We start from the raw sequence: 72,089 nt of genomic DNA on the forward strand, positions 1-72,089 counted from the left end.
ACTTGACAAGGGTCACCCTAGGCAAGAAAAAAATCCTCTGCTATGCACATGTCTCTGTTGTGCACAACATTGCACCATTATAACATTACACCTGGATTATACCTCATAAATGGTTGAGATCAAACCTTTAATTTTTAATTGATTTGAACCCAATTTCAATACCCATTTTAGCTATACCCGCCTAAACCCCGATTAATGTAAAACTCCTCAACTATCATGACCTCTCTCTCTTCCTGTGAGACTCCATTCCTCCTCCATTGTTTCTTCTTTCGCCTCTCATTTTCCCTCCTCCTCTTAGTTTGTGAACTCCCCTTTCTTCATTTTTCTTCATTTTTCTTCATCCTGAAGTGGCAACCTAAATTCGTCAAAGCATCTACAAATTTTTAAGACATTTTGTTTCAGGTTTTCCTGCTATTTGCTTCCTTAAATATGGTTAATCTATTGCTATTAGCAGAAAACAATAGTATACAGATAGATATAAAACAACTGGGATAAGAGGACGATATTAAGAATATATTGATACAAAATAAGATTATTTGGTAGTTATAGGTAGACATTCAGAGAGAGTAGGTTCTTTCCACTCTTTCATTTACACATCACACAAACGCTGAACTAATTCATATCTACCAGTTGAAGGAATGATGTGTATGCACAGTAGTTCACTGGTCTTTCTTCTTTTTCTTTTTTCTGGTAGAAATGTTCATTGGTCTTTCACCATTAAATCTTTAATCAAGCAATAATTTGGATGAATTTCTGAGAAGCCCATCATGTCTTGGCAACAGCAAAGTGCTTGCTTTCTTCAACATGGCCCTGTTTGATTTTTGGGGAATTGAGAATAAAGAATTGGATGGTATCACACTCAATCCCATAACACTGTTTGATATGATGATGGTCTCCAAAAGCTTGCAATTTTTTAACATGGAAGTAGAGTAGTGCCTGTAAGCCCGTTGCAACAGTGGAGAGGTGGTCGTTGTCCAGATCATGAGGTAAACCAAGGTCAACCTTCAACAGAGAGGGCTTGCAATGGCTAATGAAGTGGTGGAGACCATCAGGGCTTTCCTCCATCATACAGAAGGAGCAAGTTGAGCGATAAATCGTATTGAGCTAATCGCAAACAGCAGAACAAAAGAAGAGGAGGATAAACGAGAGATAGAAGAAGAATGACGAAGGAACAGAATTGTAGAGAAAGAGGAGTCGTGGTAGTTGAGGAGTTTTACATTAATTGGGTTTGGGCGGGTATAACTAAAATGGGTATTAAAATTGGGTTCGAATCACTTAAAACTTACAGGTTTGATCTCAACCATTCATGAGGTATAATCTAGGTGTCATGTTGTAATGGTGCACTGCTGTGCACAGCAGAGGATTTTTTTTCTTCCCCCTAAGCAACCCTCCTGCTGTTTAGGTTTTGAACCTATGTTTTTAAGCAATGTTTTTCTTATCTAATTCTTATTTAAACCAATAATTATTTAGGATATTTTGGGACTTATTTAGCCATCATTTGGTTTAATTTTGAAAGGCTATAATCTACTTATTAGATGAAGAATTCAACCATGTATACATATGTGATTTACTATTTGTGATAACCCCCATGATCCTAACCGAAATATAAAATGCACGTCCGAGAACTTGAGCATCCACTGGGAAGAAACTGGGGGCCATCCGAATTGTAGCCCATGGTGGTGGCAATGGTGCTGGTCTTAGTTGACGAAAGGATGCTGACGCACTCTGCTAGTTGTTTGCTCATCACTATTTGTCGACGCTCCATTTACTTGATGTGAGTCAGTAGCTCACCCAGAAGTGGATCCTTTGATCGTGCTAGTGCTGGTGAGGCTTGTGCATGGTAAATCTTGGTAGTCTCCTCTTGTGCACCCTGAGCCCCATTCGGACCACCTACCTAGAATTAAGATGGTGGTGGAACATCTCCCTAGTCCTCCTCATCCTTATCCATCGCATCGACTCCCTCCTCCTCAACATCATCGCCCTAGGCCTCCTCCACAATCTTCTACATCTCTGGTGAATGGGCTTCTCCCTGTAGATGCATTTGAGCGACTAGTCGGCGTCCGACTGTACCCCTGAAGTCAATGGGAAGCGCCTCCTCTTCAATGAAGTCGACACCAAAGTGCTCGAAGACTCGGGTTAGTAGACGCCCATAGGCGAGGTTCTCCCCTCCTAGATTCTCCACCCTATTGATCATAGTATGTTGAAGGACGAATGCATGCGATACCCAGTGTAGATGGTGAATGTCACTAGAGCCTGCATCAAAGAAATCTTACTCTGGTGCCCCACCTTGGGCACGAGGTTTTTGTTGACAATTCGTGAGATGAGCCTAGCAGAAGGAAGCATCTCTACCACTGAGCCGACCCCAAACATGTGTCATCGCATAGGGTTGAGAAATGATCTCTCTATCCTCCCAATGGATGACATCATCTAACTCCCTAGGGAAAACCATCTCCTCTCAGTGTGGATGTAAGAAACTTTGAGTACGTGAGCTAAGGTGTGAATGGAGAAGTGGATCTCGGTGTTCTTCACTTTGCTCCGGATGATCAACCTAGTGTCGTCATCACTCACTCACTGCTCAAAGAAGGTCAGGTTGTTGTAAAATAATCTACCCAATTTGGGGTAAGCGGTGTCGTTCAAGGCTAGCATATTACTCCATCTGATTGCCTTGAATCTCTCTGCTATCTTGAACTCAGTGAGCTCATCAGTAACAATTGGGCGCCTATACTCTATGGCCAGGTGTCTGAAGCGTGTAAAGTATAGCTTTGGGCCCCCTCAAATCTAAAGTATTGCAAGGTTCGTGAGCCTCACCCTCTCCACACCCACACCGACGACCCCGAATGGGAACAAATCTACCTTCGCAGGCAGACATCTGTTAAGAATCTGAAAATTTGGGGAAAAAAAGAAGAGAGAGTGTTTAGAGAATGCATAAGCTGAGATGGGTGTTTAGGAGACTGAAGAATTGAAGATCAAGGGTTAGAAACCAAGATCTTTGGAAAATATTTGGTTTTTAACAAAAAAAAAATGAAAATGATGAAGTTAGGTTTCTATCTGATACCTATTTGAGAGGAAATGGAAAATGACGGGTAATTTACCTGAGATGTGTACGAAGATCACGTAAATGTCATTGAAACCAATGGACCCCTCATAGTCACTTTTAGACTCAAGGTTGAAGTTTTCGTCAAAGCTTGTAGGGTTCTTAAGTTGGAAATGTCCAAATGAAGCCAACAATTGTATTTAAGCTCGGTTTTGTCACAGACATGCAAGCAGTCTCTTCAACTGAACGATTGAAGCAATCGAACGCTATAAGCGTCCTTGGTTGTGTTTTAGCGTATTTTGGATCCTACGATCGGTTGGTCATTGCAATCGATTGGGTAATAGACCTGTTGTATCATCCACCCCCTGTTAAGATTGTTTTGATAAGTTTAGACTTCATGTATTGGATATTTTTGTTGTAGATTGCACCTACCATCTTGCATTTTTTTGTGATAAGTATGAATTGAGGCTTTTAAAGTGAAGAAAACTGTGCTTTGAATCTAATGGTACAATTTTTTATTATTGAATTTTCCAGGATAGTGAACTTGAGGAACTAGAATGTGGTTAATGGATTGAATGGTGCCAATAATACTGCAAATGGATAAAATGGTGCAAATGATGGCAACAAAGTACCTCCATCTGGTGAAAATCTTGTGTTTGCAAAATAAAAGTAACCGCAAATGCATGGTATCGTGTAGCTAACGGGTCAATCTCAAGGAGATATGCCACTTTAAAATTTAACCTCTTAATGGTAATGCGAGAGTGCAATGATTCAAAATTTTTAACTAATTAATTAAACTAAATGACCGGTCCTAACACATACATCTAATGCAATCGAATTGAGACTAAAAATAAAACATACATAACTTAACCATTCATCATCTAATAAATAAATAAATGCATAAATAAAAAGACAAAAATAAAATATGCAAACAATAAATAAAATAAAAGGGAATACCCTTTCCCACTTCTTTTGGTTCCTCAGACAAACCCTTATTAGGAGATACTTGAACATTCTCCTCATCATAATGGTCACTAATCTTGCTCTTTTCATTAATATATGACTCACATGTTAAATACCCTTTCCCACTTCTCAATGCAAGCACATAATTAATTGAAACTAAAAAAGAAGGGGAAGATTAAACTTGGTTGATTTGATTTAAGAAATTTGATAGATTTTTGATGAATCTGAATCTTAGGATTTAACTCAGGTTGGCTATGCATTTTACATTTTTCTCGCTCAGATAAAGCATTTGCAAGAGTAAAATTTTGTTTTTCCATATTATGCATAGAAATCATGAAGGTACTGGAAAGTACTTCCATATTCTTCTCTAAGGTAGAGAGACAATAAAACTCTGGATTATTATCTGTGTTAAAACCAAATGATGATTGATTTTGTGCAATGAGAGGCATATAATACACAATAGGTGTACTAACAAGCCTAGCTAAATTTGTATTCTGGAAATTTGGGGCTTGATGGAATTGGACATTGATTATGAGAAAATTGTGCACTTTGTTTTTTAGGGGCACCAAATTGATTTTGTGTGGAATTAATTGTTTAATCTATTTTGGTTTTGCCCTTGAGACCATGAAAAGTTAGGATGATTCTTCCACCTAGGATTGTACGTGTTACTGTATAGGTTTGGAAACATCGCATTGATACTTTCATGTTGGCCTCCAGACTAGCTACGACATTCCTCAATTACATGTGCAAGAGGCTGACACCATGCATAACTAATAATAGATTTATCAATAAATGTGCTTTACTTGGTGGTGGTGGTGCAACTTGTACTACCAAAGTTTCTAACATTTTCAAAAGACTATTTATTTGTGCATCCTTATGAACTTGGCTATCAACAAAAGATCCATTACTAGTCCTTTCAGATTCTTGGGTTGACTCCCATTCTCTAATTCTATATATTAAGTCTAAAAGAAATTCCCAAGCTTTGGAATCATTAGTGAACGATGTAAATCCTGTGGGGCACATAGATTCCAAGAGTTGTTTAGTTTGATAATCAATACGATCATAAATTATTTGGCATAAATGCTATAATTCTAAACTGTGGTGAGGGCATTCTTGGAGGAGGCTTTGGAACCTCTCCATTACCCTAGCAAAGGACTTATTGGGTTGACGAAATTGAAGGATGTCATTTCTTATTTTATTCGTTTTGAAAAAAATGAAAGAATTTATTCAAGAATAAGAGAATGAATTATTCTCATGTGGTAATGCTATCTAGAAGTAAGCTATGGGAGCGTTTGATAACGTTCTTAAAAAACGTTTCTGGCGTTCTTCTGTTCTTTGGGAACTGAAGAACGGGTTAGAGGCGTTTGATAAAACGGTTCGTTCTTCTATTCTTTAAGAACAGACTAGTCAGAAAAGTGTTCTAAATAACGCTTTTTGCAGAACATAAAAAAGATGTTTTTACCAAAGACAAAAACGAAAGTGTGATAAAATTGGTTCAAGTTGAAGCCTTAGAACAAGTTTATCAAACACCAACTTATTTTTCAACAAAAAAAAAAACACTAACATATTCTATTAGTGTTTTAAAAATATTTTCAGAACGGATTTATCAAATGCCCAATTTCAAGCAAAGAACGGTCTTTTAGCATAGAAACATTAAAAAACGATTTTGCATAAGAACTGGTTTCTCAGAACAGAAACGTTACCAAACGCATACTATAAAACCACTTTTTGGTTTGATCCTTTAATGCAAACGTTATAAACCGTAGTTTTACGGTATCATCAATGATTTGTTACACTTTCATAAGGACACAAGCCTCCTCAAACTCCTAAGGAACAAATACACATCTTGATCAGGAAACTCATTAAAATGGGGTAACATAGACAGATGATGAGGTTTAAGTTCAAAATTATTACCCCTCATGTTAGGTAAATATATACAGGAAGGTTGTGCAAATTGAGTTAGATAAAATCTATCTCTAAGACTCTTAGATGGAGGTATGTCTCCCATGGTCAAGGTATATACTTGGACTAGTCGATTTGTGGAATCACGAATGCACTAACCACCTAATGCAATTAAATGCTCTTATGAAAATAATGAGTTTTTTTTTTTTTTAAATAAAGTAACTAAAGAATAAAAGTAAAGAAAATAATAAAAACAAAAACAAAAGAAGTAGTGAATTTTCCCACCATAAATATTGAAACAATGATTCGAAAGCCGTAAGGTTGCCGTATAGCTAAGTGCTTATAAATTTGATAGCAAGGGAATCCATATAGTCTTTGGAGTCACCTACAATTGAATTTTAGGGATTCTGTAGTAGAGTGGAGACTACTATACGTTTTTTTTTTTTTTAACTTTTAATTTTTTTTTTAAACACTTCGATTTACTTAAAAATGAAAAAAATAAAATATACTAATACCTCCCCAGCAATGGTGTCAAAAGCTTTGCAAAATAAAAGTAACCGCAAGCACACAGTATCGTATAGCTAATGGGTCGATTTTAGGGAGATATGCCACTTTACAATTTAATCTCTTAATGGTATCGCGAGAGTGCAATGATTCAAATATTTTAACTAATTAATTAAACTAAATGACCTGTCCTAATACAAACATCTAATGCGATCGAATTGAGACTAAAATAAAACATACATAACCTAACCATTCATCATTTAAATATGCAAACAATAAATAAAATAAAAGAGAAGTGATTTGAATGTCAACTTTGGATTGAGAGAAGGGGAGTATAGATAAGATGACTTTGATCGTGGACCATTTACCATGGCTTACAGTCCACCGATCGGGGTCTGTGCAGCCCAATTAATAAGGTGAGACATTCTTCCTTCCATTATTTGGCTCCTCTTAAAAGTTAAAAAAAAAAAACATGTGGATGCTTGCGAGGTCACCCGTTTTTTGTGGGCAGCTGTCAGTTTTGACAACATGAATTTAAGGATAAATTACATGTGGACCCCTTTATTTGCAATCAAATTACATCTATTATCTATGAAAAAAATTAATTACCGGTGCATTCTACTCTTAAGAATTGAAAGCTAAAAATGGTCCACTGAAGCAATAAAGGGGCATTTGTAAGTGATTTTTTTCTTCAGGGGTAGAACATGTAATTGATTGCAAACACAAAGGTCTATATGTAATTTGTCCTTAATTTAATAAAAACGATAGAAGACTGAACACAGGTCTAGTCTGATTTTTATTCTTAAATTGTTGTCATTATTATTATAAATCTATAAATACTTTATTTTAGGCTGTAAATAGAGGTGCATGTTTGGCCCTAGCGGCCCTGACCTTGAGCCTTAAGGGCCAAAATATTTTGGCCCTAACTAGGGCCAAGGGCGGTCCTCGGAGTACTCTTTGGCTCGCCGGGCCAGTCCCAACCTGTCCCAAATTTTGGCCCCTATCTTGATCACAATTTTGACCTTGATCCTTATCCTAATTTTAGCCCTAATCTTGACCATGATTTTGACCATAATTTTGGTCATAATCTTGACGTTAAATTTATCCTTAATCTTGATTCTGATCTTGTCCTTGATTTTTACCCTGATTTTCATATTAACGTTGATGTAAGCTTTGATTTTGAGCTTGAGTCATTTTTATCATTCTTAGACTATAATTCACTTTTTATATTATTTTTTAGGATAATTTTTATTTGGACCCCTTCAGGTTCGACCTAAGTCACTTTTAGTTCCTAAAATAATGACATATTTCATTTGCTCCCGATGTGTGGTATCTCAAAAAAGCTTATCAAGGATAGATAGCTATGTTTATAACTAAAATAACATTTTTGTTTTTTTTACTATTACCATTGATTTACTTGTTAACAAGGTTTTGAATAAAGATTTTTTTTTTATTGAAAAGAGATATTAATTTATCGAACAATTGTGAATGAAAATATATTTTATCACAGATAGGGCCAATCAGGGCCAAGGCCAACCCATGCCGACCATGTCCAATCAGGGACAATTAGGGCAGAAATGGGCTTAACTTGACTCTATATGACTTAGGTCAGAGACAATAATCTTGACCCTAAAATAAGATCAAGACGGAAATTAGCTTAGATTAAAATATGTATAGGGATGAACTTGGGATTGTAAAGGCCCGACTTAACGCTGCCCTGTTGCAGCCCTAGCAGCAAATGAGCAAATGATCAATTTGAGCATAGGTAAGGCTTTATGAAACTTTGACCTTGACTTTTAATACACTAATCTAAAGTCCGATTTTTATTCTAAACCTGGGCTTTAATCGAGGCTTCAGAACTGGAAATGCTACTAACAAATCATACAGATCCGACTTCTCAATTTGAACTAGGTCGAATTACTTTTACTTTTTATTTTTGTTTGGCCAAAAGATCATCTAATTAGATTTCAATCAGTATATTAATATGCCAAAAGATTTTCAAACGTGAAAAAGATGGGCTTTATTGTTTATTTTATATAGACAAAAAAACTTAAGGAAAAAATCTTAAGTATCTAGAATACATGTTAATAATAATAATAATAATAATAATAATAATAATAATAATAATAATAAAAATAATAATAATAATAATAATAATAATAATAATAATAATAATAATAATAATAATAATAATAATAATAATAATAATAATAATAATAATAATAATAATAATAATAATAATAATAATAATAATAATAATAATAATAATAATAATAATAATAATAATAATAATAATAATAATAATAATAATAATAATAATAATAATAATAATAATAATAATAATAATAATAATAATAATAATAATAATAATAATAATAATAATAATAATAATAATAATAATAATAATAATAATAATAATAATAATAATAATAATAATGATAATGTATTGAGGAAATTTTGTGATCCAAATGACTGTCAAGTGTCAATAAAGGATTATTATAGTCAACAAACTTTTGGATTGCACGCCCTTGACTAGCAAAAATTAGTGAATAATTAACGTTAAAATCGAAGTCAGTATCATGATTAATTATGGTCACCATTAAAGGGGACCACGCCAAATACTAAACCCTGGCTTAACCCTAGGCCTAATTCCAAGCCACTTCCTTAGGACCAGGATTTTAAATTTATTTATTCAGGCTTAGGGTAAACTAATGAGGGTTTGGGCTAAACTTGTACCCTTAGTGTTTTGTTACTCATCTAGACATTTTTTTGGATAAACCTTAGTCATCTACTTGAGTGCAGACTGTAGAGTGCATGGTGAAGTGGTAGATGAAAGACCCTTGAATCGTACATAGATGAAGGTGGTTAATTTGGATGGAATCCTCCACATGAGAGTGAAATCTAATGTCTATAACTCCACATTTATGACAGTGATTGGATGATTAGAAATAGGGGAAAATAATTGAAGTTGCAAGATTTTCCACTCAAAGTTGTCCACTATGTAGTAAGGAAGCTCTATGGTTACAATATAATACAGTCTAATCACGGTATTATCTCTAATTTCATAATATTCATATTTTCAAAGCTCTAAATTTCTAGTGTCATTTTCATCATCGATGTTTCTATGGATCTTGTAGCCTTTGTCACGCTCTTTCTGTTTTAATCCTTCATTGGTTGTTGTATTCCTATCCTATGTCACTTATTAAGAGATTTTTCTTCTTCTTCTTCTTGGGATGCAATTGAGGGACGATCTACATATTTAAGATGAGGCAAGGTTGTGACCATATGTTACATATGACAAAAATTGACTAATCATTCATTAATCAAAGTATGTCATGTTCATAGAAAAGTTTGTATGAATAAATATAATATTCATATGGATATACTTCTAGCACAATGAAAGTTGTCTCTCATATGGAGGCAAAAACCAAAGAGGTTTTGGGTTCACGTAGGGGCAGAGTTAGGACTCAACATCGCGGGATGTTGAATAAATTGACAAAGATACATATGTAAATATAACTTTCTATTTTTACATTAAAGTCTTTAATATTTTATAAATTCACAAAATAAAACCATTGGTTTTACTCGATCCTAAACCACACAGATTCCATCCACAGACTTGCAGAAGTGGCGAGGTTGTGAGAGGTTGTAATAATTGAAGTGGAAAAACTTTGTATTTGTTGACTCACATCTCGAACACTACTGTGCCGTCTTAGGTTGTGGTAATTTTGCCCTTCATATGCGATTTGCTGTCGAATTGGGCTAACCCCATCGACCGATGGCAATGGAGGTGGAGAAGCTGATGATTCTCGCTAGTGGTCCATGTTGATGATTTGAGTTTTTCTATAAAAGATGAAAAATATAACAAGAAAGTGAGAAGTGTATTCAACGAAGCGAATTGTGAGAGAAAGGAAGAGAGTGAATTATTTATATTTGAACTAATGTGCTTTTAGTGAATAAGCTATGGAAGGAAAGAAGCTGGAGAAATGTGACCTGCTGCCAGTTGGGTCGATCTAGAGAGGCTGGAACCGAAGAAAATATCTTTTTCTTTTTTTTTCCTTCTTCTATTGTAAAGGTTGATAGATTTTTGGAGTTATGGTGGAGAATCACATCAACAAGATGTTGTAGAGAGATCGATTCTATTTAATTTTATTAAGGGTTTTTGGAGTTACGGTGGTTTAGGAACGAGTAGAGCAAGGGTTTCGTTTAGTGAATTTGCAAGATATTATACACTTGAATGTCAAAAGAAAATGTTATATTTACATATGCATCCATGTAAGTTTATTATGCACCATCGGATTATTTTTCGGACACATGACATAATCGCCCATTGTTAGCTGCAGGCATCAGTGGCTGATGCAAATAAAAGTCCAAGTAAAACCCGTTTCGTCAACTCAAAGACAGTAGCATAGAAAAACTAATAATAATAATAATAATAATCTCCAAAACATCAATTAACAATTAAGTTTGGACAAAATAGATTGGGTAAGGATTAGGCAATTGGCCATGTGTGAAATCCAACACTCAATCATGTCAATGAGTTAAAAAATAAAATTAATGATTCTCATTCTAAATCAAGCACTTAAAATCAGCCATTGCCGGTGATCCTAATCACAACTTGGCTCAAATATCAATGTAAATAAATTAATAAAGATGGGTTGACGATCATATACCTCAAAGATCTTGAATGCAATGGATCTAGACACAAGAGGTGCTTCTTTACGTTCACATTCCTTTATATTTCCATTCTCTTGATCTGCCTTCTTGTACTCCTACAGATTATTTTTATGCTTCCAAATTAACGAACCACAATGATGGCACCGACGATGCCAAAGATGCCATGCCTAGCATCATTGTGTGCAAGCACTCCAATACTCCATAGCCGTGAAGACCCGCGCAGATCGATTCGTCGCAATTAAGAGCACCTGTGGATGGGAAGTTCCATTTCAGAGATCTCGGACGCCTTAGAATCCATTGAATTCCAACACACCCCTGATTGAAAAACTGCCTATTGACCGCCATCCATATATAGGAATCCATGGAATGCATGTGAGTGTTAGAGATAACATGTTGTAATATGACACTGTCCATAAGAGTTTTTGCCGTGAAAATATGCCTGTGTAAGCGTATGTGAGGATGGAAGGATGGAAGCACAAAAAAGTCGGATAAATACTACATTAACTAACTAATGATATTATTATAAATTCAGCAAAAAGGTAAATAAATGAAGAGAAAATTTCATTATTATTTTGAGACTTTTGAAGATTATAAAGATGTCAACAACTAGCTAACAGACCTTAACAGTTATAACAGTTATAGATAAAGTCAATGATTGGATTTATAATTTAAAAAAAATACATGTAATAATATATAATAATTAAATATAATACAAGGGGCAATAAAGATTATCCTACAAGAAAATTATAATAAGCAAGAACAATCTAACTAATGGTCAAAAGAGTCGGTCGAGACCTGAATGCTATACATTAAATGCACATCATATGCTATCTACGTTGAACAGTTAATGCGCCCGGAGACACTGCGCGTCGTCGAGCTCGTGTCTCTCTTTTCTTCTGTGTTCTTCTACCTCGAAGGAGGAATCATCCCTTGCTCGCTATCGTGAATGAAGGTTTAATAGATCTTTGCTGGCCTCCTTGATTCCAAGGCGTCTTCTTGTTATTCTTAAGATTAAGAGAGTGTAAAAACGATGGAAACATATTCCAACACAACCCCAAGAACCACGATACTCTTGCTCGTCTTATTCTTCTTCCTCTTTGTCCTCTCTTTCGTGGCCAGTTTCAGCAGCAGCAGCACCGACCGGAATTACCTCAACGATTTCTGCTACGACAACATAAATCAATACGCATCAAACAGCACCTACGAAACAAACCTCAACACCCTCTTCTCTTCTCTTTCATCCTACTCCTCAAGCATCTCTTATCACAACGACACCGTTGGCCAGAATCCCAATACCGTTTATGGCCCCTTCTACTGCAGAGTCGATCTCACCCAAGATGTTTGCAGCAGTTGTGTCACCACCGCCGCCACTGAGATCCTCTAATACTGCCCCAACAGGAAAATTGCAACCATTTGGTACAATGAGTGTTCTTTGCGCTACTCGAACGAGTCATTTTTCTCAACTTTCTCCGAGTCTCCTGCTTATGAAATGCACAATACCCACAACGTCTCTGACGCGGCTCGCTTTAGTCAGCTATGGAGCAATATAACCAACGTAACCGCAACTGAAGCTGCCTCCAATTCTAATAGATTCGCCACCAGACAAGCGAATTTTACGAAATCCGAGAGTTTGTATTGTCTGGCGCAATGTAGCCCTGATCTATCACGGAACGACTGTAACGAATGCCTTGGAAGTGCCATTGCTTATCTGCCTGGTTGCTGTAACTTCAGCCGAGGAGGAAGGGTTTTCAATCCTAACTGTATCATCAGGTTTGAGATGTACCCATTCTTTGGAATTCAAGCTTCGGCACCTGCTCCTTCCCCTGCTATCCTTGCACTGCCGCGTCTCCGAGTAATGGAACTGCCATTCACGGTGAGCTTGTAATTTCGATCCGCCTGAAATGTCTTAATGTGCATGACCTAAGCAAGGTCCACCTGACTCTGATCACGTCCCTGTCAAGGGAATGATATGCGCGCTCCACCTAATGCACGGATAGAGATGCGCAGCCTATTGGGGAATCCATCTCAAGTCATTCTAACCCAAATCAAATTTTTATTATTTATTTATTTTATGCAGAAAAACAAGCGTAGATCGACCGGGAAAAATTATTGGAATTGTTGTGCCAGTTGTGACTGCTGGAGTAGTTATATTCTTTATACTCTTATGTTTTCTGCCAACCAGGAAAACTCGAGAGGCGTCACAGAAGGACAATGGTTGGTTGGAGTTTTGCCCTATCTAATTTCAATTATTTATTTATTATAATTTAAAGTTACATTGCAAATTTAATTAAAATATAAGTTTTCACTTTTCATTTAAAAATTTATCCTTTTTTTTTATTTTTTTATTTCAAACTTCAGTTCATCTTATTTTGTTACTTTTGCACAGATGAACACAAATTTAAGAAAGCAGCGTCATTACAATTTGATTTAAGTACAATTCTTAAAGTCACAAACAATTTTTCAGAAGTTAATAAAATCGGTGAAGGAGGATTTGGCACCGTTTATAAGGTGAAACACAGTAGGTTACATGAAATAGAATTCTTGATTTTCAAATTTTAGTATGCCTCTGAATATAAATTCTTATTAAGTACAAACTTGGAAGATTGGAAAACAATTTTCATTTTATTTTTAAGCGATGAAGGTTCACTAATCACTTGTATTATCTAATCAAGGTAAACTTCCTAATGGACCAGAAATTGCTGTCAAGAGGCTCTCAAAATATTCGAATCAAGGTGCACAAGAATTCATAAATGAGATTATGTTAGTGGCAAAGCTTCAACACCGCAATTTGGTTAGGCTACTAGGGTTTTGTTTGGAGAAGGAAGAAAAGATCATTATATATGAATTTGTACCCAACAAAAGCCTTGATCACTTTCTCTTTGGTTCGCCCTACACACTTCTATCCTCCTTTTTTTTTTTCCTAGAGATGTTTTCTCTCATGTTATAAGAACTTCCACGGATTATACATACCAATTTTACGCAAATATGAAAGTACACTTCATCATCTTTTTGATGCATCAAACTTTTAGGATGCAGAATTTTCTACTTTATCAAATTCATATTTATAATTATCTGGTTTGTATGGATGACTACAGATCCTGAGAAATGCAAGGAACTAGATTGGCAAATACGCTACAAGATCATAGAAGGGATGGCTCGAGGGCTTCTTTATCTGCATGAAGAGTCACGCCTTCGAATTATTCATAGAGATCTTAAAGCAAGCAATATCTTGTTAGATGGAGAAATGAATCCCAAGATTTCAGACTTTGGGATGGCAAGAATTTTTGGTGTGGATCAGTCTCAAGCAAATACAAAGAGAATAGTTGGGACATAGTAAGTTTGACAGCCTCATTGTATTTCTTGGTAGTTATGATTAGAAAAAACATTTTGACCCATTGACATTTGCTAGCTTCTTTCTTAATTTTCAAAAGAAAGAACCTAACACCAGAGTGTGTATTAAATCACCATCATGTCCCTTCTCTCAAAATGAAGATTACATATTCTTGTTGAGGAAAAATCTACCTTCTCCATTATTAAGGATAAAGAGGAAAACATGATCCAATTATTTGATTTAATAATCTTCATGTAATTGCTTGCAGTGGTTACATGGCTCCGGAGTATGCGATGCATGGGAAGTTCTCAGTGAAGTCAGATGTATTCAGCTTTGGCGTATCGGTTTTGGAGATTATAACTGGAAAGAAGAATAATAGCTTTTATGAAACCGACCAAGGGGGGAGGACCTTATAAGCTATGTAAGTACGGATATTGGAACTTTGTTTTCTTGTGCTTCTTGATATTAATTGCTTGTTTACCCCCCCCCCCCCCCCCAAAAAAAAAAAAAAGTAAATTAATGGCTACAACCTACTAGGTCCTTCACATTGCTTGAAAACTTGAGGAATCTGATGAGTTATAAATTTTGGTTGTTTTAGGCATGGAGACAATGGAATGCAGGATACAATCTTTGAGTTGACTGATCCATCGGTGAGAGAAAATTGTTCAAGAAGTGAAGTGATGAGATGCATTCACCTTGGTTTATTGTGTGTTCAAGAAGATGTAGCTAGTAGACCCACTATGTCAGAGATAATCCTTATGTTAAGCAGTTACTCAATTACTATTCCACCTCCTTCGCATCCAGCATTTTTTGTGCAAGGCAGAATGGAATTAGGGTTTCCTAGAGGAGGGCAATATACGCAAGGGGCTGATGAGTCAGGTGAATCTACAAGCAAATCGAAGCCAACATCTGCCAATGAAATGTCAATCACTGATTTTGATCCCCGTTAATGAGATCGGATCAAGGGTATATTATGTATGTAGAATAAGTTTATGCCTGTCATCAAGTTAGTTTGGGTAAACAAAACCATTCTCCATTTATGTTAGATGCAATAGAGAATTAGAGATACACAATAACCAAGCATTCGCATCTGTAATTTCTAATTTATTGCTTGTGGGTTAATGTTGAATGCATTTGCCTCTCACAAACCGTACTATGGCAAGAGCTCAAACACTGTATCACTTTTTGTTACGTAAGGATGGAAAAGAATTACATCCCCATGTTCATTTGGATGACTTGTGTTTTTTGGTAAATTAGGAATTTTATTGATAAGTTTAGTTAGCATAACCAATGGCATCTGCTGTCACAAGATCAGAGCTATGAAAATGACTTTGGCCAATCTGTCACAATAGCATGGGAAATTTACTTGAAAATATCCTAAATTCCTTACGAACAATAAGATAATTTTATTTGATTGTGTATCAACAGTAAATTTTTGCATTGAATTAGATCATCCTAAAGATTAACTTTAGATTTTTTTTTTTTTTTTTTTTTTTGACTTTCCCATCCCATTTATACAAATTTGAAACGTTTCCATGAACCAGAAAGATTGGGAAGTGAAATTAAAATAGGATAATAAGGGGAATATATTTCAAGAGACCATTGGTGTTGGTGGTCTAGTGGTTCGAAGTTTAATCCCATGCAGTTTGGAAGTATCTATGTCCCAGTTTCGGATTCTCTATGTTTCTCTATTTCTCGCATTGGGTAGTGGTGTGTTCTTCTGTGGATTGTATTAGACTTCTAATGTGGTCATGCTGATAGGGCCAGTGTTTGCACTTGTAGTTCGCTCATAGGACTAATGCTTGCATTAATTGAACTCATAAGTAACTTGGGCATGGGATCTCTACCTGATTTTTGTGGACTGTACTAGACTTCTGATGAGACTACTCTGATGGAGCAAATATTTGTATGGGTAGTTCACAAGACTAATACTTGCATAGATTGTACTCACAAGTTCGAACATTGTGTAGCACAAGAAAAATAAAAAGGCAGATAAAAGCAAATCCTAACTTCTTCATTAATCTATTCTTATAAGAATTAACCTCCACTGGTGTCCAAAGACAGAAATGCCAAAAGGGCATTCCCCAATCCCCAATCACAACTTAGACAATCACATTCTCAATTAGTCATTCACAAGGACAACTGATAATATAAAACATAAATAAATGATCTTTCATAATTGAAATAACAATTGCATTATAAGAACAAGTACTACTGTAGTTGAAGAACTACAACAGCCATATAATTATAATAAACTAAGTACAACAATAGTATAATCATGTAATTTTAAACAACTACAAGTAGACATGCATATTAGGTTATTAGGGATCAACCATCCTTACCTTAAGTAATCTTTAAAGGATTTCGTAGAATAATGAGGAAGAGGTCCAAGACTAGCAATTAAAACCTAAACAAGCATATAATAATGATTAGGAATAAGACCTAGAAGATTAGAAGTCAAACGGAAGCAAACAGAGCAATTTTGAGGCTACTGTCTGTGTTAGTCGATTGGTTGGTCTACTGACCCAGTCGACCAATGGGACAATACGGGGCTGCAAGCCCTAATTTGGTCATAACTTCTTCGTTTGAAGTACGATTGGTCCAAAATTCAAAAGGGAACTTCCTAGAACATATTAGGACTATCTAAGAAGGTCAAAGCATCAAGTCATGGTCAAAATATAGGTTCTTGATTGAGTCATAAGAATTAGGGTTTCATCACATATAATACAAGGCTCTCATGGAGAGGCTAGGGAGAATAAAGATTCACTCTAGGGGAATAAAGAATAAGAAATCATAATTAAGAAAGGCTTTGGGGATGATCCAATAATTAACAAAGGATTAGGGATTTTAATTAAATAACCTTTTATGAAGGTTCCCCTAGATTGGTTCTCAAAATAACCCAAGGTAGGTTCATAGAGTATAAGGGAAACATCTACTTAGTAATTCAAAATCAAGAATGTAATTGGGGAGGATTAGAAATTATAGGGTTCCCAATTGGATACCCTTTCATGAGGTTACTCAATTTGGATATTCTCTCATGAGGGTTACCCAAAGGTTTTCTCCCACAGTCAACCCAAAATTAGGGAAATGAAAGTCCAGACTTCAATATTTTTGCATGGGCTTCATACAACACCTCAAACAACATACTTAGCACTGAGGGATGTCTTCAAACCATGTCCAGATAAGCTTTAGGTCCAATAACCAAACTCTCCTTCATCAATGTGCAGTTTTTTCCACAACTCAAACAGGATTTCTAAGTAGAAAGCACCATCATCAATATTCATGGGTTCTGGATAAAACACCATGTCTTCTACTAAGATGGCCATAATTGTCTTCTACTTTCACTTCAAGTCTTAAGTCCTACAAACAACAGGGTTTCCGGATTAGGGTTAAAGTTGGATTTCACAAATAGGGCTTGAGCCAAAGCCAACCCATCCCTACCTAGTACAATCAGAGACAATCAAAGCGAGAATGGACTTAGCTTGGCCCTTTTTTAGGGTTGGAGACAATAATCTTGGCCTTAAATTAGGGTTAGGACAGGAATAGGCTTAGATTATAATAAATATATATATAGGGCTAGACTTGGGATTGTAAAAGCCCGACCTAGTTCGGCCCTGTTGTAGCCCTTGCTGCAAATGATCAATTTGGGAGTGTGTAAAGTTTTCTGAAACTTTGACCTTGACTTTTAATATACTAACCTAAAGTCTAATTTTAACGTTAAACCTTGATCCAAGGAGGGCATGAGACTTTAATCAAGGCTTCAGAAATTGAAATGCTAGTAACAAATCATACAGATCCGACTTCTCAACGGAACTAGGTCACATTATTTTTATTTTTTTGGCCAAAAGATCATCTAAATAGATTTCCATTAATCAATCTATCAATATGCCAAAAGATTGTCAATCATGAAAAAGATGGGATTTATTGTTTACTTTATACGGACAGAAAGTACATAAGGAAAAAATTTTAAATATATAGAATACATGTTGATAATGATAATAATAATAATGTATTGTGGAAATTTTGTGAAGCACATGATTACTGCCAATAAAGAATTATAGTCAACAAACTTTTTGGACCGCACACCCTTCCCTAGCAAAAACTAGTGGATAGTTAACGCCAAAATTGAAGTCAGTCTCATGATTAGAATTAAGGTCAACATCAAAATTGGATAGGGGACCAAGCCAAATACTAAACCCTGGCTTAGCCCTAACCCTAATTCCAAATCACTTCTTTAGGACCAGGATTTTGAATTTATTTATTTAGGCTTAGGGTAAAACTAAGTAGGGTTTGGACCATCAAGCTTAAACTTATATCTTTAGTGTTTGATATTCATCTTGACTTTTATTTTAGTAAACCTTACTCATCTAAACTTGAGTGTAGAGTATAGGGTGAAGTCGAAGATAAAAGACCATTGAATCTTCGCGCACATAAATAAATGTAGTTAATTTAGATGCAATCCTTCATATGAGACTGAGATCTAATGTCTATAACTCCATATTTATGACAGTGATTGGACAATTAAAAATAGGGGAAAATAATTGAAGTTGCAAGATTTTCCAGTCAAAGTTGCCCACTTTGTCGTGAGGAAGTTCTATAGTTGCAATATAATATAGTCTAATCACGGTATTATCTCTGACTTCATAATATTCATATTTTCTAACCTCTAAATTTCTAGTGTCATTCTCATCATCAATTTTTCGATGGATCGCATAGCTTTTGTCACACTCTTTTTGTTTTAGTCTTTCATTGCATCTTATTGTTGTATCCCTATCCTATGTAGTTTATTGGGAGATTTTTCTTCTTCTTTGCAATCGAGAGATGATCTAGATATTTAAGATGAGGTAATGTTGTGATCATACGTTACATAACACAAAAATTGACAAATCATCCATTAGTTAAAGTATGGTATGTCATGTTCCTAGAAAGAATTGTATGAATAAATATAATATTCATATGGATATGCTTCTAGCACAGTGGAAGTAGTCTCTTATATAGAGGCTCATATCACGAAGGTCTAGGATTCACGTAGGGGCAAAGTTAGAATTCAACATCTCGGGAGGCAGTGGAGCCCCATAGTCTTTTATCTTTAAAATTTTTTCCTATTAATTTGGTTTTTTTCTTTTTCTTTTTCTTTTTTTTTTTTTTGGCGGGGGGCGAACGGGTCCCTAGCCATAGGATAGCTCCGCCCTTGGGTTCAAACCTCTGGTCCTCCACACCTCCCCCATCTCCAACCAATTGGATCTATGGACCTCATCACAAAGGTCTAGTTTGCTGATGACAAAAAAAAAAAAAAAAAAAAAACTTGTAATATTAATTTTTTCGTAGATTGAAAAAAATAATTGTAATATTCATGAGTGCCTGTGGGAGGGAATTGCTTTGAAATATATTACTTATGGATCCACATCCTTTGCATCCAGCCCTCTATGTATTTAGTCTGTCCAACCAGTACGGGATGGACGTCATATAAACGGATTTAATGGTAATCATTGCATTTGAATACATGCTTTAAAACCAAACTTAAGTTATTAATTATTGTATTTGACATGCTTTCGTTCTTCATCTTCAGTCCAGGGCACGGTGGAGCAGGCAGAGAATTCAAAAAACAATGGAAACATTCACCAACACTACTCCGAGATCCACAGTTCCGTTCCTGTTTCTCTTCTTCTTCTTCTTCGTTCTTTCTTTCTTGGTAAGCTTCAGTACCTGCAGCGACCCTAATTACCTAAACGAGTTCTGCCCCAACACAACTGTATACGCATCCAACACCATCTACAAGTCCAACCTCAGCCTTCTCTTGTCTTCATTTTCATCCAACTCAAACAATAACACCCGCAGCAACGCCACCGTCGGCAAGAATCCCAACTCTATTTACGGCTACTACTACTGCAGAGGCGATATCACCACTGATGTCTGCCGTGATTGTGTCACCACTGCCACTCGCGAGATTCTCGAATACTGTCCCAACAGGAAAAAAGCAATCATTTGGTATGACGAGTGTACATTGCGCTACTCTAACGAATCCTTCTTCTCCACTCTCTCCGAGAACCCTGCCTACGCCATGACAAATACACACAACATCTCTGACCCAACTCGGTTTAATCGTCTCTGGGGAAATGTAACAAACATGACAGCTACTGAAGCTGCTTCTGATTCTGATAGATTCGCCATTCGAGAAGCTAATTTTACTCAATTTCAGAAGCTTTATTGTCTGGCACAGTGCAGCCCTGGCTTGTCAAAGAGTAATTGTAACAAATGCCTTGCGAGTGCCATTGCTTATCTCCCTGGTTGCTGCAGCGGCCACAAAGGCGGAAGGGTTTTCAATCCAAACTGTATCATCAGGTTTGAGGTATACCCTTTCTACGGAGTTACATCTTCAGCACCTGCGCTTCCGCCATCGAGTAACAAAACTATTATTCTCGGTGAGTGTTTTTTTTATTCTGCTTGTTGTTGTTCTTCTTCTGAAATAAAAAACGTTTTGAAAAATTTGTGGGTTAAACTTGAAAAATGAATGAATTTCTTGCTCAAAAATATCTTTATTCCAATACTATTAGAATTATTTCTGATTTCTGTAAATTCTTTTAACGCAGAAAAACAAGGATGGTCGTCAAAGAAATTTGCTACCATTGTTATTTCAGTTGCTGCAGCTGAAGGAATTCTTTTTTCTATTTTCTTGTATTGTTTCTTAATCTACAAGAGAAAGGAAATGGTAGAAGCTCTGGCCTTTTTATCTACAGTGGAACACTTGACTTGATTATTCAATATATATCTTGTCTTCTTAATAAATTTGATGACATGAATGGTTCAATCTTGGAGTTATTGGAGCCATAAAATCTTGGGAGAAAATACCAATTCAAAGAATAACATAATTATTATGAAAAATTCTTAGCAATTAAAATTTGAATTTTAACTCATCATGATCTTGTGTTTTGTACAGGTGGGAATACGATTAAAAGTATGGAGCCAATGCAATTTGATTTTAGTGAAATTGTTACTGCTACGAACAACTTTGCAGATGCCAATAAGATTGGTGAAGGAGAATTCGGTACCCTTTTTAAGGTATGGAAATAGTTTCAAACATATTATAATCAAATTATACTTATTGAGGGTCAAATTTTGTTGATTTCGTTTGAGTATGAAACTATAGAAGTTTATTTATCATATTACGTTATCAGGGTAAACTTTTCAATGGACAAGAAATTTCTGTCAAAAGACTCCCAAAAATCTCAGGGTTAAACGAAAAGGAATTCAAGAACAAGGTTATGTTAATTGCAAAGCTGCAACATTATAATTTGGTGAAGCTATTTGGCTTTTGCTTTGAGGGAGAAGAAAAGATCCTCATCTATGAATTCACACCCAACAAATGTTTGATGACTTCCTATTTGGTTTGCCCCAACACACCTCTCTCTTGTCTTTTATCCATGCACAATCTCTTTTTAAGATGAAGCATTTGTCAAGTTGATCAAGTTCTAAATTCTTATTCAACATTTTATTTTCATGGCTACAGATCCTGTGAAATGCAACCAGTTAGCTTGGCAGAGACAGTTCGCCAAGATCATGAAAATAATTGCTCAAGGATTTCTTTATCTTTGTGAAAACTACTACTTAATTTCATGTATCATGCTCATATATATATAGGAATCTTAAGTAGGAGAAAATACTATCATAAAATTCTTAGATAGGCAATTGACCTTGTTTGTCGATTTCTATAAACCCAAAATATAGAACAGAGGATTCACTAAGTAGTAGCAAATTTATGTTGATGCAAGTCCTGAGCTCTGACCGGGCCTAGGCTCCATTTGTCAAACAGAAGGGCTTGAGTTGAAGCCTAAGGCTTTACATTACCTAACCAGGCCCAACATTGAACTTCTGCCTAGTTACGTTGACACGATGCAATAGCAACTGTACGTTAACACTCATTTCGATCACCGTCTCTTTCATTTTCACAACTACGTATCTAAAGACTGGCTTCCACTGTGCGTAGATCCTCTCTACCCAACTGCTCGTCCTAACTTCCATTCTCCCTCTCCCCCTCCCCCGCCATGCCCCTTGCCCCACATTTGGGTTAGAAAAGAGTCTTACCTAACCAAGATTGAACATGCATACAGCTTTACCCCATTACACAAGGCTGCTAAGTGAAGTCATATATTAATTTTTCTTCTTCCCTTTACTTGTGATAAATAAAATCATATCTAGTGCACAAGACTATTTGGGAGGGTCAAATGCATGTAACTTAACTCAATTATCTGTGTTTCTGAAGAGGTTGCGTCTCAAGGTGAACTTGTAACCAAGTGCATGAACACTTGACCAATGTGCAAACGTGACCTTCTCAATTCATAATTGGAATGAAATCACATAATTTAAATTTTAAAATTAAAATGAGAATACAAATCGCCCATATTTAGTCAGATGTGTTTCACATTATAATCCGACTTCCAAAGCTAAAACTAAACCACTTGTGAAGCAATCCTCTAAAGGTTGAGCATCACCTTTAAATGAAAGTTTTATAGACCAAAATTTTATGTTCCTTCAATAGAATTGGTTTTCTCCACTGTTTTATTTTTATTATACATAATTTTATCGTTATTTTTAACAAAAGGAAATCTCTAACGAATTATCGCATTCTAAAAATAGGAAATATCAATTATACCACTTGCATTTCAGTAAATCCATGTCCTTTTTATGGAATAATTCAAATCTCGTGACCTAACGTACAAACCGCATTGGCATGCCAGCTTGAAGAGATTCATGATTATTTTCTATTTTACAGGCTACAATCAGCCAAACACAAAAATAAAATAAAAAACTTAAATAGTGGGGTCAAAATCCGGATCCTCACCCCGTCGGAGTAGCACAGAGTGCTCCCCGACGGGTTCCCGACCACACAAAACAGTGGGGCCCACGGATAAAATTTTAATTTTTTTTTTGTTTTTTTCCAAGAAGTATTTTTCACCGTGGGTCCCACTGTTTTGGGGGAACACGTCGGGGAGCTGATCCGGACTCGACCTCTAGTTGGGTGAGACGAGTGCGCTTGTCCAATTCGGAAAAAATCTGGTTGGGTAGACATCAACTCTCTCAAGTCTCATCAAGCAATAGACATAGAAATGATAGAATAGCCAAGAAAAAAAAATGAAAGAAGAAAAAGTTTGTGCAATTAGGATTTGTTAAAGATAATAAATTTAGGGTTTAGGTCCTCTTGAGTCGAAGAAGACGATGGATTGATTTGTTTTCCTCATCTGTATTTGCTGTCACCTCTTAGGAAAATCATAACGGCTGACTTTCTGTTGACATTGGGTTTCCCATGAATGTGGATCGAACAACTGTGTGGCTCAACAGTAAGTAGGTTCAACTCGATTCATTATGATATTCACTTCATCTTTTTAGGTAATAACGACGGTTCACTTCATTTAAATAGAGGTATTGTGCACAAGGAAAATTTTGTTTTTAGGTAAATTTTTTACTACCATCAATTTTATTTTTAGGTAAATTTTTTATATGTTGACAATTATATACCTCAGAGATCTTGAATGCAATAGATCGAGACACAAGAGGTGCTTTTTTATGTTCACATTCCTTTATGTTTCCATTCTCTTGGTCTGCCTTCTCGTACTTCTGCAGATTATTTTCATGCTTTTAAATTAGCAAACCACAATGATGGAGGTTCAAGATTAACTTCTTTCTAAAGAGAAATCATAGAGAGAGTATTTAAAATTTTTAGTTTTCTGTTTTGTAATATGTAACAGGGGGTAGCAGGGGGCAGATGGTCTTTTTCATGTAATAGGATAGTTTGTCTTATTATTATGTTTTGAGGGCAATAGGGTAATTGCATATTCTTATTAGAGGATATGTATTTGGGATTTTGAGGTTCTCATCTCATTCGCACGATATCACTCTCTCTCCTCTCTATTTGCTCTCTGGTTATTGCTCTCGGTCTCTGTTGGTTCTTCATCTGCTGTTGAGGGTTTTGGTTGGTCCTGGTGTGTTCTTGGTGATGCTTCTTTGCTCTTGTACAAGGCTGAAGCAGTGTATACTGTTTGGTGCGTGTAAAGGCTTCGGTATTTTATGCTCTTGGATTCACGCAGGAGATAAGAGAAGCTTTGGTTGCATCTTGATTCAGGTGTGGTTGTTCCATTGTTTCGGTTGTTATCTCTAGTCTTTGTATAGAGTTTTGTCACTAATTAGGACTGTAACATTCCTCTATTATTTGAAGATTGCATATGCTTGGTGAGAGCATATCTCATCCTTGGATGTAGGTCTCTGACCGAACCAAGTAAACCATGTGTTGTGTGTGTGTGATTCCTTCTTCTCTTCTACTATTGTTGATTATTCCACTGCGTTAGGTTAGTTTCCTTAACAGTTTTGGTATCAGAGCCAGGTTTCGTTCCTTGCCTGAGTCTGTTAACTTTTGGTTAACCTAGATTATGTTGTTGATTTGTGTTTCTGTTAACATTGATTCATGTATGCTAATTATTTGATTGATTCTTGAATCTCTATTGCTTCAATTATTTTTCTGTTAAACCCTAATTCTTGACCGAAACCCTAATCTAGGGTTTTACCTAATTTAGATTGGGGCTTTTGCTGTAATTGATCAATTGGAGTTGTTTGTGTGTAATCTCTCTTCTCAATTCATTGAAATCGATTTCTGATTTGGCAATTTAACCTGTGTAGTGGTTCGGCCATGGGGGTTTCTTGAAATTGAGTTAGGGCTTTGCATCTACTATCTGTTTGGATCTGTGTGCATATCATATCTCATGTTTATTGTTTGAAATTAGAATCTAATTTGCTGATTGACTTGATAAGTGGTTCGGCTGCCTTGGTTCTTTGAAAATAAATTGGGACTTTATGCTAAATAGATTGCATATATGTAATTACTGTTTGAGTTTAGTTTATAATCTAAAATTCATTTTTTATTTGATTTTTTGGTTATAGTTGCATATAGATTATATAATCTGATTTTCTGTTAACTTGATATTGTTAACATTTCTTAGTGATTATTATTGAATTCTTGTATTTGATAAAACACTAGATCTCTGTCCCTTGTTCTCTTGGTTTAAATCTGATATTATTATATATCTTTATTTCAGTTTTTTGGATTGATTAAATTCTGAAATTTGATAGAAGTGATAATATCTTGTGTTACTGTTCTAAGATATAATCTGATTGTATATTCTTCATTTGTTTGTCATGGCTCCTACCCGGTATGAGTTGGAGAAATTTGATGGTAAGGGGGACTATATGGTGTGGAAGAATAGGATGCATGCTATTCTTGTACAAAACAAATGTCATAAGGCATTGAAGACTGATAAAGAACTTCCCTTGTCCATGACTGATGAAGAGAAGGAAGATATGCAAGATATGTGCTATAGCACTATCATAATTAGCATTTGAGTAACACCGTAATGAGAAGGGTAAGAGAGTGTAAGACGGCTGCCCAGGTTTGGCTTAAACTTGAACAACTATATGTGGCTGCTTCTATTCCTAGTGTTACATTATTAAAAGAACAATTGTTTAGTTTCAAGATGGATGCTTCTAAGTCTTTAACTGATAATGTAGAAAACTTTTATAAATTGTCATGTGATTTGGCTGATTTGGATGAAGAGTTATCTGATAATACACTTGATGTCCTATTGTTGAAATCTTTGCCTGATTCTCATGTTGGTGTCAAAAATACTATTAAGTATGGTAGACAATCTATAACCCTTGATGATGTGATGGAAGCATTGAAAATTAGGGATATAGAATTGAAAACTGAGAGGAAGGTAAAGCATGTTAGTGATGGCTTGTATGTTAACTCTGATAATAAAACCATGCATGAAACTAAGAAGAAGTTCAATAATAATAATAAGAAAAAGAAGAAGTTTGTTGCAAAGAACACTAATGTTAATACAAATCAGAATTTTAATGGTAAGTCTTATAATAACAAGAGGGTTTGTTATTATTGTAAGAAGGAAGGTCACATAAGAAAGTATTGTAGAGAGAGACTTCAAAAGTTACAAAGTGAGAATGGAAATGAGAGAATGGAGGCTACTCATGTGGCTGATGTTATTAGTGATGCACTAGTGGTTTCATCTTGTAGTGATCATGATGCCTGGATCTTAGATTCAGGCTGTACCTTTCATATGACTCCTAGAAGGGAGTGGTTTATCACTTTTGAGTCTATTAGAAGTGGTAAAGTTTTAATGGGTAATGATCATGCTTATGATGTTATGGGAATTGGATCAATAAGACTTAAATTGAATGATGGGACTGTTAGAGACTTAAAGGAGGTAAGACATGTACCTGGACTTAGGAGAAACATGTTGTCCCTGAGTCAGCTTGATACTAGGGGGTTTCATTATACCTCTAGGGATGGTTCTCTTAGGGTTATGAGAGGTAGTAGTGTGAATTTTAACTGCTGATTTGAAGAATGGTTTATACTTCTTAAATGGAAGTGTGGTTTTAGGGGCTGCATCAGTCTCTAGTGGGATTCTTAGTGAGGTGGAGCTATGGCATAGGAGATTGGGTCATATAAGTAGTAAGGGGCTTGGACACTTGTATAAAAGTGGCCAAATAAGTCTTAAGAAATTTAGCCCTTTGACTTTTTGTGATGTGTGTGCCATGGGTAAGCTCCATAAGACTAAATTCCCTCATTCTTCATATAAAACCTCTCATGTGCTTGAATATATACATTCTGATTTGTGGGGAAGTCCACATGTACCTTTATTTCTTTCTGGTGCCCAATATTTCTTGTCTATTATTGATGATTACTCTAGAAAGACATGGTTGTATTTTCTTAGGGATAAATCAGCTGTCTTTGATAAATTCCTAGAGTGGAAAGTATTGGTTGAAAATCAAACTGAAAGGAAAATCAAGAAACTTAGAACTGATAATGGTCTTGAATTTGTGAATGAGAAGTTTCTGATTTTTTGTAAGGAACATGGTATTACTAGATATAGAACATGCACCTATACTCCTCAGCAGAATGGAGTGGCTGAGAGGATAAATAGGACAATCGTGGATAGGGTTAGATGCATGTTGATTGAATCTGGCCTAAGTAAGAAATTCTGGGCTGAAGCTGCTAGTACAGCTTGTTATGTCATTAATAAATCTCCTTGTTCCTCTGTTGATTTTGAAACACCTGATTTTAGGTGGAGTAAAGTGCATGGTGATTACAATTTGTTGAAACCTTTTGGTTGTGTTTGTTTTGTTCATCAAAACAAGGGTAAACTTGAGCCTAGGGGTAGGAAGTGTATCTTCCTAGGGTATCCTTTAGGTGTTAAAGGATATAGGCTTTGGTGTTTGCAAGATAAGAAAATTGTAATTAGTAGAGATGTTAAATTCAATGAACTTGAATTTCTAAAAGTTGATTCATCAAGTGTTAGACCTAACTCCAATGATCTAGACAAGGCTATATTTGAGGTGGAGTTAGGGGATAAATCTAAAACTGTGGTTGATGAATCTGATCCTAAGGTTGAGGATGATGATTTAGAAGTTGGTAGTGATTCTTTTGATATCAAAGAAGAGCTTAAAGATGAGGATCCTTTAGATGGTTATTTATTGGCAAGAGATAGGTCTAGAAGAGAAATAAAGAGACATTCTAGATATGCTAATATGTGTGATTCTAATGGGAGTCCAAATCTGATTTCTTATGCTTTAAATGTAGCTGACCAGCTTGAGGGATGTGAGCCTAGAACCTATAAAGAGTCTCTTGGATGTGGGGAAAGCAAGCTTTGGCTTGTTGCCATGGAAGATGAAATGGAATCTTTAATGAAAAATCAGACTTGGACTCTTGTAGATAGACCCAAAGGAAAGAAACTTATTGGTTGCAAGTGGGTTTATAAATTTAAGGCTGGTATTCCTGGTGTTGAACAACCTAGGTATAAGGCAAGACTTGTGGCTAAGGGGTATTCCCAAGTTGAGGGAATTGATTATAATGAAGTGTTTTCACCTGTTGTGAAATATACTTCTATTAGAGTGCTTCTTGCCCTGGCTGCTCTCTTTGATCTTGAACTTGAACAATTAGATGTGAAAACTGCATTTTGAATGGTAAGTTAGATGAACATATTTATATGGTTCCGCCTGAGGGCTTTGTTGTGAAGGGGAGTGAGACAACGGTCTGTTTGTTGTTAAGGTCATTGTATGGCTTGAAACAATCTCCTAGGCAATGATATAAAAAGTTTGATGAATTCATGCTTAAGAATGGTTACAAGAGAAGCTCCTATGATAGTTGTATTTTTTATTGTGAGTTTAGCACTAATTCTTTCATTTATCTTTTACTTTATGTTGATGACATGCTTATTGCATCAAAGGATAAATTTCAGATTTGTAAGCTTAAGTCTATGTTGAAATCTGAGTTTGAAATGAAAGATTTAGGGGCTGCTAAAAGGATTCTTGGCATTGATATTCATAGAGATAGGCCTAGTGGTATTTTGACCTTGTCTCAGGTTGGATATATTCATAAACTTGTTAACAAGTTTGGACATGATAATATTAGGACTGTTAACACTCCTCTTGGTGCTCATTTTAGGCTTAGAACGGATTCTATTGCTGCTGTAACTAATAGACCATATCAAGAATGTGTTGGTAGTCTCATGTATTCTATGTTTGTTGTAGGCCTGATATTGCTTATGCAGTTGGTTTTGTTTGTAGATACATGAGTAGGCCATGTGATTCACATTGGGATGCAGTTATGTGGTTGTTGAGATATCTGAAAAATTCTGCATCTTATAAAATTGTTCATGATAACTCTTGTGTTGATAAGTTAGACATTGTTGGATATTGTGACTCAGATTTTGCCTCTGATTTGGATAAGAGAAGGTCCATTACTGGATACTTGTTTACTCTTGGTGGGAATCTAGTGAGTTGGAAGTCCACCCTCCAACATGTGGTGGCTCTTTCAACCACTGAGGCTGAGTACATTGCTTTGTCTGAGGCTGTGAAGGAATGCACGTGGCTTAAGGGGCTTCTAGGGGAGATTGGTTTTCATGACTTGCATTCTCTTGTTTATTGTGATTCTCAGAGTGCTTTATGTCTTGCTAGGAACAGTGTGTTTCATGAAAGAACAAAGCATGTTGATGTAAAGTTGCATTTTATTAGGGATATTATTGCTAAGGGTTTAGTTGATGTGTGTAAAATAGATACTTCCATTAACCCTGCAGATATCATGACTAAGGTTGTACCTGTTAATAAGTTTAAATCTGCATTAAACTCATTTAAACTGTTATCCCTATAATTTGTTTTTTACATTGTTTTATATTTTATTTGATGGGTTGTGTTCTCTCAGGTATATGCATCGGCAAAATGACAAAGTCAAGGTGGAGAATGTAATATGTAACAGGGGGGTAGCGGGGCAGTATGGTCTTTTTCATGTAATAGGATAGTTTGTCTTATTATTATGTTTTGAGGGCAATATGGTAATTGCATATTCTTATTAGGATATGTATTTGGGGTTTTGAGGTTCTCATCTCATTCGCACGATATCACTCTCTCTCCTCTCTATTTGCTCTCTGGTTATTGCTCTCGGTCTCTACTGGTTCTTCATCTGCTGTTGTGGGTTTCGGTTGGTCCTGGTGTGTTCTTGGTGATGGTTCTTTGCTCTTGTACAAGGCTGAAGCAGTGTATACTGTTTGGTGCGTGTAAAGGCTTCGGTATTTTATGCTCTTGGATTCACGCAGGAGATAAGAGAAGCTCTGGTTGCATCTTGATTCAGGTGTGGTTATTCCATTGTTTCGGTTGTTATCTCTAGTCTTTGTATAGAGTTTTGTCACTGATTAGGACTGTAACCTTCCTCTGTTATTTGAAGATTGCATATGCTTGGTGAGAGCATATCTCATCCTTGGATGTAGGTCTCTGACCGAACCAAGTAAACCCTGTGTTGTGTGTGTGTGATTCCTTCTTCTCTTCTACTATTGTTGATTATTCCGCTGCGTTAGGTTAGTTTCCTTAACATGTTTCATATTTCACCCCTCTATTTATTATATTTTCCCTACTCGAAACAGAAACAATGTTCACAGGAAAAGAGGGCGAATCAATCCACTAAGAGTTAGACACCTTAAGCCTACCAACACCTGATGCCACGTATCTCTTCTACGACATCGGTAAAAAACAAAGGAACTATGGATCCCAAATCAAAGCCATTGTGGTCATGTTATCAAATCGAACTTGAACACACTGTGGAGGGTGGATCATTTGCTCCCCTAGACCATGCCTAATGGAAAAAAGTTCCACGGTCAGAACACAGGAAGCCTAAATGGCACCGAAGATGCCATGCCTAGCATCATTGCGTGCAAGCACTCCATAGCCACGAAGACCCGCGCAGATCGATTTGTCGCAATTAAGAGCACTTGTGGATGGGAAGTTCCATTTTAGAGATCTCGGACGCCTTAGAATCCATTGAATTCCAATACACCCCTGGTTGAAAAACTGCCTATGGACCACCACCCATATATAGGAATCAATGAAACGCAAGTGAGTGTCACCGATAAAGTTAAAGATTGGATTTGTAATTTCAAAAAATACATGTAATAATATATAGTAATTAAATATAATACAAGGGGCAATAAGGATTATACCACAAGAAAATTATAATAAGCAAGAACAATCTAATTAATGGTCAAAGGAGTTGGTCGAGACCTGAATGCTATATATTAAATGCACATCATATGCTATCTACGTTCAACAGTTAACACTGAAGTAGTTGAACCGGAGACACTGCGTCGACGAGCTCGTGTTTCTTCTGTGTTCTTCTACCAAGATAGAGGAATCATCCCTTGCTCGCTATCGTGAATGACGGTTTAATAGATCTTTGCTGGCCTCCTTGATTCCAAGGCGTCTTCTTGTTCTTAAGCCCTAAGATTAAGAGAGTGCAAAAACGATGGAAACATATTCCAACACAGCCCCAAGAACCACGAAACTCTTGCTCATCTTATTCTTCTTCCTCTTTGTCCTCTCTTTCCTGGCCAGTTTCAGCAGCAGCAGCACCGACCCGAATTACCTCAACGATTTTTGCTCCAACAAAACTCAATACGCATCGAACAGCACCTACGAAACAAACCTCAGCAAACTCCTCTCTTCTCTTTCATCCTACTCCTCCAACAAATCTTATCACAACGCCACCGTCGGCCAGAATCCCAATACCATTTATGGCCACTTCTACTGCAGAGTCGATCTCACCCAAGATGTTTGCAGCGGTTGTGTCGCCACCGCCGCTACTGAGATCCTCCAGTACTGCCCCAACAGGAAAATTGCAACCATTTGGTACGATGAGTGTTCTTTGCGCTACTCGAACAAGTCATTCTTCTCAACTTTCTCCGAGTCTCCTGCTTATGAAATGCACAATACCCACAACGTCTCTGATCCGGCTCGCTTTAGTCAGCTATGGAGCAATATAACCAACGTAACAGCAACTGAAGCTGCCTCCAATTCTAAGAGATTCGCCACCAGACAAGCGAATTTTACGAAATCCGAGAGTTTGTATTGTCTGGCGCAGTGTAGCCCTGATCTATCACGGAACGACTGTAACGAATGCCTTGGAAGTGCCATTGCTTATCTGCCTGGTTGCTGTAACTTCAGCCGAGGAGGAAGGGTTTTCAATCCTAACTGTATCATCAGGTTTGAGATTTACCCATTCTATGGAATTCAAGCTTCGGCACCTGCTCCTTCCCCTGCTATCCTTGCACTGCCGTCGTCTCCGAGTAACGGAACTGCCATTCACGGTGAGCTCGAGCGACATAGCAAGTCAATCTGAATCTGGATCACTTCCCTGTCAAGGGAGTGATATGTGCTCCACCTAATGCATGGATAGAGAGACATGCATTTCCCCCTATTGGGGAATCCATCTCAATTCATTTTGTTAGTTGGATACCTATCATATGTTGTGGAGCACATACCTCTACCCATGGGAACGTAATCGAGGGGTTCGCATCCTCAACCAATTCAAATTATGTATTTGTTTATTTATTTTATGCAGAAAAACAGCGAAGATCGACCCGAAAAATTATTGCAATTGTTGTGCCAGTTGTGGCTGCTGGAGTAATTATATTCTTTACACTCTTATGTTGTCTGCCAACCAGGAAGACTCAAGGGGCGTCAAAGGACGAGGACAATGGTTGGCTGGAGTTTTGTTTTGGCCTTTCTAATCTATTTATCTATTTTATGTTTTTCATTTCAATTATATATTTTTTATTATTTAAAGTTACATTGGAAATTTAATTAAAATATAAGTTTTTACTTTCCATTCAAAAATTTATCATTTTTTTTTTTTTTTTATGAATTTCAAACTGTAATCCATGTTATGTTGTTACTTTTGCACAGATGAACACAAATTTCAGAAGGCATCGTCATTACAATTTGATTTAAGTACAATCCTCGAAGTCACAAACAACTTTGCAGAAGTCAATAAAATTGGTGAAGGAGGATTTGGCACTGTTTATAAGGTGAAACCCAGTAGATTACATGAAATAGAATTCTTGATTTTCAAATTTCAGTATGCCTCTGAATAGAAATTCTTATTAAGTACAAATTTGGAAGATTGGAAAACAATTTTCATTTTATTTTTAAGCGGCATAGGTTCACTAATCACTTGTATTATCTAATTAGGGTAAACTTCCTAATGGATCAGAAGTTGCTGTCAAGAGGCTTTCAAAATATTTGAATCAAGGTACACAAGAATTCAAGAATGAGATTATGTTAGTGGCAAAGCTTCAACACCGCAATCTGGTTAGGCTACTAGGGTTTTGCTTGGAGAAGGAAGAAAAGATCATTATATATGAATTTGTACCCAACAAAAGCCTTGATCACTTTCTCTTTGGTGCGCCCTACATACTTCTATTCTCCTATTTTTTGGCCAGATCTAGATATTTTCTCTCATGTTATAAGAACTTCCACGGATTATACATACCAATTTTCTGCAAATATGAAACTGCTAGTGAAAATCATAACACTTTCATCATCTTTTTAGATGCATCAAACTTTTAAGATGTAGAACTTTCTACTTGATAAAATCCATATTTATAATTATCTGATTTGTATGGATGACTACAGATCCTGAGAAATGCAAGGAACTAGATTGGCAAATACGCTACAAGATCATAGAAGGGATGGCTCGAGGGCTTCTTTATCTGCATGAAGAGTCTCGCCTTCGAATTATTCATAGAGATCTTAAAGCAAGCAATATCTTGTTAGATGGAGAAATGAATCCCAAGATTTCAGACTTTGGGATGGCGAGAATTTTTGGTGTGGATCAATCTCAAGCAAATACAAATAGAATAGTTGGGACATAGTAAGTTTGACAGCCTCATTATATTTTCTCGTAGATATGATTAGAGAAAACATCTTGACCCATTGACATTTGCTAGCTTCTTTCTTTTGCTAGTTTCTTTCTTAACTTTCAAAAGAAAGAACCTAACAGCAGAGTGTGTATTAAATCACTATCTTGTCCCTTCTCTCAAAATGATGATTACATCATTCTTGATGATGGGAAAAATCTATCTTCTCCCATTATTAAGGATAAAGAGGAAAACATGATCAAATGGAATAGTTAAATTATTTGATTTAATAATCTTCATGTAAATGCTTGCAGTGGTTACATGGCTCCAGAGTATGCAATGCATGGAAAGTTCTCAGTAAAGTCAGATGTATTTAGCTTTGGTGTATCGGTTTTGGAGATTATAACCGGAAAAAAGAATAATAGCTTTTATGAAACCGACCAAGGGGAAGACCTTATAAGCTATGTAAGTACGATATTGGAACTTCTTTTTCTTGTGCTAGCTTCTAGATATTAATTGCTTGTTTACCAAAAAAAAAAAAAAAAAAAAACTTTATATTAATTGCTACAACCTACTAGGTCCTTCACATTGCTTGAAAACTTGAGAAATCTGATGAGTTATACATTTTGGTTGTTTTAGTCATGGAGACAATGGAATGCAGAAGCAATCTTTGAGTTGATTGATCCAACAGTGAGAGAAAATTGTACAAGAAGTGAAGTGATGAGATGCACTCACCTTGGGTTATTGTGTGTTCAAGAAGATGTAGCTAGTAGACCCACTATGGCAGAGATAGTGGTTATGTTAAGCAGTTACTCAGTTACTATTCCACCACCTTCGCAACCAGCATTTTTTGTGCAAAGTAGAATGGAATTAGGCTTTCCTTTAGGAGGGAAATATACGCAAGGTGCTGAGTCAGGTCAATCTACAAGCAAATCGAATCCAACATCTGCTAATGAAATGTCAATCACTGATTTTGAGCCCCGTTAATGAGATCGGAACAAAGGTTATATAATGTATGTACAATAAGTTTATGCCTGTCATCAAGTTAGTTTGGGTAAAAAAAAACCATGTTCCATTTATGTTATGTTAGATGCAATAGAGAATTAGAGATACACAATAACCAAGCATTCGCATCTGTAATTTCAACTTATTGCTTGTGGGTTAATGTTGAATACATTTGCCCTTCACAAACCGTACTATGGCAAGAGCTCGAGCATTGTATTGCTTTTTGTTACCTAAGGATGGAAAAGAATTACATCTCGATGTTCATTTGGATGAGTTGTCTTTTTTGGTAAATAGGAATTTTATTGATCAGTTTAGTTTACATAACCAATAGCATCTGCTGTTACATGGCCACAGCTATGAAAATGACTTTGGCCAATTTCAGATTCCCTCTGTTTCTCTATTTCTCGCGTTGGGTAGTAGTGTGTTCTTCTGTGGATTGTATTAGAGTACTTATGATGCGGGTACGCTAATAGGGCCAGTGTTTGCACTAGTAGTTCGCTCACAGGACTAATACTTGCATAAAGACTTGGGCATGGGATCTCTACCAGATTTTGTGGACTATACTAGACTTCTGATGAGACTACTCTAATGGGGTCAATATTTGCACGAGTAGTTCACAGGACTAATGCTTATATAGGATGAACTCACAAGTCCGAACATTGTATAGCGCAAGATAAATGAAAAGGCAGATAGAAACAATCTTCACAATTTTTTTCTCCCTTTTCAATGAAAAGAATAATCTAAATTTTGTAACAAATGTTTTATATTAATTTACTTGAAACAGGGGATAAGAATTTGGATAGAATCAATATAATTGAGTGGTAGACTTTTAGCGTGGGATGACTTCCCCTCAAGACTAACTTGGGGTCTTCGCCAGTGAGAAAATGAGGAAGACTGACTTGGGGTCTTTGCAGCCCAATTAATAAGGTGGGACCGTGGCACATTCTTCCTTCAATTATTTGGCTCCTCTTAAAAAGTTAGAAAGATAAATGTGGATCGTGGATGCCAGTGCACCCCTTTTTTGTGGGCAGCTGTGAGTGTTGACAACATTGACGAAGACTGACTTGGGGTCTTTGCTTTACAAAAAAAAAAACTTGGGGTCTTCGCAGCCCTAATAAGGTGGGACCGTGGGATATTCTTCCTTCCATTATTTGGATTCTCTTAAAAGTAAAAAAGAAACATGTGGATGTTTTTTTCTGTTTTTTTGGTAAAAAGATATTTTATTAGAAAAAAAGAACTACCGAGGAAACCACCAAGTTGACAACACACTACACAACCAGGGATCAGATAACGGTCAAACTGTCTTACTTGGAATAGACAGAGCATTCCTAGCTAGGGAATCTGTCAAACCATTGACATCCCGACAAACATGAAAAAAATTATAAGAAGCACAAGTGGAGGATATGAGTAACGTATCCTCCAAAATACCCTCAACCTCACTAGGAATATTTCCACTTTGAGTAATTAAAAAAGAAACCACAAATTGGTTATCAGAAAAGACACAAATACGTGGATGTTGTTAGTGCAGTCGTTTTTTTGTGGGCAGATGTGAGAATTTACCACATTAATTTAGGGGTATATATATATATATATGGATATTATATATATATATATATATATATATATATATATATATATATATATATATATATATATATATATATATATATATATATATATATATATATATTCTTTTTTATTTGCAATCAATACATCTATTATTTCTGAAGAAAAAAAAAATCAATTATAGATACTTTCTATATAAATGATTCTATTAAAACACTAAAGAGACATTTGTAAGTGATTTTTTTCATAATAGATATACTTGATTGCAAGTATAAGGGGTCTATATGTAATTTGTCTTTAATTCAATAAAAACGATAGAAGACTAAACAAAGGTCTAGTTTGATTTTTATTATTAAATTATTTTATTATTATTATAATAAATCTATTAATACTTTATTTTAGAATTGCAAATAGGGATGCAAGTTTGGCTCTAGTGGCCTTGACCTGTCTTGAGTTCAAATAAGACTCGGGTTCAAGATTTTGAACCTGAGGGCGGACGGGGAGGGCTAAAATATTCTGGCCCTGACTAGGGCAAAAAATGGGCATCGGATTACTCTTTGGTCCGTCGGGCTAGTCTCAACCTCTCCTAGATTTTGACCCTAACGTTCGCCCTGATTTTGGCCCTAGTCCTGACTCGGATCCAGTCCTAATCTTGATCTTGACCCTAATTTTTGTCCTAATCTTAATGCTAAATTTGTTCTTAATCTTGACTCTAATATTGTCCTTGATTTTTAAGCTTAGCTACATATTAACCTTGATATAAGCATTTTCACCTTAAGTCATTTTGATCATATTATTTCGTAGGGTAATTCTTTTTTGGACCCCATGAAGTTTGACATAAGTCATTTTTAGTTCCAAGAAAAATACTAACATATTTCATTTGCTTCAAATGTGATGTATCAAAAAAACTTATCAAGGATAAATAGTTATGTTTGTAACTAAAATACTCGTTTTTTCTTTTTAAGGTAATTTTCATATGGATCCCCTGAGGTTTGGTCTATGTCATTTTTAATCCAGAAAAGCTGAGACTTTGCATCTACCTTCCCTATACTATAGAAAAATTCAATCTAATGTTTATTTCTTACCCTATGGGTCTTGAATTACTCTTTGTCCCGCTGGGCCAGTCCCAATCCCTCCTAGATTTTGGCCCTAATGATCGCCTTGATTCTAATCCTGATTATGGCCCTAATCCTGACCCTAATCCATGCCCTAATCTTGACCATAATTTTGGTCTGATCCTAACCTAATTTTGGCCTTTATCTTGACCTTAATTTTGGCATTGACCCTGATCCTAATTTTTGCCCTAATCTTGACGCTAAATTTGTCATTAATCTTGACTTTGTCCATGTCATTGATTTTTACCCGGATCTTCGTATTAACCTTGATATAAGCAATGATTTTGACCTTAAGTCATTTTGATCATATTAGACTATGAGTTCACTTTTTATTTTAACCCCTTGAAGTTTGATCTAAGTTACTTTTAGTTAAAAAAAAATATTGACATATTTCATTTGCTTCAAATGTTATTTCTCAAAAAAAAAAAACTTATTAAGGAGAGATAGTTATGTTTGAAATTAAAATACCATTTTTCTTTTTTTTCCTTTTTACTATTACGATTGAATTACTTGTTAATAATGTTTTGAATATGGATTTTTTTTTTTGTTGAATATGGATATTAATTTATCAAACAATTGTGAATGAAAACATACTTTATCACGAATAGGGCCAATCAGGGACAGGAACAATCAAGACTAGAGACAGGGAAAAGGATGACCAATAGGGCTAGGACCAAAGCCAACCCGTCCCTATCAAGTCCAATTAGGGACAATCAAGGCGATAATGTACTTAATTAGCTTGGCCCTTTCTTAGGGTTAGAGACAATTATCTTGGCCTTAAATTAGGGTCATGACAAAAGTAGGCTTAGATTAAAAAATATATATAGGGCTAGACTTGGGAATATTGTAAAAGCCCGACCCAGCTTGGCCCTATTGTAACCCTTGCTGCAAATGATCAATTTGGTAGTGGGTAAGATTTTATGAAACTTTGACCTTGACTTTTAATAAACTAATGTAAAGTCTATTTTAATTCTAAACCTTGATCCAAGGAGGGCATGGGACTTTAATCAAGGCTTCAGAACTTGAAATGCTGGTACCAAATCATACAAATCCGACTTCTCAATTTGAACTAGTCAGGCTTCTTCTTCTTCTTCTTCTTCTTCTTCTTTTTTTTTTTTTTTTTTTTTTTGGTACTAGTGCTTTTTTAATACTAGAAATGAAACGTCACTGAATGGATGCGAACCCAAGGGCACCCCATGGGAGTCTGGGCTTTTAACCGCTCTAGTAACCTACCATTGACGAGGTCAGGCTATTTTTATCTCTTAGTTTTTTGGCCGAAAGATCGTCTAATTAGATTTCCATTAATCAATCTATGAATATGCGAAAAGATTTTCAATCATGAAAAAGAAAGGCTTTATTGTTAGTATTATATGGACAGAAAACACATAAGGACAAAATCTTAAATATCTAGAATTCATGTTGATAATAGTAATAATAATAATATATTGTGAAAATTGTGTGAACCACATGATTACTGTCAATAAATAATTATTATAGTCAACAAACTTTTGGACCGCACACCCTTGACTAGCAAAAACTAGTGGATAGTGGACGTCAAAATCGAAGTCAGTATCATTGATTAGAATTAAGGTTACCATCAAAATTGGATAGGGGACCAAGCCAATTACTAAACCCTGGCTTAGCCCTAACCCTAATTCCAAATCACTTCCTTAGGACCAGGATTTTGATTTTATTTATTCAGGCTTAGGGTAAACTAAGTAGGTTTTGGACCATCAAGCCTAAACTTATATTTTAGTGCTTGATACTCATCTTGCCTTTTTTTTCTTTTAGTAAACCTTACTCATCTAAACTTGAGTGAAGAGTGTAGGGTGAAGTTGATGATGAAAGACCCTTTAATCTTCACGTACATAAATAAATGTGGTTAATTTAGATGGAATCCTCCATATGAGACTGAGATCAAATGTCTATAACTCCACATTTATGAAGTTGCAAGATTTTCTAGTCAAAGTTGCCCCCTTTGAAGTCAGGAAGCATTGTGGTTGCAGTCTAGTCACGGTATTATCTCTAACTTCATAATATTCATATTTTCAAAGCTCTAAATTTCTAGTGTCATTCTCCTCATCAATTTTTCTATGGATCTTGTAGCATTTGTCACACTCTTTTTGTTTTAATCATTCATTGTTGTATTCCTATACTTTGTAACTTATTAAGAGATTTTTTTTTCTTCTTCTTTGGATGCAATTGTGAGACGATCTAGATATTTAAGATGAGGTAACGTTGTGACCATACGTTACATAAGACAAAAAATTGACAAATCATCCATTAGTTAAAGCATGTCGTGTTCGTAGATAAAATTGTATGAATAAATATAATATTCATATGATATGCTTCAAGCACAATGGAAGTAGTCTCTTTTATAGAAGCAAAGACCAAGGACGTCTTGGGTTCATGTAGGGGCAAAGTTAGCATTCAACATCGCGGGAGGCGGTGGAGCCCCATTGTCTTTTATCTTTAAAAATTTCCCTATTAATTGGGGTGGGGTGGGGGGGGGGGGCAAGCTCCCTAGCCGTAGGATAGCTCCGCCCTTGGGTTCGAACCTTTGGTCCTCCACACTCCCCCCATTCCCAACCAATTGGGTCTATGGACCTCATCAAAAAGGACTAGTTTGCTGATGAAAAATAAATAAATTCTAATATTAATTTTTTGGTACATTGAAAAAAATAATTGTAATATTCATGAGTGCCAGGGGGAGGGCATTGCTTTGAAATATATTACTTATGGATCCACATCCTTTGCATCCAGCCCTTTATGTGTTTAGTCTATCCAACCAGTACTGGATGGACAGCATATAAACGAATATAATGGTAATCATCGCCTTTGAATACATGCTTTAAAACCAGACTTAAGTTATGAACCAAATTCAACGATTGCAATCAAATCCATCCACATGTCGTCCATCCAATGGTTAGATAGACTGGACACAGTGGGTTCTGATGCATTACTGGAAATTGTAGGTGGTTTAAAGATTGGATCCAAATCCTTTGGGTTCATATCCTTGTGCATCCATTAGTCCAGCTGCTGGATGGACGATATCTAGATACATAAAGAGCTAGACCGTTAGGTATTTAAAGCATGTTATGGATCTAACAGTCTAAGCTTTTTGTGCATCCAAATGTTGTCCATCTTGCAATTTGCACAAAAACATGGATGCAAGGCTAATGGAGAATTAGTAGAATAATTAAAAACATCGCTTCTCATTGGCAAGGGTTGAACCTACAACATCTCCACCGAGAAGTTAGGTTCCTAATCATCCTACAAATTCTCCATTGGCAACTAAGGTAGACTTTGCTTCCTGAATTGGGTCCAAGTCTTTTTTTTTCTAGACAAAAAATAATCTTGTTCTTTCGTTCTTCATCTTCAGTGCAGGACACGGTGGAGCAAGCGGAGAATTCGAAAAACAATGGAAACATTTACCAACACTACTCCGAGATCCACAGTTCCGTTCCTGGTTCTCTTCTTCTTCTTCGTTCTTACTTTCTTGGTAAGCTTCAGTACCTGCAGCGACCCTAATTACCTAAACGAGTTCTGCCCCAACACAACTCTATACACATCCAACACCATCTACAAGTCCAACCTCAACCTTCTCTTGTCTTCATTTTCATCCAACTCAAACAATAACACCCGCAGCAACGCCACCGTCGGCAAGAATCCCAACTCTATTTACGGCTACTACTACTGCAGAGGCGATATCACCACTGATGTCTGCCGTGATTGTGTCACCACTGCCGCTCGCGAGATTCTCGAATACTGTCCCAACAGGAAAAAAGCAATCATTTGGTATGACGAGTGTACATTGCGCTACTCTAACGAATCCTTCTTCTCCACTCTCTCCGAGAACCCTGCCTACGCCATGACAAATACACACAACATCTCTGACCCAACTCGGTTTAATCGTCTCTGGGGAAATATGACAAACATGACGGCTACTGAAGCTGCTTCTGATTCTGACAGATTCGCCATTCGAGAAGCTAATTTTACTCAATTTCAGAAGCTTTATTGTCTGGCACAGTGTAGCCCTGACTTATCAAAGAGTAATTGTAACAAATGCCTTGCGGGTGCGATTGCTTATCTCCCTGGGTGCTGCAGCGGCCACAAAGGCGGAAGGGTTTTCAATCCAAACTGTATCATCAGGTTTGAGGTATACCCTTTCTACCGAGTTACATCTTCAGCACCTGCGCTTCCGCCATCGAGTAACACAACTATTATTCTCGGTGAGTGTTTTTCTATTCTTCTTCTGATGATGATGATGAAATAAAAAACGTTTTGAAAAATTTGAGGGTTAAACTTGAAAAATGAATGAATTTCTTGCTCAAAAATATCTTTATTCCAATACTATTAGAATTATTTCTGATTTTTGTAAATTCTTTTAACGCAGAAAAACAAGGATGGTCGTCAAAGAAATTTGCTACCATTGTTATTTCAGTTGCTGCAGCTGAAGGAATTCTTTTTTCTATTTTCTTGTATTGTTTCTTAATCTACAAGAGAAAGGAGGATCCTTCGAAGGATAATGGTAGAAGATCTGGCCTTTTTATCTACCGTAGAACACTTGAATTGATTATTCAGTATAAATCTTGGCTTCTTATAAGTTTGATGACATGAATGGTTCAATCATGGAGTTTATTGGAGCCTTAAAATATTCGGAGATAATACAAATTCAAAGAATAACATAATTATTTTGAGAAATTGTTAGCAATTAAAATTTGAATTTTAACCTTTCATCATCTTGGGTTTTGTACACAGGTGGGAATACAATTAAAAGTTTGGAGTCAATGCAGTTTGATTTTAGTGAAATTGTTACTGCTACGAACAACTTTGCAGATGCCAATAAGATTGGTGAAGGAGAATTCGATACCCTTTTTAAGGTATGGAAATAGTTTCAAACATGTTGTAATGAAATTAAATTATTGAGTGTCGAATTCCATTGATTTCATTGGAGTATGAAACTATAAAGTTTGTTTATCATATTATATATGTTATCAGGGTAAACTTTTCAATGGACAAGAAATTTCTGTCAAAAGATTCCCAAAAATCTTAGGGTTAAACGAAAAGGAATTCAAGAACGAGGTTATGTTAATTGCAAAGCTGCAACATTATAATCTGGTGAAGCTACTTGGCTTTTGCTTGGAGGGGGAAGAAAAGATCCTTATCTATGAATTCACACCCAACAAATGTTTGATGACTTCCTATTTGGTTTGCCCCCACACACCTCTCTCTTATCTTTTATCCATGCACAATCTCTTTTTAAGATGAAGCATTTGTCAAGTTGATCAAGTTCTAAATTCTTATTCAACATTTTATTTTGATGGCTACAGATCCTGTGAAATGCAACCAGTTAGCTTGGCAAAGAGGGTTCGCCAAGATCATGAAATAATTGCTCAAGGATTTCTTTATCTTTGTGAAAACTACTACTTAATTTCATGTATCATGCTCATATATAGGAATCTTAAAGCAAGCATTTAGCTTTTTGGATGGATAAATGCGTCCCAAGATCTCAAGTGAATACATGTTGAACCTAGTAAGATCCAAATTCCATCAAGCGGCTATGAATTTACGCCTTTCAAGTTATAAATTAATTTAAGGGAATAAGTATTAATGTTGTGTCTAAATAGCTAAAATGAATGCTCTGATAAATAAAAACAAACAAAGAAGAGATAAAAACGAAGGCCATTGTATGCAAAAATTCTATTCAACCACAGTGAAATTCTAAATGGCATCAAATCTATGCAGGCTCTAGAGGATGGTAATGATCGATTTCAAGAAAAAAAAAAAGGAGAAAATACTATCATAAAATTCTTAGATGGGCAATTGACATTTTTTGTCTAGTTCTATAAACCCAAATATATAACAGAGGATTTACTAAGTAGTAACAAATTTAAGTTGATGTAAGTCCTGAGCTCTAACGGGCCTAGGCTCGATTTCATCTCTTCTATTTCCATCATTTTTATAACTATGCACTTAAAGATTAGCTTCCACTGTGTGTAGATCCTCTCCGCCCAACTACTCGTCCTAGCTTCGATTCCCCCTCTCCCCCCCCCCTCCCCTGCCGTGCCCCTTGCCTCACATTTGGGTTAGAAAAGGGTCCTACCTAACCAAGATTGAACATAGATACAGCTTTACCCCATTACACAAGGCTGCTAAGTGAAGTCATATATTAATTTTTCTTCTCACCTTTACTTGTGATAAATAAAATCATATACAGTGCACAAGACTATTTAGGAGGGTCAAACGCATGTAACGTAACTCAATTATCTGTGTTTCAGAAGAGGTTGCGTCTCAGGTGAACTTGTAACCAAGTGCATGAACACTTGACCAATGTGCCAGCATGACCTTCTCAATTCATAATTGGAATGAAACCACAAAATTGAAAATTAGAATGAGAATACGAAACTCCCATATGTTAATTTTTTAATTTCGATAAAATATAAGGTATATATTTTTTAGTATGTTTGTTATTATTATATAGCAATATTAGGAACCATACGATTAGTCTTGCTAATATATTCTTGTAGAAGACATTTTTTCTTTTTGATAGAAAATAAATTTATTGAGGAGAAACCGAGGTTATAGAACAAGTATTACTGAGCCAAGGAGTGGAAGACGGTCAAACAGTTGGAACCTCAACCAAATAGGCCTTCCTGGTTAGACACCCAGTAAAGAGTTGCGGGTCTTAAAAACAAAAAAAAAGAAAAGAACAATCATCAAAACAAGAAACAAAATGCATAATCTCTCACATGGCTGAGGCAATGCACACCAAAGGTGTAGAAATCTTCCCCAAAGAGCATTAGACCAACGTGAGATTGTTTGACTCAAAGATGACACGCCGCCAATCTTCCTGAACTGCATATCATACCGCCAACCAAAAGGCCAAGGCCTCACCCCCTAGACCCACCCAAATTGAGGTGAGTCCCAAAGTGCCATAAGAACCTCCCCTAGGTGGAGGTGATTATGGGCTGCTAAGCCCAGCCCACAACGAGTTCCTTCCCCAGCAAAAGACATCATGGGAATTAACTTTCTCCCTGCCCATTGGTGGGGCCTCCCACCTCTTATCTTTTGAAATTGCTTTAGTGCTGCATATTTTATGCACAATGCTGACAAATGGTGTGGATGAATTCTGACCTTCACTGATTAACCACCTCGTGAAGCTGAAGCGGCAGCCTCACCTAGCACCTGAGACCGTAACCCCGGACGATACAGGAAATTCCCTTTCCACACGCCTACTCCCCGCCTGCTGCCCGACCTCGGATCATATCGCACTGGAACACTTCCCAATCCAAATGGGAGAGGGGAGAGATCTCTTCGCTTGCTTGCCATTATCAACGCTTCGAAAGCGGATCCAAATTGGATGGTGTGGCAGAAAGACCAACTAGATCCTTTTAAGACAAGAAGAGAAAATAAAAGCCTTTTCACGAACGATCCATTTTGCCGCGGTCTACTCGAACCATTCCCACAGACTGACCGTTTTGGTTTTCTTTTTTCACTTTTTGAATTACACCACTGAAACTAAAAAAAAAAAAAAGACAATGGGTGGTTAAGATTCGATCCCGACCACCACTTTTTTTTTTTGTACAATGGGGCTTTATTAAGTCGGGGGATTGGGATATTAGTATGCCTAGCAAGAGTCGAACCCACGACCTCTTCACTAAGAGGTGTTGGTTTCAACCATTTGAATATAACTGCTCTGTGTTGGCTCGACCACCACTTTAAAATGGACCATTTGCAGCTTAGTGCTGAGCATTCAATGCGTAGCATTGTAGCCAAACCGCTAATCTTCAGCATTTGGCTTCAGTGCCGCGCATTAATGCCATTGCCTAAGGTCCAAATCTAAAGTGTTTTTTTTTGGGCATCAATGGTGTAGTTCAAAAAGTGAGAACTCAACAGCGCTTCAAGTAGCCTGATGAGGATTCCACAACCTCTCATTGAAAACAAGATCAATCCAAGCAATCCAAAGCTGCCAACAAATGAAGAAACAAAGAGTTACAAATGCATCTTTGTCTCTCTTATTATCAAACGACAGAAACTGGAAAAAAAAATCCTCTGCAGTGCATTTTTGTACCAAGGGATTGGTTGAGATTAAAAGCTTAATTTTAAATTTTAAGAATCATCAATAGTCTTATATTGATTTTGTTTTCTCAGTCAATCATTTAGTATATATGTGCAGTGCACAACACAGCAGAGAGTTGGGCACAACAAAAGATGTTTTTCCCAAAATCTGAATCCCACTTATCTAATCATGAGCATGAGGCTCAAGGAGCAACATACGAAAGTGAGCTCGCAAACCACACCGCCTGCGCAAAGGGGCAGCCAAAAATAATATGGCCAAAGTCCTCTTAACACCTTTCCGCAATGAACACAAGTTGTATCAACCCAGATCTGCTTTCGATCCATGGCCTCTCCTGTGGACAATCCAGAAGCACATCCCCGCCATATCATGTGCTTGATCTTTGGAAGAACCGGTGCATCCCAGATAAATTTCCAAATCTCCGATGGGTTCGTCATCCACACTGGTAACCTAGACGAAGAAGCACCTCCTTTCACATGCGATAACTCATCCATCCTTGGAGCTTTCATAAACTCCCTTCACTCTGTGATTAGGACCCTTCTTTGCACCTGTCCACACAAGTTTATTAGTGCTAGGAAAGAGAGAAAGAGGCGTTCTTCGAAATTAGGGGCGGACCTACTAAGGGGCCGAGGGGGGCCATGGCCCCCCCCGGATTTTTCAAAATTTTGATTAATTCCCTTCAATTTTGGATTTTTTATATTAATCTTCTTCATTTTTCCACTTTTTTCTCTTGTCACATGTGAAATGTCACTATTTGGCCCCTCCTAAAATATTGAGAACAACTTTAAATGTAAAATAATGGGTATAAAAGTCAATCTCTAGTTAAAAACTAATTCCTCAATTCCTATTTATTCTCCCCATTTCTCTCACACATCTTTTCTTCCTATTTATTCTCATCTCTTTCTATAAACGTGGACTAAAGGAATTTTTGAAAAAAAAAATCTTATTAGATATTTAAAATGTCATTTATAATTAGAAACTAACTCCTCAATTCCTATATTTTCTCATATCTCCTCTCTCATCTCTCCTCTCTCCTCTCTCCTCTTTTTTTTTCATAATTATTCTCTTATGTTTTTTTCTTCCTATTTATTCTTCCCTTTCTTTAAGCGTGGGTTAAAGAAAATTTGGGAAAAAAATCTTCCCCACAATTAGGTACTCTTTTTATTTATCAATTTATTTATTGTTTTTTTATTTGATTTTATATTCTTTGTTTCTTTATTTTGTCTACAATTTTTGCTATTTGATTTTATATTATAAATAAAATGTCTATAGTTAGTAAGGTAACTAAATACCATTGGTTGCATTTCTTACCTTAAAAAAAAATTTTGGTTTGCATCTGACATTTTAGAGTTGAAGACGTGTATTTTATTTTTTTTGTTTGTACTGATGCTTTAATTTATCTACATCTTGTTGAAAAAAACTATCATTATCACTAATTTACCTATTTTTATCAAATATGTGTGGGCCCCACAAAATATATGTGAGTTTATTCCTTAATATAATAAAATAATTCATACGTTGGACCCTCAATGGGTCTTAAGGACCCATACAATATGTGTAGCGAAAAACCATTGGTGCTTTCCCAATCTGGATTTCCATTCTTCGCCCCCCCCAATATTGAATCCTGGTTCCGCCCCTGTTCGAAATGAAGTGTTAAGTAACCCGATGGCCGATGGAATCCATGTCATTACAGGTGTGGGGTTCACGTGTACGAAAGATGAGATGGCTTGGAATGAAACATGATCCTTTCTAATAATATTTGAATCCGGATCATCTCCCCATCGGGGGAGGGGCTTCCTGAATACAAAAGCCAGTAGGTTCCACTGGTGAAAAAAAAATTGTTTTTTCCAAAAAGTATTTTTCACCGTGGGCCCCACTTGTTTTTGTGGTCAGCAAGCGTCGAGGTCGCTGATCCGGACTCATAATATTTAACTCTAAGACTTAGACTTCAAGGTGGTCCTAGAGGTCGGGGGTCCTCATTAATGGGTCTAAAGTCTTAACACAAAATCCTAGAGGGTGGGAGATCGCTCATGATGGTAAAATATGATGAGAGAGGATGTAGGCTAGGGGCGTTAATTTTGGCACCAATAAACCTATTAAAGCTCTTTTTGGTATCAATTCTCATTCTCTATTATGCCTGTAAATCTATAATAATATAAATAAGTACAAAAATTCATTATTCGTCAAGAATAAAAATTAGTTTGGTGAATTTTGTCAAAAATAAATTATGGAATGAAAACTAAATTTGATATATTATAATAAAAAAAAATTTAAAATGATGGTGAGTTAGTAAGAAAAGAGAAAAGAGAACAATGATAATAGATACCAAACAATTTAAAATAATAAAAAATTCTCATAATTGATAATGATAATTGATACCATAAAAAGCCTAAGACCCGAACTGGAATAAACCAAGGTTAATTAAATGGGATATATGTTACAGAATCAAAAACTCATCGATTTTCAACTAATTTAGTCCAACTTGTTTGTGGTGCGTCGAACTTGAATGTTGTGCATTAAATGAGCAGCATGTGCTACCCATTTGATGCGCAACATGTGTTGCCTACTGTCGAGATCAAATCTCGACTGTCCATTTCAAAGGTGTTGAAAACCGAAACAGACAATCAAGATTTGATCTCAATCATCAGCAGCACAGTACTACACATTTAATGCACAACACTGAAGTTCAACCCGTTGGTGGCCCATCAGCCTTGGCCAAATTGACCAAATCATTAATCAAACCAAACCATTAAAAAACCAGTCCATTCTAACCCAAGTTAAAGGGGGTCAATTTATTTGGACCTTAAGCTGAAAGGCTAGATTGTAGATCCAAATATAACTTTATATTTGAAACAGGATGAAGAAAGTAATAGGTTACTAATGGTTTCAAAACCAATCTAACTGGAACTTAACGTGTAAGTACAAATCCAACAGGGGCGGACCTACTAAGGGGCCGAGGGGGCCATGGCCCCCTGGATTTCTCAAAATTTTGATTAATTCCCTTCAATTTTGGATTTTTTATATTAATCTTCTTCATTTTTTCACTTTTTTCTCTTGTCACATGTGAAATGTCACTATTTGGCCCCCCCAAATATTGAGAACAACTTTAAATGTAAAATAATGGGTATAAAAGTCAATCTCTAGTTAAAAACTAATTCCTCAATTTCTATTTATTCTCCCCATTTCTCTCACACATCTTGTCTTCTTATTTATTCTCATCTCTTTCTATAAACGTGGACTAAAGGAAATTTTTGAAAAAAAAAATCTTATTAGATATTTAAAATGTCATTTATAATTAGAAACTAACTCCTCAATTCCTATATTTTCTCATATCTCCTCTCTCCTGTCTCCTCTTTTTTTCCTAATTATTCTCTTATGTTTCTTTCTTTCTATTTATTCTTCCCTTTTTATAAGCGTGGGTTAAAGAAAATTTGGGAAAAAAATCTTCCCCACAATTAGGTACTCTTTTTATTTATCAATTTATTTATTGTTTTTTTATTTTTTTTATATTCTTTGTTTCTTTATTTTGTCTATGATTTTTGCTATTTGATTTTATATTATAAATAAAATGTCTATAGTTAGTAAGGTAACTAAATACCATTGGTTGCATTTCTTACCTTAAAAAAAAATTTTGGTTTGCATCTGACATTTTAGGGTTGAAGACGTGTATTTTATTTTTTTTGTTTGTACTGATGCTTTAATTTATCTACATCTTGTTGAAAAAAACTATCATTATCACTAATTTAACTATTTTTATCAAATATGTGTGGGCCCCACAAAAAATATGTGAGTTTATTCCTTAATATAATAAAATAATTCATACGTTGGACCCTCAATGGGTCTTAAGGACCCATACAATATGTGTAGCGAAAAACCATTGGTGCTTTCCCAATCTGAACTTCCATTCTTTGGCCCCCCCAATATTGAATCCTGGTTCCGCCCCTGAAATCCAACCCAACCTGAATTCAAACTGCATCAACTCAGAATTTCCCATAGTTTTGTTAATGGCCTGCGATTAAGCTTGGTTTTTAAAGTCGAATACCAAAATAGCTCAAATTAATGAAACCAACCCGGGCAAACCATTGGCATCCTTTATATTTTACTTTTTATAATAACATTCCTGATTTAATCCATTGACATTTTCTTCCAATTCCTATGAGTTGAGTTTTTACTTAAAAAGTTGTTGCTATTCCATTAAATTATAAGTAATCATGCGATAATCCTTGCAAATTTGAAAAAACATTAAAGTGGAAAAGGTTGCTCAGTTGGCAAAAGATCAGTACGTTTACATAGGAGGTGAGGGTTCTGTAAAGTCCTTATGATTAATGGAGGTGTAATATGTAACACGGGTTAGCAGGGGCAGTATGGTCTTTTTCATGTAATAGGATAGCTTGTCTTATTATTATGTTTTGAGGGCAATAGGGTAATTGCATACCTTATTAGAGGATATGTATTTGGGGTTTTGAGGATCTCATCTAATTCGCACGATATCACTCTCTCTCCTCTCTATTTTGCTCTCTGGTTATTGCTCTCGGTCTCTGCTGGTTCTTCATCTGCTGTTGAGGGTTTCTGTTAGCCCTGATGTGTTCTTGCTGATGGTTCTTTGCTCTTGTACAAGGCTGAAGCAGTGTATACTGTTTGGTGCGTGTAAAGGCTTCGGTATTTGATGCTCTTGGATTCACGCAGGAGATACTTGAAGCTCTGGTTGCATCTTGATTCAGGTGTGGTTGTTCCATTGTTTCGGTTGTTATCTCTAGTCTTTGTATAGAGTTTTGTCACTGTCTAGGGCTGTAACCTTCCTCTGTTATTTGAAGATTGCATATGCTTGGTGAGAGCATATCTCATCCTTGGATGTAGGTCTCTGACCGAACCAAGTAAACCTTGCGTTGTGTGTGTGTGATTCCTTCTTCTCTTCTATTGTGATTGATTATTCCGCTGCATTAGGTTAGTTTACTTAACAGGAGGGATTATGTTTGTTGACAAACATGTAGAAAAGATTTCCTCTCAGCCACTATATTTGACTAAGTGAGAGAGGAAATCTCTCCTTCTCTCTCTCTTTCTCCTAATCTCTAAATCACATGGAGACAATCCCATTAATATGGACGGTAAGTCCTTTGACAAAATGGCAAGGGAGATAAGGCAACGTCCATTTTTTCTTCTCCTCTCCAACTATAAATAGAGGTGGGGAGGTTTGCTTGATGGTAGAGAAGTGAAGAGAGGCAAGCAAACCAAGTGAGAGGCAAGCCAAGTGAAGGTAAAGCAAGCGTGGGAGACACTCCTCTAGAGTTGAGAGTGTGAGTTGAGAGAGGGTGTACAGGGGTATTCGGTTTTGGATACAGGATTGGGTTTGGTTGTAAATCCAAGCATTGTACAAGTGTTGTATTTTTGCTTTCTCATAGTGAAATGTCTCATTACGCCCGTGGATGTAGGTAAAGCCGAACCATGTATATTGTCGTGTTTGTGCTTCTTATTTATTTTGTTATCCTTCACGAGGGTCCCACAAAAGTACTATTCACGTGGGCCCCACACCGGCACTATTCACGAATACATTTTTGTATTGTTTTTCTCTGTCGATCTTTTACACAGAAGGGAAAATAGTGAACCGTCTATCGGTATTTTTTCCCAACAGGTTCGAATCCCTTCGACCCTAAGAGGGGTGAAAGGGGCGTGTTCGATTGGCAAAAGACTAACCTCTCTTCCAAATAAGAAGTCAAAGTTTGAATTCCCCAAGGTCTACAACAGAAGAAGGTACCCTGTTATTGAAAAAGGTAGCAAGCAACATGCCATTCCCCCAATAAAACTGTAAATGTTCAAACAACAATACTTCATAAACACTGAAGCTCATAGATTCAACAGAGTAACTTTTCCCAAATCCAAACAAGTTTTAAAGCCCAGGAATCAATATTTATCAGACACAAATAACATTTATATAGTCTAGACACCCATCAGTTTCCAACCAACTTTGGTTATTTAGCCTTTAATTGGACTCATTCAACTCTAAAACACATTATCTGTTCGAGACTGCATACATCGAATTAATTGAAATAAACTAAACACATAACATCCCTCAAAATAGAGCATTAACATTTCTAAATATGCGACATTGATGCATTAAGGTTGAAATCAAAGTTAAAATACAAGGGAGATCATAGTTTAAGAGAGTAATAAATTTCTATGGTTATGAAAAAATCAGTCTATTTTTACCTGTGATTCAGCGAGCGAGAGCAAGAGAGAGGGCAAGAGAACCGTGCTAACTATCTTCTGATCCTAGACCAAAATCAAACCTCTGAACAAAGGCCTTCTCAAGGGATTGCGAGAGCCAGAGAGCTGAGCAAAATCAGATTTTCTGAGGAACCAAATTTGCGACATTGATGCATTAAGATTGAAACCAAAGTTCAAATACAGAGGAAAGCATAGCTTAAGAGAGTAATAAATTTCTAAGGCTATGAAAAAATCAGTCTGTTCTTGCATGAGATTCAGCTAGTGAGAGCAAGAGAGGGCCAGAGAACTGAGCTAGTCCCATACCAAAAACAAACCTCTGAACAAATGCCTCCTTTTAAAAACACAGGGATTGCACAAGAGAGCGAACGAGATAAAGACAGAGGGATTGCAAGAGAGAGTGAGCGAGAGAAATACAGAGGGATTGCGAGAGAGAGAGAGTTGAGGTTGAAGCAATCCTATCTGTACAACTTGAAGAAGGTAAGGTTGCTATTTGCTTATGGCTGTAAAAAAAAATTCTAAAATTTTGAGATTCAAGGTGAGAACGAGAAAACGAGAAAATTCTGAGATTCAAGGTGAGAATGACAAAATGAGAGAATAAGTTTTTCGATCGACTCTTCGTCTTCCGAAAAATGAAAATAGTGAAAAATAAGCGCGGGGTTGGGCAGGATGAGTTGGGGAAAAGTCGCAACCGTATATTTTTGGAATATATACCGGCAGTTTCATAAAACCGTCACCAATTAGGGTTATTCGCAGCGATAAGGTGAAAAACGCCACTAATATCTTCGAAGTTGCCGACGGTTTGCGGGTTTTTATTAATTAGTGGCGATAAATATATATATCATTAGTGGCTGTTTATACTAATTAAAAATTTTTTCAAAAAAAATCACCAATTCCCTTTTTTCTTATACTGTTGTGGACTTGGTTTGCTCCGCCAGTGGGTTCCTCTCTATCGCTTACTCAGTTCATAGATTCTTGGAAACATTTCCCATCATCTGGATACTGTAAAGCGGAAGTGCGTGAGTTGCAAGTCAGAATTTCGTTCATTCTCTGGTACATTTGGCTCTCTCGTTGTAGTTTGGTTCTTAGTCATAAAAGTTGCCTTTGATTCAAGCAGCTCAACGAGCAAGTTTCGAATACATTCAAGCTCTATTTGCTTCGTCCCATAGTAGCTCTGCAACGTATGGGCAGTCACAACTCACAACAAACGTTCCATACCAACGTATGTTTGCAGACACTTTGGCTAAGAATAAGGCCCTGTCAATCCTGTGCTCGATAATTTGACCATTTTCTGATCCCTAGTTATTGGGTATTATGCCCACCGGGTGCCATGCACAGTAGAGTATTCTTCGTTTTTTTTCCCTGATTAATATAATCACTTATTAACAAAAAAAATAGAAACTTGACTCAGTTGTCACTTGTGTCTTCTTAAAGGGAAAAGCATGGATCACCCATGAGAAGATTTTTCTTTTTTGGTAGAACCCATATAAGTTTTGAAAAGCAGAAAACATCATCAACAACGCCTTGGGAAAGGTGAGCACTGAGCTGGATGATTGATCGAGTGACTTAAGACTTCAAGAAGTGGGTGAGTCAAATGAAGGAACCAAGCCAATTTTGGTGGGCTGAACTGGGATGAATCGGTTTGGATCAGGGGATTCAAAGCCTAATCAGTTGAGAAATTTTGGATCCTCTTAGATTTCTGTTACCGTCCTGAGTAATTCCATAAAAATTCCGTTGTGATTTGTGAAGTAAGCGTTTTATTTGCTGTTCAAGTCTGTCTGTTCAGCCACTCAACGAGCTCTTCTCAATTGTTTCTCTCACTTCTTCTCACTCTCAAACGCTAAAATGATATACTGCTAAAGTTTATTGTCCGTTTCAATCTTCTCCCCATCACTATTTCTCTGGAAAATGATTAGGGTTTCAGTTTCACTCCTTGAACCTCTCTCATTTTTGTATTTTTTGTAACTTTTTTTTTTTTGTAGGAATTTTTTTGTAGCTATCTGATGTGGGAGAAATGGCTCTCTCCACGAAGAGAGCCGTGTTTAGGACGAACTACTTTTTTTTTTCCTTTTTCTCTTCTCATGTCTTTAAAATTTTGACTCGGTTTGAATTACTATTGTGAAGTAGACAAGTTTCCGGAGATTTCAATTGGTTGACCGAGTTTGAATGTGAAAATTCTCTATGGGAGTGAGGAAGATGGAGGGTTTTGCTCTTGTCATGTTGCTGTGATTGAAGAACTTTGGGAGTATTCTTTTGATCTTTGACCTTGTAGGTTTGAAATCAGGAGCAACATTTTAGTTTTTGTTCTATTTTCTAAGAAATTAATTGGGAACATAGTTGAAGCTTGACTTAAATTTTTCATAATCACAATAACAGAAGTTTTACAAACAAATTAGCATATAAGATGTTAATTGATAATAAATTTGGTAGCATGCACAATGGTTAACAGGTGATTTTCAATTTTCAACTTTGAATTAAATTTGATATTTCATTATATATAATTTCTATTTTGAATTTTATTCAATCACATATTTTCTTTATTTAGAGGTTTCTTTTTAGAGAAGAAAATGGATTTAAGGTTAACTTTTTCTCATAGTTAATTTAGGGTAGTATTATAACTTTACAAAAAAAAAAAATAAATAAAGTAAATAAATAACTCCAATGTTATTTCTGAAATTTTGAGAATATATACATTCACATCATTAGTAAATTAATAGAACTTAATAATAGAATGGGCAATAGTAATTGTGGACAAAATTAAATATTTGATTGATAATTTAAAAAGTACATAGGATAAAGTAGTAATAAAATCAAAATATAAGTGCATAATAGTAATTATCCTTTACGAGTAAATACCACCATTTGATTCTCAACCATTCGATCTTACGATCTTATTTTGATTAATGGACAATGACTCCCACCGACAATAACTACCGGTGGCAGCAGCCACAAATAAAATTCCACTTTGCTACCTCACATGAAAGTGATGCCTTAGTAGTCCTGCTCGCAGACCGGTCAAGCGAAGACTTTGCTTCTTCTGCGCTATCATAATCTTCTTAAGCCCTGAAATTCAGAGAACCAATGGTCGAGCTGGGCAAGATAACCATTTGCAGAGATGAACCGAAGAGTCGGAGCTGTCTTGTTCTTCTCCCTCGTTGTTCTCTCTTGCTTGATCAGCTTCGCTAACTCCGCCAACCCTTATTACCTCTACGACATTTGCCCCAACATCACTGCTAGCCCTAGCTACCTATCCAACAGATACAGGGTTCTAGCTACTTTTTCCCAACGCGCCGTCTCCGGCAGAACCTATTACAACGACACCGTCGGCGATAGTCCTGATACAGTGTACGGCCTCTACTATTGCAGAAGCGACTTAACTGGGGATGTCTGCGGGGCTTGCGTCGTGTCCGCCGCTCTAGCGATAAGCATGAGTTGCCCTAATGGAAAAATTTCAGTGATTTGGTACGATGAGTGTACGTTGCGTTTCTCCAACACCTCCATCTTCTCCACTGTCACCACTTCCTCTACGGTGATGATGTGGAATACACAGAGCATCACTGATCCAACTCGGTTTAACCAGCTCGTATCCACCACGACGGGCCAAGTTTCAACTAAAGCAGTCAGAAATCCTACTCGATTCGCCACTGAAGCAGCTACTTTTACGCAAGTCCAGACTCTGTATACTCTGGCTCAGTGTAGCCCTGATTTATCAGGGAATCAGTGTTCAAGTTGCCTTGACTATGTCAAGAATTTACTCCCCACTTGCTGTAGTAGCAAGCAAGGAGGAAGGGTTTTCAATCCGAGTTGTATTGTTAGGTTTGAGGTGTACCGTTTCTATGGACTCTCAGCTTCAGCACCGGCTCCCTCGCCAACTATTTCGTCTCTGCCATCTCCTCCGAATAACGGAACTTCCAGTCATGGTGAGTTACTGAGTTTTAAATTCCGATTATATTATGAATTTGAACTAGACAAGAAATTTCTACTCTGTTTTCTATGGAATTTTCATCTGCCGATATAAATTTTTTTGAGAAGGGGGTTTCTTGAAATATTCAAATTGCTTGTGAGTACTTATCAAAGAACAGGTTGAAATAAAATTTTTCTTCAAATGAAAATTTGAGATTGAGAATGTTAGTCATCTTCTATGATTCTTTATGCAGAACACCAATCAAGCAGGTCAAGAGACTCAACACAACAAATGGTTGCCATTTTTGTGCCAGTTTCCATTGCAGGAGTGGTTCTTTTCTCTACTCTCTTGTATTGTTTCTTAATGCAGAGGAAAAAGAACACCACATGGGAGAAGACACTGGAAAATGGTATACAAGTTTTAGTTTTTTTTTTTTTTTTCCTCTTCCTCTCTCCTAAACTTTGAAAAATATTCTAATAGGAGCCCAGTGCCCAAGGAGATCCATCACTATGCCTGTGGCACAGAGAGTAGTCACTGCATGGGATCCTGGAAATCAGCTCGATTTACTTCAGTATCCAAAGTTCAGTATCTTGACTCCTTGAAATTGCTGACATAAACGGTTCAGTCTGTGAGGTGGAACTGTAGATAAACAGATGGAAGATTTTGACGTGATCTTCATATTTATCTCAACCATTCTAATGTACCTAGAGAAGGCATTACCTAAAATAAAATAGAATAAAAGTTAACTAGAGAAGCCAATGTTCCTAATCAACTTCCACATTTTCTCTCTTGAAAACTTTGAACTTATAATTTATCTTGCATTCCTGTTGGCTTTGTGGGCAGCTGACAATACAATTATAACTCCAGAGTCATTGCAATTTGATTTGAAAATGGTGCTTCACGCAACTGAAAACTTCACGGAGTTAAATAAGATTGGTGAAGGAGGATTTGGTGGTGTTTACAAGGTAAGACCTACAAACTAAAGGTGGGTTTAGGATTGCCCTTTTCTGAGTATCTCCAAAGGAAATCAATGCTTGTATCTAAAGAGTCCTCATGGATTGTAACTCGATCAACACTTGAAGGGAAAAAAGTTGCAACTAAAAAAGATCTCTCACTCTATAGAGTTCAAAACCTAAACTCACCAAATGTTGTAGTTGTATAAATTTGCTAATTATTTATATTATTTAACCAGGGAGAACTTCCCAACGGACAAGAAATTGCTGTTAAAAGGCTCTCAAAACTTTCTGGGCAAGGTGCAAAAGAGTTCAAGAATGAGGTTATGTTAGTGGCGAAGCTTCAACATCGCAATTTGGTCAGGCTATTAGGCTTTTGCTTGGAGAGAGAAGAAAAGATCTTAATATATGAGTTTGTTCCCAACCGAAGCCTAGATTACTTCCTATTTGGTTTGTCCCATACACACACCTCTCTAGATCTCTTCCTTGTTAGCCATTTTTCTCATTTTATTTCTATGAATTATACATTACCATGTTTATATGAATGAGGAAGTAAAATATGAAATCATGACATTTCACCTTTTTGTCTACTTGTCCACAGACTAGCTTCCCATGATGAACTACTACCCATCAAGTCCTAAATTGTTTTTCTATTTTTTATGTGGATGACAACAGATACTGAGAAACGCATGCAGTTAGATTGGCAGAGACGTTACAAGATCATAGAAGGGACTGCTCGAGGGCTTCTTTATCTTCATGAAGATTCCCGCCTTCGAATTATTCATAGGGATCTTAAAGCAAGCAATATCTTGTTAGATGAGGAAATGAATCCAAAGATCTCAGACTTCGGGATGGCAAGAATTTTCTGCGTTGGCCAAATTGAAGCTAGTACAAATCGAATAGTTGGGACATAGTAAGTTTCAGAATCTTATTCCTTCATGCATTCACATTTGCATAGAATGTTGGCTAGTATTTATAGGCTCCGCCGGCCTATCTTAATGAGGAAAGACAAATTATTTATAGCTTATAGTATCTTTTTCACAAAAGTAGAAATGAAATAAATATAGTAAATAGACCTGTTTGCTGAATTATATACACCTGACTTGATTTTTGGGCAAGGCTTATAGTTGTTACACCTAACTGAAAATAACTGATGTGATTTTTCATCATAAATATGGTTCATTCCATTTGGAATTGTTTGACATGAAAATTCAATTTTTGTTAGAAATATCAACCTGGTATCAATTGTGATCATATAGATGTAGCTGACATACACAAGGAAAAAGAGTTGTGGTTGTACCTTGAAGCTAGATTATCTCCTAGTGAAAATTAATCAATTGAAGAGAAATGAGAAATATGAGCTAGTAGATTCGATCTCCAAGTAACCTCAGTACGTTGTCTAAATTATCTTATAAATTGATTGCAGTGGTTACATGTCTCCGGAGTATGCAATGCACGGTCAATTCTCAGTAAAATCAGATGTTTTCAGCTTTGGTGTGTTAGTTTTGGAGATTATAAGTGGAAGGAGGAACAGTAGCTTCTATCAAGCAAAGTATACAGAGGACCTTATAAGCTATGTAAGTTTGGATTTTAGCACTACTTTTTATCGTATATTTGCCACTGCTACAAATGCTGAAAAAAAAAAACTTGTTTATTAAGTTTTCTACACAAGAGTCAATAGGCAAATCTGCTGAACCTAACGATTATATATGTATCTTGCAGGCATGGAGACATTGGAAAGCAGGAACAACAATGGAATTAGTTGATCCTATCTTGAGAGAGAATTATTCAACGAGTGAAGTGATGAGATGCATCCACATTGGCTTATTGTGTGTTCAAGAAAATATAGATGACAGACCCACTATGGTGAACGTAGTCCTTATGTTGAACAGTTACTTAATTACTCCTCCATCACCCTCACAACCAGCATTTATTATGCGAAGCAGAATCGATCCATACAAGGTTATTCAAGGACAAAATATGCAGAACACCGGATCAAGTCAATCTGTAAATCAATTGTCAATAACCACGTTAGAGCCCAGATAGAATGAGGGGTTCAAGGTGATGTAAAATATAAATGAGTACATGCTATTTTTGATAATTTAATCCATGAAAGTCAGATAATGTGATAAGTATGCAATGATCCAAGTAATTCTTTTGAGATTGGATTGGTCATATCTCAGATTTTGAATGAATTTTTTTTTGGCAAAAAAAAATTGAACTAGTCATTAAATTTGGGAGAAACTCAAATTTAACAACGTTATCAAACGCAGCCTATAATTCCAACAAAAGAACGCCGGAAACGTTTTTTAAGAACGTTATCAAACGCACCCTATAATTCCAACAGAATCCTATCTCTTCATACAATTGAAAATTATTACATCATATTATATAGATATTTTTAAAACTGTCAAGTATTAATCATCAACTCAAATTGTACATCTCAATGAGCAGTACGTTTGGAAGAAATTCAACTGATTGTTGATCTGCACATCTACTGTCCGAAGTACTTAAAGCATACGGTGGAAGCATTTAAGAGATGAACCCAGTTACCCAGATCCAAAGCCATGTTGTTTTCGTTCGTTGCCTTTCCTTGCTTCTTCAGCTTTTCTAAATCTCTTCAAAGATTCCAACACAACGGGACCTAGCGGCCAATCCAACCTAAACATCCCTCTCTCTTCTCTTCTCTTCAAACGCCACTCAAAATGCAACATCACATTAATTAGGTTGGTGCGCCTAGCTAGCTCAATTGGATTTTGCTTGGGAGCAGTGCTTACGTGGCACTGTTCCAAGCAGTGAACGGTCAGATTTCAATTTGAAGCTTGGATTAGATTTTTAGCCATTGATTATCAGCATGTGCAACAAAATTATTTTAAGTGGCTGTGATTCGGTTTAAGTGGTTTTAAGCTGGACCGTAAGGTCGGTTCATTCCAAACCAAACGAATCATATGCTTCTAAGTGCCTTGAGCATGGTCCTTTTCAGTTTTTGGTGGCGATCAACCAGATCAAGCTGTTTTGCCGGATTTGCCGGATCACACCTCCCCTGCGGTTGCGCCACCTCCTCTGGTTTGTCCTGTTCTCCGTTCTTAATTTCAACCATGGGATCATTACGTCTCTCTCTTGAGTATGTTCTGAGATCGATTGATTTTGAAAGCAGGAGGAGATGCATATGCTAGTGAACTGCTCCAGCTACCATATAGCGCTGCAACTCCCACCGGGAGCTAAATCGATTAGATGTGCAATATGCTAGCAATCACCCACATCACCGACCCTTGAAGCCTTGCTCCGCCTCCCAACCCGTATAATTACTATTCTACTCCGCCGGTACAGCCACCATCACTCTCTCCCTATAACCACACGCCTCCTGGTCCTCCGCCGTCGCCTCACAGCCGCAAGAGGGCAGTTATATGTTGCATATCATATCGAAACACCAGGCACGAGCTCAAAGGATGCATTAATGATGCCAAGTGATGCGTCACCTCCTTATCAATAAATTCAATTTCCCTGAACCCTCCATCATTATGCTCAACGGTACGATTATTTCTCATCTGGGTTCTTCTGTTGTGTTGATTCGCTTGTGTTTCCTTACATTTAAATGAGCTTTTGGTTCTTCTCGTCTTTAATTGCTCCACCATGGCTGAATCGGAAATTCTAATCTTTTGGAATGTTTTGGGTCATCTATGATAATTAATAGTTTAAACCCCAAGTGAAAGAGAGGGTTGAAATTAGGAACAGCCAGAGGACAAACCAGAGGAGGCTGCGCAACTGCAGGGGAGGTGTGTTCCAGCAAAACAACTTGATCCAGTTGATCGCCACCAACAACAAAACGACCATGTTCAAGGAACAACGTTTTGAAACTCGAAAACTTCTAGTGGTGACTCTGCAATGTTTCAAATATAAGAATTGAGAAATGGTGTCGCAAAATCCCAATCGAAACTTTAACCATTTGATAAATGGTTTATGTTCAGTTGACGGTATGGTAGAGAAGCATATAATTCGTTTGGTTCGAAATAAACCAACCGGTCCGAGTTAAATCCAGTTAAATCGAGTCACAGCCACTTAAAATAACTTATGTTGCACATCAAAGGTGGAGATCTAATCCAAACTTCAAATTGAAATCTGACCGCTCACTGCTTGGAGCAGTGCCATGTAGGCATTGCTCCCAAGCAAAATCCAGCTCTCAATTGGGCTGAAACATTCCATGACGTTTCGTGTAAATTGGTGCATAACCAAGGTTTGAAGTATGCTCTGATGTATCCAAAAAATCAGTTAAATACAAACTCTAATTTTTAAAACCAAAAGGTGTTTACATTTTTTCCCCCCGGTACAAATGCGCTTTTCATACATAAGAAAATCAGGGATGGGGATATTACATATACCACTGGAAAGGGTTAAATCCAAGACTTTTCTATTGAGAAGTGAGGTTCTTAAAAGTCCTACTAACCCTCAATTGGCTCCTTACATCTTTTTATTTATTTTTTTAGATCTTATGCCCTATGAAGATCCCAAGTTTCTATAAATCTATATGATGTGTAAAATGAAAATGCAAGATATGATTGTTAACAACGATTTTTATTAGTATAAATGTAAGTTGAATGGTTGTATAAATCAATTTTACCGTTAAATTTATTGAATTAAATCTGAACCATTTATGATGGACGATCCATAGGGTTAATAGGTCGGTGCAGCATATATATGTAATATTCGCCTTGCCCACCACACACAAAAAAAAAACAATATACATATATGGAAAGCTCCTATTAAATAAATAAAAAAAGACTTCTATATATATATATATATGTATAATCTTTGAACACCTTATCGAAGACTCAATATCCTCCGGACAAATACATCATGTTCTTGTCCCATTGCCTGCCGGAATCCAAGTTAATATTGTCTGAACCTCCCTAAGAATGACTGGAAAGCTGGTATCATCACCGCAAATTTTAAAACCCAGAGTTCATATTGAAGCTGTGTGTTACTCACAATCCATGCGCTCTGTGTCTTATGAATTTCTTCAAACGACAGAAAAAGCCCCAAATTTTGGCTCAAATTCTCCTCCCACCAGTTGGGAACCTCAACCCACAGTGCAACACTTTTTGACCAAACCCTAAAAATTCTTTACTTATTCCCAAAAGTCCCTAGTCCTAACCCTAACCTTCTCGCAGATTTGTTTTTAGGATTCCAACTTGGCACTGGAAGACTTTAGGGCCAGTTTGGTTACGTGAATCCAGAGATTTGAAATCTCTGGATTCACAAATGGGAGATTTTTACTTGTTTGGTTGTGTGAATCTATAGATTCATGAAATCTAGAGATTCATATTTATACACTAAAAACGTGAATCTGTAGATTTATGGGTATGAGGTGAAATCCAGAGATTTTTTTTTTTTTTGGAGAAAATGAGACTTTATATTAATAGAAATAAATAAAATACAAACAATAATACAGGATTAGGTTCTAAAGAACCTACGACCCTGTCGCTCTTCTACAACATATTGAGAGAGCTGAGCAGGCAAAGAGAGAGGATCCAACAAAATTTCTTGGTCCGACGTTGCCAATCCGGCTAAAAAATCCGCGCACCTATTAGTCTCCCTAACACCATGCACCAAAATATACTCCTGAAACAAGGATCTCAAGTGAAGAATATCCTCAACAATGTGTAGTATCCCCCAATGTGGGCGGTAAGTACCCAGTAAAGTCCTAATTGCCACTTCGGAGTCTGAATGCACCAAAACCTTATTACAGCCGTATTGTTGCGCAAATTGCAAGCCATACTATCAAAGCGTTAAAGATTTGAACCATAATTCAATAAATATTTTTTTAGGATAAATCTAGAAATTTCATTCCAAAAATTCAAACTAACCAAACAGTTAATTTTATGAACCATGACTCTAGAGATTTGAAGTCTGTAGATTTGAAATCTCTAAATTTTTGAAATCTAGAGACTCAAGTAACCAAACAGGCCCTAAACTACATCAACTTGGCCAAACCTTACCATCAACTTCACAGATTATGCTAAGATGTAATGTGTAAATTACACACGGGAATCTAAAGTTGGAGAAAAAATGCCCGTCACAGAGAAGCTGAATAACATGGTAGCCATTGATAAGAACGATGAGTTTTTACTAAAAACAGAGTTTGCATTCAGCCCGCGAATAAGATGGTAGCACACCGCTTGAAGGCCTTAATCTAATTAGTTTCTTCGAATTGCAACTAACATTGAAGAATTCATATGAAATTTTATCAATTTTTTAGGTTTTGGTTTGTCAAATTGAGTTTGGGCAAAGGATATGATGGTGTAAATTTTAAATATACAAATCCTTGAATATAAAATAAGAAATTAAAAATACAATACAAACTTTTTAATATACCCGTTGGATTAAATTAGGCGTATGTGGAACAATCTTATGGTTGCAAATAAAAATTCAAAAGTAAGGATATTTTGGTTATAAAATGGTATATATCGTTAGTCTTTTCATGATACTCAAGGATTCCTTCTTTTTATAAAAATTTGAAGATTCGATCTTTTGAGTATCGACTTGACTTATCATATTTCTTAAAGTCTCAACCAATGAATAATTGACGAAAATGGCACGCCGATTGCCCCAAACCCCTAAAAAGGTGGGGGGGGGGGGGTGAATGGCAGGCCTATGTCAATCTGTCTCTCTTGTCTAAAACATTTCAATCCAATATAACTTTCACAGATGGAGAAAAAATTTCTCAAGAATTAGTTGATAATTTAATCCATGAAAATCTAATTATATAAGGACAAGATGAAATAATGACCAAGATGGCGCACCTCGAGGTTCTTTTTCACTAAGGAGGAAAATCAACACAGTTGAGTAAAATCAACAATTCTTAATGAAGGCCACATATTAACTCCATCAAAAAAAAGAAAATTCAATAACATCTTTTAAGTTAGGAAATCACAGTTAACTATTTCAAAAAGACATTAACAATCTTAAATGAAAAACTCTACACTTTGACATTGTTCTTTGTTTTCCTCTGTTGTCAATAATTTCTTCTTTGTCAAGCATAAATCCTCATAAAATGTGGGAGATATGATTCATAGGTAGTATTTTTAAACTTAGGATGTAAGGATAATATTGAAAAGAAATAAATAAAATATAACTTAAACTGCTACATTACATGCACCAGCCTAGCAAGATCCTACACATCATTACCCCAAAAACTAAAAATAAAAATAAAAAAAAATCCAACACATCCACTATCCAAAATACCCAAAACATACATTCCCGATTATAGATTTAACCCTACCTGATGATTTATTATATAATACCTCATTCCCAAATATTAAAAAATCACATATTTCAAAAACAAATATACATCTTGATATCCTATTGCCATTGGATATGCACAGAAAAAGGTGGTGTACTATGGTGGGATTTATTTTGGTGGGGCTTTTTTCTTCTTTTATTGGAAAGTAATCTTTTGGGAGTCCGGATCTGCAACCAGTCGGGGGAGCACTAATCGTGTTAGTGGTGGTTGGGCAGCTTCCACTGCAATTGCTGGATCACCCCAACTGTTCACAACCCCTGCAGCATCATCAGGATTCCCATCATGGTCCATAATAAACTCTCAGAGGTGGCTGCAAAAGAATGACTTGCTTTCTCTAATGAAAGAATTGTCTTATTAATTAAACTACTTTGAGGGGAGGGATTGCTGAACTCTAATCAAGAAATGTATTCCGGTTTGTTGGCATTAGAAACAATTTGGATTGTTGGTATATGTATAATGGAAAGTGGCACATTTACATTTGTAAAATTGAATTTGGATTGATGGAATTAGATCTTCATTTGTAAAATTGAATTTGGTTTTTGGAACCAATTCTTTTTTAAATTAAAAAAACCTTATCCCAAATGCCGGCATAGGTAACATATGACGGCGTTATTAAAAATAAGGTTAAAAACCAACCACGTCACCCAAAAATGCCAAAACAATGCTAGTCTATGGCGGCATTTTCTAAACGCCACTATAAACAACTTTTAATGGTGTTTTCTAAAAATGCCGGCAAAAATAGCCTACGGAATGTGTCGTCATAACTCATCCTTACCGGCGTTTGCATTTAGTGTTGCGGTAACAATACGGCAGTGCTTGTTGACGTTTTTTGTGGCCCTTTTTCTTGTAGTGAAGGTAAAGAAGGTTCCTCCATATCCAAAATGGATTTGAGAGAATGGGGGTGGACCAAGAGGACTTACACATAAGGAGCTTTATAGGTCATGCAAAAGGTGTAAACTCCCTCCGAGGTAGAATTCCAAAAAAGAACATCCCCCCTTTTTTACCTGCGAAGAGGTGCACAAGCCTCTATTTTAGATTGAACTTCCAGTGGCAACAAAAGCTCATACCTGCTTCACCTCCACTGGATGTTATGAATGTAACTTGCTAGTCTTCCAACTCTATAAGGAGACTAGCAGAGAGGGGGAGTTATATTAGAATTTAACTTCTTGTAAAACCTTACTCTTTTCTATTTATAGATAATGAAACCTCACCCCAGAAAAATAGTTGATTGGGGTTTTCTTGTCGTGGATGTAGGCTTCACAATGAATGCCGAACCACGTTAATTCTTGAGTTCTTGTGTGAATGTTTATGATAAATTCAACATGGTATCAGAGCAAGGTTTGGTGTTCGGCACTGGAAGTGCGCGAAGAATTGATCGAAATTAATTTCTCCATACAAATTTGGATTTTGGATTGATTGAAGGTACGAAGTTTTTTTATCCTTTTTTTTTTATCAGAAGGTACGAAGTTTTTTTTTTATCCTTTTTTTTTTTTCTTCCTTGTGCTTTGATTGGATTAAAAAAAAGAAAAGAGGGGAGATTAGTAGTGCGATCTTTGAAAAGAAAAGAAAAGAAAAGAAAAGAAAAGAAGAAGAGGCCGACGGGGAGGTACGACTTGAAGGGGGGATTCCAATCAAAGTTAAGAAAAAAAATAATATATTTTTGATTGGAGAAGGGACAAATAGAGAATTATATTTTGGTATCGAATCGGTATCATACAAGTTATTTCCACATGATTTGGGGAAGATGTGATGAGATAAGTGATTTTAAGGTTTTTGGGCGTTCAGGACCATGGAAGTAAGGATTGAGGAGATTGTGGATATTGATTTTGTGGTTTGAAGAGACCAATAGCCAAGGACATTCAGGAAGTTTTAGCAATACAGACTCTCGGAAAAGTATATCTTTGCTCCGAACTATAATCTAGGTACTACTGCTTCTACGAATCATTCAAGTAGATTGGGGAAGAAAAGGGATCTACCCATCTATCTGATTTGAGAGATAAGTTACAATCTTATCCTCACTGTTGCAATGGACTATTGTCCCAATTCAAGGTCAAGGGAAAGAACCTATTTTCAACCAAGAGAGATATTTGTGCCATCATTATCGGAATTTGTTATCGGTTAGTAAAATAGAGTAAATGTAAGGATCTTTTCAAGGACAAAGTAGTATTCCAAGACAATAAAGGGAAAAGGTGAAGGTAGATGAGAATGGACTAATGATAGATCCACAAATAGTGGACTAGGAAAGAGAAATCTAACTAGGAGGGAATGGGAGATAAGAAGATTAAAGTATCAATGGGGATGGATTCCAAGAAACGATACGTTACAAGTACCAGTCAAGGCAATGATCTAGGAGAGTGGCATCTCCAAGACTCTAGAGATGGATTAAATATGAGGATGATAAACTGGTCTACATGGATATATGTCTTCCAAGATGAAGGAGAGTAAGAAGAAAGGGACTGAGAGAAAAGTGAGAAAGATAAGGGAAGAAACAAAAGGCCAATCATATCTCAAAAGTTTGGGAATTTTACATCAAACCAGGAGTACCAAAAAATGGCAGGAGGAAAAAGGAAAGAGGAAGATATATTCATGGGAAGCTCCAAGACATGGGGATGGAAGAAAGTTGTATTTAATCAACCGTCTCGAGGAACAAGATACCCTTAGAGGTTCATATGATGTCCAGGATGTCTCATCTGAGTTGGTGCATGTTTATGTTCAGCCGGGGGTGATAAACTTGATCTGGGAAAGGGGGGATACTCCTCTACTAAAAGGGTTACAAATGTGACCATTGGTAAACTATTTCACGGGATGTGTCGATGAAAGGAGCTCAGCGGAATCAAACTCAAGGGGAGATAGATTAGGGAATTGTTCTGTCACTACCAAGTATACGGAAACAGTCGTAAGGGCGATGCTAATGAAGACAATGTTATGGGTGACACCACGAAGGTAGCACTATATAGGTGATGTTAGGAAGATAGAGGAAATCTACAGGTGAAGCAACTACGATGTACCAATGCAGAAAGATAAAGAAATATAGGAATTACCAATTGAGATCTAATGAGTCTCTCAGCCTCGGGAGATTGGGATTTTACCACTTATCATACAGTTAAGTTCCAATCCAGTCTCATATAAGTTATGATAATATCTCCCCTCAATATTGCATATCTTCGGCCGTTGAAGACCATAAGGAGCGAAATTTTATTGAAGCTAAGAATTCACCTAAATGGGTGAAGGCTATGAATGAGGAATTAGAAGCTCTTATAAAAATAAAACATGGGATATAGTGCAACTCCCAAGTGGAAACATTCGTTGGATGTCGTTGGGTCTACAAGACCAAATTCAAGAGTGATGGTACTCTAGAGAGGTATAAGGCAAGACTTGTTGCCAAAGGATACACTCAAACATATGGAGTTGATTATAGAGAGACATTTGCTCCTGTAGTTAAAATGAATACTGTAAGAGTGTTAATGTCAATTGCCATTAATTGTGGATGGCCACTTTTGCAAATGGATGTGAAAAATGCCTTTTTACAGGGAGACTTACAAGAGGAAGTTTATATGGAAATTCCTCCAGGTCACCCATTAGAAAATCAAGATGGACTTGCTTGTAAATTGAAGAAAGCAATATATGGCCTAAAGCAATCACCACGAGCATGGTATGAAAAGTTAAGTACGGCTCTTATTAGATTTGGATTCACTAGAAGTGGATCAGATTCCTCCATGTTTGTGAAGAAAGCTCTCGGCACAACGAGAATTTTGGTATACGTGGATGACATTGTAATCCTTGGAGATGATCATGAAGGAATCAATATCCTCAAAGAATATTTGAAGAAGACTTTTGACATCAAGGACTTGGGACAACTTCGATACTTCTTGGAATTGAAGTTGCCAGATCTAGTAAAGGATTATTCATCTCTCAAAGGAAATATGTTCTTGACTTGTTGAAGGAAACTGGTAAATTGGGTGTGAAACCAGCCAATACACCCATGGATTACACTTGTAAGGTTACTAATGATGATTCTCCATTGCAGGATAATAATTGTTTTCAAAGGTTGGTTGGAAAATTGATTTACTTGACCATTACCAGACCTGACATTGCATATGCAGAGAGCTATGTCAGTCAGTTTATGCATAATCCTACCAAAGGGCACATGGAATTGGTTAATCATATACTACGTTATCTGAAGTCTTCTCCAGGAAGGGGCATTTGCATGAAGAAGAATGGACACACAAACATTGAAGGATATGCCGATGCAGATTGGTGGCAATCCTACTGATCGAAGATCAACTAGGCTTGTATATTCGTAGGAGAAAATTTAGTCTCTTGGAGAAGTAAAAACAAAATGTTGTGCGTTTAGTGCGAAGGAGTACGGAGCAATGGGTGCCACTAGTGAATTAGTCGGATTGGTGCCCTACTCAAGAATTAGGGGTGAGAGGTTCTAAAAACCCATGAAGTTGTTCTGGACAATCAAGCGGCTACAACATTGCCTCTAATCCGGTGTTTCATGAAAGAACTAAACACATTGAAGTTGATTGTCATTTTGTTCGTGAGAAGGTTGGGATGGAACTATAGAAACTCCTTATGTAAGAAGTGAAAATCAACTTGAGATGTCTTCACCAAAGCCTTGTCAAAGGGATTGTTTCAAATTGATTGAACAAGTTGACCTCAAATGATATTTTCGATCCAACTTGAGGGGGAGTGTTATGAATGTAACTTGCTAGTCTTCCAACTCTATAAGGAGACTAGCGAGAGGGGGAGTATATTAGAATTTAATTGTAAAACTATTCTATTATAGATAATGAAACCTCACCCGAAAAATAGTTGATTGGGGTTTTTTGTGTGGATGTAGGTTAATGAATGGAAAGTTTTCTTGAGTTCGGTGGTGATAGGGGGGGTGGACCAAAAGGGGGAACTAAACCCAAGGCCACCATTGAGTTTTGGCCTACAAAGTTGGTCCAAACCATCAAGGTGAGTTCTTCTATTATTCTTCATTTCACCCAAAACAAAACCGATGAGAAATTTTATGGTCGGTTTTCCTTTTTTAAGAAACGGATGGGGTTGGCTAAAATGGGTCATAAACGTGGGTATTTTTCATTTAAAACTCAACTTTATAATTTGAGCCATTAATTAAGAATTTTACACGTGTCAAACTGTGGTGCCGCACTCCTATGCACAGCAGACGATTTTTTTCCATCTAAATCTAATATTCTAATCTTACGACTCTCAGGGTGCCAAGTGAAAGTTATATGATTCATTTTCATCTTAGTATATATATAACGATCTTAATTTAAGAAATATCAATGGTTTAGATGATGAGGTTTGACAATGGATATTTGGAAATCCTCAATTTTTGTGGGTTTTGGATGTTTCCAATTTCTACGCAAGACATTTAAAAATCAATTATTAAATATTAACAAATAAAAATCATCGAAGAAAATAAGTTATATCTCTTGAATTTTAAAAAATGTGTCCAATCAACTTCTTCTAATCTTGTTAACGTTTATTTCACTGCAATATCCTATGGTGAATTTTATTATTAGAAAATAAATGTGTTTCATTAACTTTTGGAATTAATTTTTCTTAATTTTGTTGTAAGCATCATTTTATTTTTCCGTTAGGAAGGGAAAGAGTTAGGAGGAGGCAGGTCTCCCAGTGGACAATCTATAGGTTGACTGATCCATTTATTGGTTATCTAAATCTAATATTCTAATCTTTGCCACGTGAAACTCATGGGATTTATTTTCATCTTAGTATATAGAGCAAATTGCATTGGCACCCAAAATGAAGGCCTTAAAGCATTAATATTCCACTTTATATTTAAAAAGCATAGAGACCCCAAAAATGAATTTTTATTGGATATATTTGTCAAATTTATTATTAAAAACAGTTAAATTATTGTTTATTTTTAAAAATATCTTTGTAATAACAGTATCTGAAAAGTTTTCAGTAATAAATTTAACAAATATATTCAATGAAATCTAATGCCGACCCCATTTAGTTGGGACAAGGCTTATTGTGTTGTTGTTGTATTCAATGAAAATCTAATTTTGGAGTCTTTGTATTTTTTAAACATAAAGTAGGGTGTCAATACTTTAAGGACTCCATTTTGGGGTGCTAGTGCAATTTGCTCTAGTATATATAACGATTTTAATTGATTGAATATCAATTGTGTAGATGATGAGGTTTTAAATTTGGTTCACTAGTGAAAATGGATATTTGGAAATCCTCAAGTTTTATGGGTTTTGATTGTTTGCAATTTTCAAACGAAGGCCTTTGAAAATCAGTTAGTAAAAATTAATTAATAGAGATTTTTATAATATTTTATGAATTAATATTATTTTTATGAGTGATAATTATAGTCTTAGACATAATTAAGTATATTTTTTTAGTAACAGTTTGAGAGTATTTTAGGAAAAAATGTAGTCATTTTCCATTAATTTATGCATTTAAAATAATAATAATATAATGGTATGACATGATTTAAAAGGTGTCCTTCAATTGTGAGTCGTCAAAATAACAAGGTATTGAGAGGGGGCCCCGGGCGGGGGGGGCGGGGTTTTTTAAAAAAAAAAAAATCATAATAAAATAGAATAACAAAAGGGAAGATCCTACAATAGAAATGCAAAAGACGGATGGAGGCAATTAAATTTTCTCCTTTATTTTCTTTTCTTCAATGGATAGGGACTATTATGATATACCATTGGAAAGGGGGTTGAGAAAGAAAATTCCAACCCTGATCCAATAATCTTCCCTTCAGCGTCATCTTTTATAATACGAGACAACGCTTCAGGTAAAGAATGAGGAGTGAATGAAATTTATATCCTTTTAAGTTAATTAATTTATTATATATATATTTTTAAGATTTTGATAATATCAATGGTTGAGTCGGTAGACTTCTTGGGTTGGACCATGGATGACTCCCGCTTCCAAGACTGACCTGGGGTCTTCGAAGCCCAATTAGGGTGGTAGGACTTGGCTGCTCATAAAAGTTGAAAAGACAGGTGGATGCTAGTGCACCCTCATTCTCTTTTCTGGGCAATTGCGAGTGCTGACTGTATCTTAATAAAAACGATAAAGACCTTGACTTTGAAATTTGAATACACTAATCTAAACCTTGGTCCAACGGTCCAATGAGGGCATGAGACTAGATTTGTACAAGGGTAGTATCTATTGGGATCATGGTGCAATTTTTTGGTGAAATGCGGTGAAATTTTGCCAAATTTCGGCCGTTTAGCTAGATGGCGAACCGAAACGGTCGTCGAAACTCATATCTGCGAGATATCGCCATCTCACTAATTATCATTTTTTTATTAGAAATATCGCGATATTTTACGATATTTCGCCAAAAAAATGTGTCCTTCGAGAATCGAGGTTTGATTTGACTCATCACTCACGTCACTTCCCCACCCCTCTCTCGTTCTCTATCTCTCATAGTCTCATCTAATCTCGGGTTGGCTGCAATTGATTTAAAGGGGAAAAAAAAAAAAAATCATTGGTGTAAGATTCACGTGGTTCAAAGTTCAATGTAATTAATGTACCATTACATTTCACTTTACCTTCCCAAGTTCTCATTCCACTTTTTTAAATTTCTTTGTTATTCACGTTAGCCAAACAACGAGCAGATTGAGGAGAATCATCTCCTATGACGGTGAGTTGAAGACATTTCTGCAGGTGAGATCTCCGGTGACGATGAAGCAAGTGAGAGTGAGACCATCGGCGTTTTGGCAACCAACGAACCGGTGAGGTTCACCGAGATTTCGTACCGTGGTTGGGATTAAAATCCTTAGAGGCCAAAAATTTCGGGCGGCCGTCTAGCAGCTGCACTGGACTATGTGGCCGTCCCAAATTCCGACTCGTTATTTTTTTACAAATGCTATAAGTCTTAATAAGAAGTCCCGGATTGAGATAAGCGTCAAATGAGACAAAAACATTGAAAGTCCTAAAATGGTGGTGGTGGAGGTCATGTATTTGTGAGTTGTGGTACACTTTGATTGTGAAATTCTTGAGCTTTGAAGATTAATTTGTCATTAACAGGTGAGGGCAACATTTCATCTATGTTGTGTACTCCAATTGGTTGTGATTCATGTTATGATAAATATCGAATATCTTCTTGTGAATTGTCTGAGACTTTGTAAGAATAAATAGTAAGGTGATATTTTGTGTTTATCTATTATTCAACTCATTTTGAATTATGGGTATGAATATGATGTGTCAAGGAATTTGGGTGATAATGTATTGCATATATATTAATCCGGAGTTGTGGATTCACCCATTGCCCTTTGTGCCTTCATATTC

General features: G+C 36.3%; 3 protein-coding genes and 1 pseudogene across 5 annotated transcripts; all 4 read left to right on the top strand.

The window, feature by feature from the left end:
• Window positions 1-11,941: 11,941 nt before the first annotated feature.
• On the top strand, window positions 11,942-15,575 carry LOC149004348 (cysteine-rich receptor-like protein kinase 25; annotated as a pseudogene). The gene is made up of 7 exons (XR_016175571.1): window positions 11,942-12,961; window positions 13,263-13,294; window positions 13,467-13,588; window positions 13,749-13,962; window positions 14,176-14,413; window positions 14,680-14,805; window positions 15,010-15,575. The product of XR_016175571.1 is annotated as a cysteine-rich receptor-like protein kinase 25 (transcript).
• Window positions 15,576-19,836: 4,261 nt separating this feature from the next.
• On the top strand, window positions 19,837-22,007 carry EP1 (receptor-like protein kinase-related family protein). Of its 2 annotated transcripts, XM_089167975.1 has the most exons (5): window positions 19,837-19,893; window positions 19,981-20,833; window positions 21,002-21,470; window positions 21,587-21,796; window positions 21,919-22,007. In XM_089167975.1, exons 1-3 carry the CDS (start codon window positions 19,891-19,893, stop codon window positions 21,163-21,165), a joined length of 1,020 nt encoding a protein of 339 aa, XP_089024101.1. In that variant the 5' UTR covers window positions 19,837-19,890; the 3' UTR covers window positions 21,166-21,470; window positions 21,587-21,796; window positions 21,919-22,007. The 2 variants fall into 2 exon arrangements, with proteins under 2 accessions (XP_089024101.1, XP_089024102.1); XM_089167976.1 differs by lacking the exon at window positions 19,837-19,893 and having other exon boundaries at window positions 19,952-20,833.
• An 8,942-nt stretch (window positions 22,008-30,949) lies between these two features.
• Window positions 30,950-34,892, top strand: LOC149004350 (cysteine-rich receptor-like protein kinase 25). The gene is made up of 7 exons (XM_089167973.1): window positions 30,950-32,104; window positions 32,359-32,496; window positions 32,703-32,824; window positions 32,988-33,198; window positions 33,432-33,669; window positions 33,970-34,120; window positions 34,295-34,892. Exons 1-7 carry the CDS (start codon window positions 31,264-31,266, stop codon window positions 34,640-34,642), a joined length of 2,049 nt encoding a protein of 682 aa, XP_089024099.1. The 5' UTR covers window positions 30,950-31,263; the 3' UTR covers window positions 34,643-34,892.
• Window positions 34,893-40,451: 5,559 nt separating this feature from the next.
• On the top strand, window positions 40,452-58,664 carry LOC149004351 (cysteine-rich receptor-like protein kinase 25). The gene is made up of 12 exons (XM_089168618.1): window positions 40,452-40,640; window positions 40,724-41,573; window positions 41,738-41,872; window positions 42,103-42,224; window positions 42,343-42,552; window positions 54,747-55,560; window positions 55,798-55,953; window positions 56,388-56,509; window positions 56,737-56,947; window positions 57,173-57,410; window positions 57,924-58,074; window positions 58,220-58,664. Exons 2-12 carry the CDS (start codon window positions 40,763-40,765, stop codon window positions 58,541-58,543), a joined length of 3,294 nt encoding a protein of 1,097 aa, XP_089024744.1. The 5' UTR covers window positions 40,452-40,640; window positions 40,724-40,762; the 3' UTR covers window positions 58,544-58,664.
• Window positions 58,665-72,089: the final 13,425 nt, after the last annotated feature.

This window comes from Hakea prostrata, chromosome 9 (genome assembly GCF_041222555.1).
Source record: "Hakea prostrata isolate BN-2017 chromosome 9, UWA_Hpros_2, whole genome shotgun sequence".
In the NCBI taxonomy this organism is placed as follows: Eukaryota; Viridiplantae; Streptophyta; class Magnoliopsida; order Proteales; family Proteaceae; genus Hakea; species Hakea prostrata.

Excerpts from the sequence above, each read along its gene's own strand:
- EP1 (XM_089167975.1), top strand. Across the intron at positions 20,834-21,001 it reads TAACAAAACTATTATTCTCG|AAAAACAAGGATGGTCGTCA; the intron begins GTGAGTGTTTTT and ends CTTTTAACGCAG.
- LOC149004350 (XM_089167973.1), top strand. The coding sequence starts at position 31,264 with ATGGAAACATATTCCAACACAGCCCCAAGAACCACGAAACTCTTGCTC. Across the intron at positions 32,497-32,702 it reads GTCAAAGGACGAGGACAATG|ATGAACACAAATTTCAGAAG; the intron begins GTTGGCTGGAGT and ends ACTTTTGCACAG. Across the intron at positions 34,121-34,294 it reads GGGAAGACCTTATAAGCTAT|TCATGGAGACAATGGAATGC; the intron begins GTAAGTACGATA and ends TGGTTGTTTTAG.
- LOC149004351 (XM_089168618.1), top strand. The coding sequence starts at position 40,763 with ATGGAAACATTTACCAACACTACTCCGAGATCCACAGTTCCGTTCCTG. Across the intron at positions 55,954-56,387 it reads GGAGAAGACACTGGAAAATG|CTGACAATACAATTATAACT; the intron begins GTATACAAGTTT and ends CTTTGTGGGCAG. Across the intron at positions 56,510-56,736 it reads GATTTGGTGGTGTTTACAAG|GGAGAACTTCCCAACGGACA; the intron begins GTAAGACCTACA and ends TTATTTAACCAG.